The following is a 72,089-nucleotide window of genomic DNA, read 5'->3' as shown; positions in this document are numbered from 1 at the left end:
CATCACCTAAAATGTTCTTTCTTACTTATGCTCTATGTATTAAAAACTTATTCAAAGACAAGTTAACTGTTCATGGCTTTCATACTCACTGCTCTAAATCCTGAGATGTCTACAGTATGTCATTCTGCTTTGAGTAAAAACCCTCCAAATGGATTTTATGGAAGCTTACAACTGTTATACAAAAAACAAGGACTGAGTAAATGAAGAATCAAGTACTTAATGATTAGACAACTCAATGTCCTGAAAAAAATTGCCCTTCATTGCTCAGGACATGGAATATAATTCCAGACAAAATTCAGCCAGGTATATTTTTAAAGAACATTTAATAGGGCAACTACTCTTTCTTCACTTTCTAAAGAAGTATTTTGTAGAATCAAAATGATCTCTTCAAAGTTTTAGGAAAAATCAATAATAAATTTATTAATTCCTAGAGTTTTCTTGATTGGAATGCATTTAAATGTAAAATAATGAAATATGCATAGATTCCATTTGTCTCTTTCTTCCTTAAGTAGGCTTGATAAGTTTCATCTTTGAATAAATCATCTGAAGTTATTGATTACTTCACTTTTTAATTTTACAACTGTAGGATTTCTGATAAAGTACTCATTTGTTTTGGTTATTGGCAACTGGTTTCTTCTCTGCTTTGTTATTATGTATTTTGATCAGTCTTTTTAAATATATGTCCATTTATTGATCTATTCAGACACAGCTACTATTTTCATTGATTTGTCTCTGCTGTGTTCAAAAGCAGGGTTTTTAAGCCACTTAACAAAGTGATTCTTAAATATCCATAGAGGAGCAAAAGAAGAATAGAAGAGAATAGAGGAATAAAAGAGTGTATCAGTTTAAGCTTGAAATCCTAGCTACTCAGTAGGCAAAGAGGTGAGGATTTTGTTTCAAAGCCAGCCATGGGAGGAAAACCTGTGAGACTCCTATCTCCAAGTAAAAACCCAAAATGCTGGAAATGGACTTTGTGGCTCAAGTAGCAGAGCCCTAGGCTAGAATTATTGATGTGAATTCCCAGTGTCCTGGTAAGTTGTGCTTTTTTTAGCAGTATAAATGTGTACAGTTTTTAAGCCCTTAATATAACCCACTTCATGTAGTATAAAGTTACACATGCTCTGATAAGTCTGTATGGTAATCACTGAAATTTAAAATTCGGTCTTCCCGAATTTTTCAGTTTTCATATGGTCATTTCTCATTTAGAAACAAATTATTTCAGATTTTATTTAAAGTCTGAGACTGGGACTTGTATTTGGTGTTTGATGCTGTTGCTCTTCAGCTACTACGATATCAACTAAGCTATGCGTGTAACTCATAATTTCAGATTTTTCAAAATGCCAGAGAAGGTAATAGTGATAATGCTATTAAGTCCTTCACCCATCTAGATACCCACATTTGGTTTGTTTGGGTTTCTAGTTTATCAGTATATTTATATGTCATAACTTTTGGTTTTGATTTTGTGCTGTTCCTGGAGCTTGAAATCAGTACCTTGCCCTCTCCTTGAAACTGGACATTGTTAGCACACATAATTATCCTAGCTACTCAGAGAACTGATATCTGTGAATCCAGGTTTTAATCCAGCCCAAGAAGGAAAGATGAGTTTTTTTAATCTCTAAGTAATCTCCCAAATGAATTTGGAAGGGAATCTGTGGTTCAAGGGCAAAACACCGCCCTTGAGGGAAAACACGTGAGTGAGAAGGTAAGGTCCCGAGTTTAAACCCCAATATCAGCATTCAACAACGTTGTTTTTCTTGAGCTTGATATTAAATTGCTCAGAAAATAATCAGCATTGTAGTAATGTTTAGCACTACTATTACAAACATCAGTTATATTTATTGATGTTATTCCATTATTTTCCTAAATTTTACTTACACATTAATATCCAGTAATGGAAAGACAAGATTACTGTTTCACAAGTATTTATGGCAGTTGAATATATGGATGAGAGGGGCATACAAGGAGTTTGGATTGAAAATAGATATTTACAAGCTCTTCACATGAGTAAATGATAGCTGAAGAAGCTGTGAGCATGTATGAAATAAGCTAAAGAAACCAGAAAGGAAAGACAAGGCATGATTCCGGAAAGCAAACAATTTTGGAAGGATAGAACACAAGGAAAGTATGTAGCTTTTGGGAAGAACTTTGTAACCCACCTACAAAGTGAGCACATTTGATTCCTTATTTCTAGTAGAAGGCATTTCAGTTAACTTTATTTTACAAAGTTAAACATGATTAACATTTAATTTTAACTGATCTCTCAGTTAAGCAATTAGTCTAGCCAGGTGCCAGTAGCTCATGCCTATAATTCTCCCTATTCAGAGGGCTGAGATCTCCAGATCCTAGTTCAAAGCCAGGTTGGACAAGAAAGTCAGTGAGACACTTCTCTTCAATTAACCAGGAGAAAATTACAAGTGTCACTGTGGCTCAACATGGCAGCACTATTCTTGAGTAATAAATCTCAGAATTTGAATCCAGGCCCTGAGTTCAAGATCTCTGAAATTATTCTTAAAATAACTTGTTCTTAGTAATTATTTAACTTGTCTAGAAGAATGTTTTAAACTTTGGGATTTTTTATTTCATGTTGACAGCATGGTTTTTTAAGATATGCAGAGAAAAAATATTTATAGTCAGAATTGGTTTGGTTTCCTTTGTATTACAGATTGCTTCTACACCCAAAGATCAGGTGGAAAGCACATGGCCAAATCCTGGCTCTTGGCAATGGAAATGGATTTGTGTTTCTATTATCAAAGAAACAAACTTATGAAATGATAGTCTTTATATATAACACCTTAATAGTAACTTTAAAATTATCATTACTATTATTATTAATATTATTAGTTTTTGTTAGTTGTGGGGCTTGAACTGTGGGTCTACACGTTGTCCCTGAGCTCTTGAGCTCATGGCTAGTGCTCTACCACTTGAACAAGATTACACTTCACATTTTCTGAACGTTTAATTGGAGATAAGAGTCTCATGGACCCATAGTTCTCAGCGTCCCTAGTAGCTAGGATTACAAGTGTGAGCCACTGGCTCCTAACAGTAAGATTATTTGGAAAAAGACAAAAACCCATGATTGTACCTTTACAATATCACAATCTGACAATTGTATCTGTAACGTTAGTTGTATGAAGTAACCATAGGCAGCAATCAGTTGTAGATCTCACCATGTCCTGTCCAATGCTAGATATTATTTCATTAATTTATTTTACTTTTTCCTAACAAAGTTCATTATGAATGTCCAACAACACAATTTGCTATTGAGCACAAAGAACTCTTCAGCATATTTATTCCAACAAACAGCATTTTGCACTTGTTCTTAAAAAAAAAAAACTTTGCCAGTCTTAGGGCTTGAAATCATGGCCTGGGCAATCTATCTGAGCTTCTTTTGCTCAAGGCTAGCACACTACCAATTGAGCCACAGCACCACTTCCAGTTTTTCTGTTTATGTCATACTGAGGAATCAAATCAAGTGCTTCATGCAGGCTAGGCAACCATTCTAAAACTAACCACATTCCCAGTCATTGGGAATTATTTTGTTGTTGTTTTTTTAAGATAGGGTTTTTCTATGTGTCCTTCTGTTGACCTAAAACTTGGGGTGGCCTCAAGCTAACTTCTAAATTAGCCTCTCTATTTAAATGATTTATTGTTTCCCATCCCCTCCACAAACTATATCAACATCAAATACAGTGAAAACAGCGGTTATAACTTTGGCCGGGGGGTGGTGGCAGGGGGCGGGGAGCAATGGGAGGGATGGGAAATGGGAAGGGATGGGAAGGGGAAACAAAGGAAGCGGCAACAATGCTTGATAAGAAATATACACATTATCTTGTCCATTTAATTGTAACTCCTCTATATTGTATTTTCACAATAAAAAAAGTCAGCCTCTCAATTTCAGAGATATCAGACATGCACCAACATATTCAGCTCAGGATTCTTTGTAAGAGAATTCTTTCAGAAATAAAGTTATTCTGTCTTCCTTGGACTGGATGTCTTTTTGCATTCGGCACTGGTAATCACATTTCTTGTACTGGTGTGTATCTCCTGCTAGATCAATAGAAATATTTCAGGCTCCCAACTGGAAACGGAGCTGTGTCACCAGCAACATCACAATCTTGTGAAAAGTAGCAGCTGGCATCATGTGTATGGCAGCCAGCTGGACCTCAACTATCTGATATCTTTGTTCTCCAACAATTCAATCATTTCTATGCACAGTCTGAAAACAGTCATAAGTAATTTTTTATTTATTCCATCCTCTTCCCAGCTACTTGCCATTCTGAGCTATGTATGTTTTAAATCCTGTTAAACATTACTTACTATTTCCTACCACTTTCAAAAGTAACATATATGTCTTAATTTAAAATTCATTCAAACATGACAAAAACGTTACCATAGTTGCTGTACACCATTGGTTCATGTTTTAACTCTTAGCTACTGTAGAGGCCAAAAATGGAGGATCCTGGTTTAAAGCGGCCTATGCAAAATAATCTGCAATATTTCTCCAATTAAGAAACTAAAATCTGGGTTGGGAAGGTGGCTCAGTGGTAGAGCACTTTCCTTGCATGCATGAGGCCCTGGGTTCGATTCCTCAGCACCACATAAGCAAAAAGAAAGAAGCCAGAAGTGGTGCTGTGGCACACGTTGTAGACTGCTAGTCTTGAGCTGAAGAGGTGAGAGTGTCCAGGCCCAGAATTCAGGCCCCACTACCGGACCCCCCAAAAAAGAAAGAAAGAAAGAAAGAAAGAAAGAAAGAAAGAAAGAAAGAAAGAAAGAAAGAAAGAAAGAAAGAAAGAAAGAAAGAAAGAAAGAAAGAAACCAAAATCTAAGCTGGTGCCGGTGACTCAATCCTGTAACCCTTGCTACTCAGGAGGCTGAGATCAGAGGATCACAATTAAAGCTAGCCTGAACAGGAAAGTCTGCGAGACTATCTCCAATAAACCACTACAAAACTGGAAGTGGCACTGTGGCTCAAGCAGTAGAGTGCTCACCTTGAGCTGAAGAGCTGAGAGATAGCACCCAAGACCAGAGTTCAAGCCCCATGACCCACAAATAAAAAGAAAGAAATCAAAATCCAGAAGTGGAAATGTGGCTTAAGTAGTAGAATGGCAGCTTTGAGCAAAAAGACTAAGTAAGAGTAATATGTGTACTTTAGACTCCATTATTTACTCATGGAACACACACACACACACACACACACACACACACACACACACACACACACACACACACAATCTACATTCTCTTAGACTTCCATTCTTGAGCAGTATTCCATGCCATTAACTTAATGCATATTTTCTCCAAATCCTTATGGTAGGGAATAAAGTACTTTTGTACATATGATAATGCAACTTTTGAATTTTTGGTTTTGAACTTTTTTTGTACTTATGTGAGAAAACAGCATTTTTTGAACACTAAATAGAAATCACTGTTGTTGGTAAATAGGTGGGTGACAGATTGACAGATGCAGATAATACCACTTGAAAATTTTCTTCTTTAAATTTAAATATATAATATATAATACATATACACACATATGTATGTATTTAAAATTTCTGCCAAGATTTTATTTCCATTATAATGATCTATTTGTTCCATTATATAAATTTAACATATTGTATATTTCACAGGAGATTAATATTTATAAAATTTTCTTTCTTTGCGAGACTAAGTCCTACAGTGTAGACCAGACTTACCTCAAATCTTTATTCTTCTCTGTTTCAGGTTCCTGAGTAATGGCTGGAATTACCATGTGGTAGCATAGTACCATATCCACCTATATTATTTATATTTTGTATACTTGAAAATTAGTGTGAACAGCTTTAAGCCATAGTATCATCATGAATTTGAATGAATTTAATTCTGAGTGAATTCAAGTATGTTAGACATACCTGTAATCCCAGTACCCAGGAGGATTTAAGTTAAAGAGCAGCCTGAGCTACCCAGCAAGTCCTTGTCCACAAAGCCAACAATTTGTGTGTGTGTGTGTGTGTGTGTGTGTGTGTGTGTGTGTGTGTGCGGGCCCTAGGGCTTGAACTCAGGGCCTGGGCACTGTTCCTGAGGTTTATGCTCAAGTCTAGCACTCTACCACTTGAACCAAAGCTCCACCTCCAGCCTTTTTAGAAGTCATTGGAGATGAGTCTCATCCACTTTCTGTCCAGGCTGACTTAGAAACAAGATCCTCAGGTGTCAGCCTCTTTTTTAAGTAGGATTACAGGTGTGAGCCTGTAGTAGTTGTTGTATAACTGTTAAGTAATATGGTAAACATCATGCCATTTTATACTCCCCCCCAGCAGTGTTTGAGTGTTGCACACACAACTAACACACAACCTGCTCCATGTTTGATGACATCCAGGTCTCATAATCCTGTGAGATAAGTATTGTTATGCTCACTTTACCTATGAAGAATTTGAAGTCCAGAGACTTTAGTTAACTTTCCATCCCCAGCTAGTATACAGTGCAGCCTGTATTCAAATTCAACTATGTTTTTTTTTTTTAATTTCAGAAATCATGGCGTCAGCATGTGTTCTAGTCAACATGTATTCTAGCTTGTACTGCTCTTTACAGGTGCTGTTCTCTGCCTGATAGATTAAATTTCTCCTGTATGTATGGCTTATTCCTCACTCTTTAACTGTTTACACCCCCTCTCATAAGCTAGGGAAATAAAAGTGATGAGAAGAACCGTTTTTGAAGAGGAAATTGATAATGGGATTTGAACTTGCTATTACATATTAGTCTGAACTTATTCCATGTGAGTTATGCCTCCAGCACTATTTCTGTTTTTTTTTCTTTTATATTGTTATTATAAAGATGATTTAAACAGAGGTTATAGTCATATAATTTAGGTATGAGTATATTTCTTTTTGGAAATATCAGCCCATCCCTTGCTCTCTCAGTTTTTCTCTCCCACTGGTTTGTTTTTTTAATTAACTTCCTTATTATTATTATTTTATTAATATTGTGATGTAGAGAGCTTTGTTACATAAGTGAGGTAATGACTACATTTCTTTTGTCTTTATTTTTGTTATAGTCAGTCATGAGGCTTGAACCCAGGGCATGGGCACTGTCCCTGAGCCCTTTCGCTGAAGAATCGCACTCATCTTGAGCCACAGATCTATTTCCATGAGTGCATTTCTTTGTGGACAATATCACTCTTTCCTTTCGTCTCTTCCAGTTTTCCTCTACTTCCCTGTCAACGTCTAGTGCGTCGGGGTCCCTGGATAAGGGTCGTGAAATCAAAAGGACATAGGGGATGCAGAGTGCAAAGAACAATTGCCACTGCATGCTGTGATTTATTATTAGTGGGTATTTAAAGACACGCAAGCATGATCTTTGCCAAGATTTGGTCAGAAGACATTCATACAAAAAATTTCAACAGATACATTTTTATTTGACCTATGAGACAATATCTTGATATATTGTTATCTAAACTATTTTAGAACAAGCTCAAACCACTTCTCCAATCTCAGGAAAATGCTTGACCAGCTGTTCATCTATGCTTAAGCAGCCAGAAGATCTACTTCCTCAGCTCCCAGGAGTCTATGACATGTGTTTTGAGATAGGGAGAGAAAACATTTTCCTTCTCTAGCCCGGCATACCAAGAGCTTTCCTAATCCCAAACACAGTCCTCAGATAATCCTGAGGCTGAAGCCTGCATCATTCTGCCCCCTCAACATAGACCCTGAGTCTTCACACTTCCCCACCAACAAGTTGCATAGTGCACTTTCAACATAGTCTCAACTGAGTACCACTGCTCCATATGTTCATCTTTTGTGCCTCCATTTCTCTGCCCCCTTTACCTTCCCAAAGAGAAATAAATGAAAAAAATGACAAATATGTCTAAGACAAGCAAAAAGGTGAGGTAAGTTGATGTTAGGTGAAATGAACCTGAAGATAAGGATTCAAATGTTTTTGCTTTCATGCAATTGATTCTAACATGCTTATAAGATGATTTCTTTGTTGCTTTGTATGTGCCTCCCTCACGGTATAAACCCTACTTTCACTGTATATGATGTAGGTATAATTTGTGGAGGGGAAGGGAAAAAACAATTGTTTAAATAGGTGTACAGGTGGGCCCATTCCAACAATGAGATGTACAAATCGTTATGTCGAAAAACGAAATTTACAACTTTGGCCAGTGGGGGGGGCTTACGGAGAGGGGGGGGGCTGGTGGGAAGGGGTGGGAAGAGGAAACAAAGGAGGGGGCAAAAACGAAAGAAAATAAAGAAAATTATTATCTTGTTTCTGTTTCCTGGTCACTGGTTATTTTTGAGGTAGATTGTGTGTGTGTGTGTGTGTGTGTGTGTGTGTGTGTGTGTGTGTGTGTGTGTGTGTGTGTGTGTGTGTGTGTGTATACTGGGACTTGAACTCAAGGAGCTGACCTTTAGCTTTTTTTAGTCAAGGCTGACACTCTACAACTTGAACCAAACTTCCACTTCTGGAATTTGAACTGTTAATTGGAGATTAAAGTTTCACAGATTTTCCTACCTGGGGTAAACTTAAATCCACTTTCCTCAGGTCAAATCCTTCTAAATAGCTAGAGTTACAGCTAGATGTGAGTCACTGGTAGTGCTTGGCCTAGCTTCTTTTTATTAAGGAGTTGAAATGTAAAAGAAATTTGCAATAGTAGAACAAAAGAAATCAATATAACTTACGCAGCTTCATTAAGTTTTAATAATTTGTCATATTTGATATGTACAGAACAACATTTTTGTAAATGCCCCTGAAATTTTGTTTTTATCTGGGTTTTTTCCTCATCATCAACTTGATTTTATAACTTTTAAACTAATAAATATTGATGAGAATATGCCCAGAGGGCATTATATTTTGTTGGCTTTCATTAGGAAATGGTTCAAGCTAACACATGTCATGATAAATTCTTGTACTGGAACCTCATGATACATTCACATTCTTAGTCAGAAGGCATCAGAGCCTGTTACGAATCATCTAAACCTGACAAAACCCAGACTGAGGTCTTGTGACGACTTTCCTCTATGTCATTGTCTTAGAGAGCAATTCTGAATCTCCAGTGACCATGACAGAGTCCTCCTGGACCCTCTCAGAACACAGCCAAGATAATCATTCAAGCATGATGGGAGATTGGTGTCTGCTTCCTATGAGGAACAGCACAGGAACTGTTAGTTCCTTAAACTGTCCTCTGTACTGAGGATTCCTCATTGAACATGGAAACCTAAGAATTAAGGAGACATTAAACTCTTTCTTCCTTCTGCAGGTTGTGGACCGGTTTTCCTTCTGCTGCTGTCATCTTCTGTGGAAAGAAATGATCTAGAAGCCATTTTGCTTATTCTAGGCCCTTAGTTTAAGTCTGGGATTTATATTTAGACAAAAAGATATGTAGTGATAAAAAAGTGAATTAATATTTTTTCTATTCTATTTATTACTCAAATATATTTTCAAATACCAATAATTCTTTTTTTGTGTGTGAAAATACCGTACAGAGGGGTTACAATTACATGGGCAATGTAATGAGTATATTTCTTATCAAGCACGGTAGCCTCCTCCTTTAATTCCCCTTGCCATCCCTTCCCATCTCCCACTCACTGCCCCTCCCCCCAGCCAAGGTTGTAAAGTTCTCATTTCAACATAACTAATTCTACATCTCATTGTTGTAATGGGTCCACCTGTATCCCTATTTAAATGATTTGGTTTTTTTCCCTTCCCTTCCTCAAATTATACCAACATCAAATAGAATGAAAGCAGGGGTTCAAACGTGAGGGAGGAACATACGAAACAACAAATAAATCATGTTATAAATATGGTAGAAACAATAGCAAGAAAGAACAACCATTTGAACACTTATCTTGGGGTTCATTTCACCTAACATCAACTTATCTGAGCTTTTGTGCTTGTCTCAGAAATATACTAGTTATTGCAAATAAGGGAAACCATGGGATCTAGGTTTCTTTGGGCCTGGCTTATTTCACTTAATATAATTTTGTTCAAGTCGTTTCATTTCCTAACAAATGGGGCAATGCCTTTCTTTCTGAAGGAGGCATAGAATTCTATTGTGTATATATACCATATTTTCTTGACCATTCATCTACTGTTGGCATCTTGGTTGGTTCCATTTCTTAGCTATGGTAAATAATGTTGCAATAAACATAGTTGTGTTGGTAGTTTTAGTATGGTCTTGTTTGTGGTCATTTCGTTAACTGACTAAAAGTGGGATTGCTGGGTCTTAGGGGAGCTCTATGTGGAGTCTTTTGAGGAACCTCCATACTACTTTGCAAGGTGGTTGAACAAGTTTACACTCCCACCAATAATGCAGTAAGGTTCCCTTCTGTCCACATCCCCTCCAGCATCTGTTGTTATTAGAGTTCTTGATTATAGCCATTCTATCTGGAGTGAGGTGGTATCTCAATGTTGTTTTGACTTGCATTTCTTTTATGGCTAGGGAGGTTGAGCATTTCTTCATGTGTCTACTGGCCATCCTTCTTTCCTCTTCAGAGAAGTTTCTCTTTAAGAACTACACTATAATTTTTTAGAAAAGCTAACTCACAGCCCAACAAAATAAGCACCCAGAATTGAGTATTCATATGTGGGAGTTGAATCAAGTGCTGAAAGGCACATTAATGAGCACATGAAGGGTGGAGAAATACAGTTATAAAATCAAATTCATAATTAAAATGAATGAATATGTCATTTTAAAATGCATTTAATTTTACATGCATTTAGTTTTATAACTAATCTTTACATGCCTCTTGCTTTTTGTACTTTTAGGTTATCTTTCAATCTCTTTTATGTAGGCAATGCATGGACCATGTCACTGGTACCTATCCCTCTTATGTTGCTGAGATTAATGGTATGAGTATTCATGCTTCACTTGTTTTTGAGATTGGTATGCATACATTTTTGGCGAGGCTATGTTCACATTGTGATGCCGTAGATCTCTGACTTCTAACAAATATTGATCATAGATGTGAGATAGCATATCAGGCAATTCAAAGTCTTTAATCTCATTTTCAAGAAATAAAGTATGTTTTCAAAAATTACATTCAAAATGACAAACAGCAAAATAACTCCTTACATTATCTGATTAGTGAAACTATATTTTCACACTTACTTACCCTATATTTTAACAGGAACAAACCTATTTTAATATTTATGCCAGTGATTAAACTCAAATTGTAGGCATGCAACAGTGCCTGACATCTGTAATCGTAGTTATTTGAATGCTGAGACCTGAGCATAGTGGTTCAAACCCAGCCTGAGCAGGAAAGTCTGTGAGTCTTTTGTCACCAAATCATCACAGAAAAAAACAAAAATATCACTGTCGCTCAAGTGCCTTGAGCCAAAGCATCCTAGTTCAAGCCAAAGTTCAAGCCATAGGAATGTCAAAAAAGAGATTAAAATCAAATTGCCTTCAATCACTCATTTAGACAATCTGTAGTAGGGCAGGCTACTGGAGTTCACATCATTAACTGAAGAGATAGAATCTGAGATGATCACTGTTCAGCATCAGTCAGCAAGGAAAGTAATAAGATCTGCACATCGAAAACCAGGCATGTTGGAATGCACTTTTGATCCCTCAAATTCGCCGACAGAGGTGAGGAATTTAGACTCTGTTTGGCCCTCAGCAAAACTGATAACCTATGAGCAAAGTAAATCAAAAAAGGAATGTTGTTTAGCAAACAAAATAAATCCATAGTCATGTGCTAAAGAAGGAAAGGAAAAAGAACGAAGAAAGAGAAAAGAAAGGAGGGAGGGAGGAAAATAAGAGGGAGGGAAAAAAGAAAGGGAGAAAGAGAGGTATAAATAAAAATCTCAGCATGTGTTAGATGTTAATAATGACACTAAATCTTTTTAGCTATTATGCCATCATTTATTTATTTGGCAGAAACATTTTGTGTGAAGCCTACATAAACCCCAAACTGGACTTAGACATCTAATAGCTATCTCATTTTTATGTTTCCTGTTTGCAACACTGCTATTTTATCCTATTGATTAGTGTGAATTCTATGACCAATATAAAATCACATTTGGAATAAAACAGTTACTAGGTGAGACCTTCCTGGATAAGGTTGTGTGGGGATCCTGGTGGGGCCCTGTCAGGTTCAAGGGAGAAGCTGGTACTTACAAAGGTTCTGTGGTGTAACTGGCCAGGGCTTTGAGGGTAGAGGTCAGTATGGGTAGGGCTATGAGACAGTAGGGAGGGGACCGGAAAGACTAGACTTGTTCGGGGTGGGATTTCCAGGGGAAAAGGGCATGGCTTTAGGAAGAAGGCCGACAGGTGGCCTGTTTGTCAGTATAAGAAGGCAGGGCAAAAGGGGAGCTTGTTATTTGCAGACAGGACTTTGAAATGGAAGAACAAGGCTACAAGGGAGAAGGGTTTCTGGTGGAGCACTGAGAGCCTCCACGGGATAGGCAGGGTGGGGTTTCCCGTGGAGCAGGGAGGGGAATTGAGGGAAGAGGCTGACAGAAGGCAGTGTTTCTGGTGGAGGAAGGCAGGGCTATCAGTGAGAGGCTTTTTGGGGGTGTGGCTTTGAGAGGGAAGGGCGGTGCTCAGAAGGAGTGGGCTAGTAAGGGGTAGGGTTTCTAGTAGAGCATGGTAGGACTTTGAGGCATGTGGTAAGGTGGAAGTGATGTTTCTATGGAGCAGGATGTGGTAGCAGTTGACAAGCCTTATTAGGAGGGCTTTGTGTAAACAGGGAGAGAATCCAATGGACTAGACTAGTGAGGATGAGGTTTTCAGTAAACCCAGCCACAACTTTCAGACAGGGAGTACAGTTGGGTGGGTATTTCAGTATTGCAAGGCAGTACCAAACCTACTGTGGCTGGGTTTCCAGTAGGGCAAGGCAACCTTAAAAGAAGGGACTAGGGAGGGACAGGGATTTCCAATTGAGCCTGAAGAGGATTCCAGAGGGAAGCCAATTGGTGCAGTGGTTTCAGGTGGAGCAATTTGGGTGTTGAGAGATCGGATAGAGTGATGGGTGTTTTCTGATGGAGCAGGGCAGGGCTTGAAGCATTGGGGCAAGCTGGAGGTGGAGCTTTGGGAAGGAGTGGAAGGGTTTCAAGGGTACAGGATAATTATAGGCAGGACATCTGATAGAGCAGAGTGTGGATCCGAGGGAGGAGCCCAGAAGGCAGGTTTATCTGGGGAGCAAGGCAGGGCATAGAGGGAGTGGATGTGGGAGGTGGGGAGGCATGTGGTGGAGCAGGAGGAGTTTTCCAGGGAGGTGGTGAGCTGTGCGAGAAACTTCAGGTTTAGCAAGGCAGAGTTTCAAGAGCAGGTATAGGGAGGTGGAACGTTTTTGGAGTAGCATGGTAGGCTTTGTGGGAGGAGGTAGGTTCAGTATTGGGCTTTGAGAATAGGCTAGTAATAGAGGGGGTTTCTGATGAAACTGGGAGGAACTCTAGGAGGAAGCCTGGTTGGGGACAGGGTGTGAAAGGAAAAGAGCGGCTTGGAGGGACAATTATATGGGAGGGGCCAGACTGGGAGGGGCTAGGGTAGTTAGGGGTTGTATCCAGTGGATAAGGGAGGGATTCTTGGTGAACTAAGGCAGTACATAAAGGGAGGAGATAGTGATGTGGACTGGTTTCTGGTAGTGCCAAACAGACTTCTAGGAAGGGGTGGAGTGGAAGAGGGATTTCCCTGTAGCAGAGCAGGACTTTCAGGAAGGGGTCAGGTTGCAGTCAGGGCTTTGAGAATTCATAGAAGGACTACCAGAGAGTAGGTTAGTTAAGGGTGGGCTTTCTAAGGAAGAAGATGACTGGAAGGGCGTTTCCAGTGGATGAAGTCAAGTTTCCTGGGAGGGGAGGATAGGAAACTGGTAATGCATTGAAAGTGAAGAGAAGGGCTAGAAAAAAATAGTTAGTACTAATAAATGCAACATAAGACTACCATTTTCTGTCAGTGTAGAATTAAATTACTTTTATGTATGAGAGAGATACTGGATAAACTAACCAAGTAATTCCTTCCTAGTGAACTTTTTCTAATAAAACCACAGATCACATCAGGCTCAGGGGAACAAAGTAGATTAAGACATATGAAGCACTGGACTTGATTCCCCACCACCACCTTTGGAACACAAAAACTATAAACTGTCTCATTTAGTCATAATGGACACTCTATTGTCCTCAAATTATGAATTAATAGAATTTTTCCTCTGAATATTTTAGAAATACTAAAATCAATTAAATAGTAATGATTTAACTTTATGCTTCTATATTGAACCTAAACTAAAACTAAATACTTAGCAAAATATAAAATATACAGAATGTTCAATCTTCCAGCATTAATTTTAATCTAAAAGAATTTAAAACTAGAAAATTGTCATATGGTGAGATTGCAGTATGGTTTTCTTTTCAATCATCCAAATGGTGACTTGAGCAATTATCATTGGATGCACCAATACTTAAAACGTATCCAAGAATATAAAGCAGTAATATGCAGACCCTGAAGAAACTCAGAGGGCACCATAAAATGATTTTGGAATAAAATTAATGACTGCTTCCACTAGGAATTGATCTTCATGAGGCCCACAAATATTTTCCAGAAGAAAGGTCTATATTGAAAAATAATGTAAAGAAATCAGGCAAGCAGACCATGATGTAAACATTATCCAATGAACAACATCTACTGAGGCATGATTGAGACCCTTCATTTACCTAGGGTACAGTACTGAGTTATGTTCTTCCCTGAAGGCAAATAACAGGCAAAGCAGCGAAAATACAGTAATCATTATCAAGATATTAAATGTACAGAATGAACTCAATGAATGTATTGCTAGAAAGTAAAGATATATTTATGAAATAAAGACTAAATTTAATATTGCCAATATCAGGCCCTGTGCTCTGAGAGGGGTACAGGCCAAGTCACAAGGAGAATGGAGTGAAGTAAAATAGTATATATCAGTAGTTCCCAAATACAGTGATGAAAGCAACAGGGGAGAAAATCAACATGACCATCATAGGATTTACAACAATGAAAATCAAAGGAGAATTACAAAGGATGCCCTTGCATATTTGGCAGAACAGTGAACTCATATATGGTCAGAAAAGTGTCTGGCAGTAACTTCTAAAACATGTGGAGTGATTACAGGAAACTACCTGGTACCCACATAGTGCCACAAGAAGAGATGAACTTATGAATTACAGGATATTGAATAATCATAAAGGTCTTGCTTCAGTAGTACACAGATAAACTTTAATAAACTGTTGTGAAAAAACTAACACATTATAAACCAAGACAAGGAAAATTATATATATATATATATATATATATATATATATATATATATATGACTCTACTGTGTGAAACAATAGAATTCAAGAAATCAAATTAAGTAATGTACATACCAAGTAATAAAAGTAATGCAGAAGAATAGCATAATTAAGGTAATCTTTCAACAATACGTATTTTATTTGAAGAGTACTGTTTATGAATAATTTGCTTTCCTTACAGATTTTGAATGAACAAAAACAACAGCAAGAAACAAAACAAAACAAAAACACTTGATAATAAAGGTGGATGCCAGTATCCCATCAATATTCCTATATAAACAGGAGGCTAAGATTGAAAGATCAAGGTTCACAGCCTTTTGCAGTAGCAATCCATGAAACATTTATGTTCACTTGTGCAGACAAAGGCAGAGTGAAACCTTGCCTCAAGTAGTATAGCTTCAGTCATGAGTGAAAAAAACAAGCAAGAGTTTGAGGTTTGGAGTCTAATCTCATTACTACACACACACACACACACACACACACACACACACACACACACACACAGATTTGAGGCTTGGAGTCTCTCTTTACTACAGAGAATAGAGGGAGGGGGAAGGAGAGAGAGAAGGAAAGTAAGAGGGAGAGGGAGAGAGAGGCAGAGGGAGAGAAAGGGAATATTAAGCTTATAAAGTGAATCTATTCTATAAAAATATCATTTTCAAAATAATACATCTGTAAGAATACATGTGAGGATTTCTACAGTAGAGTCATGAGCCCTGGAAAGGGATAAGAGATCGAAAAGCCATCTCAAACAGCACTCAGAAGAATGAAAGCTATGCCCTGGAAGGGTCAAACAGTCAAGTGAAGACAGACACATAATTTTTTGCCTTAAATTTATTTAAGTTAGAGCTGTTAGGACACTAAAAGATTAAGGCCTTGGAGATAATATTGTTGTTTGTGTTACGGTTGATATGATTATTGCTCCCTTCTGCACCCTAACAGTAAGGGAGTTACATACACAGTGACAACTATGTATACAAACAATACCTCATGTTAGTGACTAGATTATGCCATAGTTTGTGCACATACCTGTAATCACTGACCAAAACCCTGTAATAAAATGAATATAAAGCATATTAAGAAGGATTTTGCGATCCAGAACAATGAGCCTTCTGATCCCCAGGTGTATTCTTTCCTATCCCTCTCTGTGATTTCTCAGTTCTTTGTCCAGGTATCCCATCATCTGTGCTGTTCTATTGTTGCAGTTAGTGACAGTACTGATATTCAGAACACCTCAAAACAAACTGTGGAAACACACTTTCCCAACTTTTCTTTTTCCAAAGAAGATCCTCAACAGTAATGATATGAACACCTCTAAACAAACTGTTGATACACTTTTTCCCAAAGAAGATACATAAAATTGTATGAGCATCTGGAAAGACACCAAAGCAGTCATCCTGTGATACACTAGCAAGGAAGTACATTTCTGGAGTATTGTTACTTCTGCTAATATAAGAGATGGATAAGTGTCCCTTTTATACAATTGGTATGTGGTTTTGCATAAATTTTCACAAACATATATACATTGTGAAATAATATGATTTATTTCATAGGTCACAAACTGACTGGAGTGAATGACCCTAAAGTCTTATCTCAGTTGCCTGAATCAGACTTAGATTAATCTGAATTGGTTAATTATTAATATTTCTCCATGAAACTCAACAACATAGAATGAAGTTTGAGGGTCGGGTCATCCCATACCTCTAAGGTTTTTATATGTATTAGAGTAATACACACCTACCCTGCTCACTGCTCACACTCATTGCACACAGAAGTGTTATAATGGTCTTCAGATCAGAAATATGCTAGAGCCTAAAGTAAAATGAGATGAGCTGTACATTCTCAACGCAAGAGGGAGGATCACCCCTGCAATTTTTCTCAGTGGAGAATACTTCCTATACCTTTTACTGACTTAGCTTCGACTCTGTACACTACCATTATTAGGGAGAGTCACACTGAATATGCAGCAACAATACTGCAGCAACCTTAGCTGCCTTTGAATTGTACCTCCAATGTTGAGACCAAGGTCAATCCTGCAATTTAATCACATATTTAATGACATCTGATCATTTCAAGCCCTGGTTTAAAATCCAGCTATCAATGCTCTTACCAGTGTGAAAGGTCTCACTCATTAGGTTTTTTGTTTATCTTCTTGTATTTCAGATACTGATTAGATGTTGGTTTTTGAGATCGAGCTTTTAGTTTGCATTTGATTTGTGGAGGTGATTCCAGGTGAACGGCATATATTGTAATGTAAATAATTTGATGTTTTGACATATGAATTTAATTTTGGCAATTGAGGAAGTGAATACACATCACTTACAAAAGTTTCTTTATATGTGTTAGTATGGCTTTATTGTGAACTTCCTTAAAAGCAGTCATAGTAGCACATATCCTTAATCCCATCTCTTCTGTCACTGAGACAAGGCTTGAAACGTCTAGATCATTTGTCACTTCATAGTGAGAACCTTTCTACAAAGAAGGGGGAGAGAATAGCAAAAAGAGCAAATTAACCTACCATCAGTTTTGTTATATATTCCTTACACTTTGTCATTAAGACCACCATAATAGTACTTTTTATTATTCCTTACAATGCTCTTTCCCTGTTCTGAGCTATCCTTTATGGGTCTAAAAGAAATTAGAAATATACTTCAGGAAAGTATTAAGCATATAATATGCAATGTTTGCCTAAATTGTCTTGTTATTGGAAAGACACTTGTATTTTTTTATTCTGGTAACAAAGATTATAAACTAAGTTACAATTGTATTCCAGATGGAACACAGACTAGAAACATGAAGGGCAGCACTAAAGAATGCTACTGGTACCACTAATATAGTAAATAAATTTAGGCAAACCTCCTTTAGAATAAAAGCCACAGGACAGCCCCAACATTACTTTCATTGTTTCATGTGAAGAATAGAATATTTTTTTTAGTAAAGACAAATTTTCACAGATATTACCATCAATTGGGTAAATATTTCTGAAGGCATTCAGAAAGGATGCTGTGACCATGGTGAGAGAAGCAGATTTATCTGGGACTTATTCAAAACACCATTCCAAGCACTGCACCTGCACTAGAGCAGTTTTAGTGCTCATGACAGTTCTGCAATTTAGGAAAGGAATTCAATATATCACTCAAAAAGACCTAGCCAACAAGGCCAAGCAAATTTCCCAAGTACCTAAGACTGACCATAATTCAAATCCAGTTTTCCACAAGGCATATCTGAGGCAATTTTGTAAATGTCACATTCATTACCTTTTAAGAACTATGGAGTAGATGAAGCCACATTATCTTCTTCATTATGGTTATAATGGCAACAAAATTGCTACAGAATATAAATATTTTTAAATGAAAAGGGTATGGGTAATGACTTGTATCAAATGATCTTTGTATCAAATAAAGATCGGTTTAATTTCTAGAGATATAGCTGAATGAACATCATACAGCTTTCAATGTTTGTGGAAGTAATTGGTGTAACAGTTTAAGGAGTAACAAATCCATGTCAACGACACCTATGCTTATGAACACAGGCTTTTATCATTAAGTACCTTGAATGCACATGGAATAGTTTGTTAGTGATATATAATCCAAAAGGAATATTTTTTTGTGAATAGGTACTTTGTTGTACTAAAAAAATCTATTCACTCTTCCAAAACATGTATTAATTTAATGGATAGTATTGTTATTACTATAATGTATGTATCATATATGTAATGTTATTATAATATATAAATGATATATGTATAGTATAATTACTGATATTCTATTACTACTATAAATTATATATGTATAAAATTTGTTTTATTATTATACTGTGAAGGATACAAGGAATGACTTTATTTAAATAAACATATTTGTATGTTTTAGGTGCATGTTATTTTTGTGCCAGTACTGAGGTTTGAACTATGGCCTGGTGTTTTCCTTGAGCCATTTTGCTCAGTGCTAGCAGTTTACAACTTGAACCCCAGGACAACTTCATACTTTTTTCTTGGCTAATTGTCTGTATGAGTCTCAGAGTTATTTTCTGTTTGGGCTAGCTTCAAACAGCTATCTTCAGATCTCTACCTACTAAGTAGCTGTGATTATCCGTGGCATGTTCTTAAGTCATTATTATTGAGTGTTCAATAATATTTTGATATTTCATTTCTAAACCAATTCAGAATAAACAACTACTTATTGGGTAAAACTTTATTTTGCAACAGAAACTGTAAGGACCCTTACTTTAAAATCAGTTTTCAAAGGTATTGCTAGTATAATTCTTTGTCTTACAAGCAGAAAAATTACATAAACATCCCTATCTTAACCGTCTCATTTTCAACAGTATACAAACTACAATATAAACATTCATCTTCCAGAAATCACACCTCTCTAATTACATATTCACCTTTGATTATTCTCCACATGATTATGAACATCCTCTAAGATAGGCTAAACTTATCTACTAGAGTCAGCCTACCACAGCAAACACATTGTAATACTTACTGAATAAATTTGCTTGTCCTCATCCTTATCAGATTTGCAGCTACTTCAGTAACGAGTATTTTCTGCTGCTTTGCTTGTAGAAAACATCATCCTGTTCTATTTCCCAGCAAAGAAACTGTGGTTGGCAGGCTTGAGAACTGTTAGATTCAGAGGTTCTTTAGTTTTGAATTTTTCCTTTTCTTTCTTGGTAGGTAAGTTGGAATAAGAAAAAAAATTAAGGAGTGTAATTTAGTTTAAATGAAAAGACATTTATTTGAAAATGTATATGTCTGAGTCAAGCAGAAAAGTTCAGATAAGTTGATGTTAGGAAAATGAACCCTAAAATATGTATTCAAATGTTTTTTTCTTTCAGGTGATTGTTTCTAACACATTTATAAGATTATTTCTTTCTTGCTTTGTATGTCCCTCCCTCACTGTATTTGAGGTTGGTATAATTTGTGGAGGGGAAGGGAAAAAAACAAATCGTTTAAATAGGTATACAGGTGGATTCATTGCAACAATGAGATGTACAAGTAGTTATGTGGAAAAACGAACTTTACAACTTTGATGGGTGGGGAGACTAGGATTGGGGAAGGGGTGAGGGGAGGATGGGAAGGGATGGGAAAGGGAAACAAAGGAGGAGGCTACAATGCATGATTGGAAATGTACTTATTATCTTGCCCATGTAATTGTAACACCCTCTGTACAGTATTTTCACAATAAAAATGAAAAAGAAAGAAAAGAAAGAAAATACTACAAGTTGTTGTTATTTAAATTAATTTTTAATTCAAATAGAATGGGGTTGGGTTTAGTGGTGCTTGACTTACTATTTAGAAGGCTGAAAGTTGAGGATCATAGTTTCAAGACAGACAAGCTAAAATGGACCATGGTACTCACAGACAAGGTGAAATGGACTATGGTACCCTTACCTTCAACTAAGAACCAAAAAGCTAAAGGTGGATCTGTGGCTCAAATGGAAGAATGCCAACCTTGAGCAAAAAAGAAAAGCAAAAGGACCTGAAATTAAGTCCTAGCACTAGCACATAGATAATATATATATATATATATATATACATATATATACACACACTATATGTATATATATGTATGTCAATATGTAAATTATATATGTATATGTATGTATATATAATTATATAATAAATTATTTGCAAGTGTCAACGATATACAAGCAAGCATTTAGTCTTGCTCTTAAAAACAGAATCATACACAATTATGAATCCCTGTGATTTATAGGAGCCAACATATATAGAAATGTAAATGACTAGATTAGGAAATTAATAGAATGATTTTTGTTATAGAATAGACTGTATGCACAAGATTAGGCAAATGATACTAAGTCTTTTTCCAAAACATTGAAAGAAAAAGCATTATAGTACAAGAAATCGCATTTAGATATGGACTATGCCACTCAGTAAACAGGTTGATCAGGAAAATATGATAGCTATATGCATATAAATATGCATATGTGTGTATAAACATGCACAGTGGAATTTTATTTATCCATTATAAAGAATGATAATGCATCATTTGCAAAGAAAGGAAAGAAATTGGGGGAAATCATGTTAAGTGAAAGATGGGAAGAAAGTCAAACCCAGGGAGATATGTTTTCTGTTATATAGGAAGGTAGACATGATCAGGATCAATACAATATGCACACTTTGGGGTGGAATCCAAGTATACACCTAGTTATGAACTGAAATATGGTTGGTTCAGAGAAGAATTTAAATAATGTAATTCCTTAGACTAGCTAACTAACCTTCCAACAAAATAAACACCAGGAATCAAGTACTCAGAGGTAGGACTGGGATCAAGGTAGGGAGAAATAGATATATGAAGCAATAAAGTGGGGATAAATGCAATGATCTAACTTAATGCATATCCCATAAAATGAAGAAATTGAGGAAAAGTTGGTAGTGAGAGCATTGGGGAAAATTATGAAAGAGGTGACATTGATCAAGATCCAGTGTACTCATGTACTCATGTATTGAATGTCAACTCCTATGTACATGTTGAAATCAAAATAAACTTTAAAAGCCCAATATTCGGTATGCTTATGGAAATATTACAGTGATGGTGGTTCTCTGAATAACTAACCAAGAACGAAGAGTTCAAGAAAGTAAGTAGCAGAAAGGAAATCATGTTCAGCTGGGGAAGAAGTTTAAGATGGGGCAGATTAATGAAAACAGGAATGGATAGCAAATACAATCATAATATTAATGATACATATGTAAAAATGGAACCAGGTAACTTGGAGGATGGGTAGTGTTGGGAAAGATGGGGTAGATCAATGTAACACTAATCAAGATGCATTATACTAATAAACTCATTGAATTGAAACCTCTTTGCAAAACAACTTTATGATAAATACAAATGAATGAAAACAAACACAAGAATTGAATTTGTATTCCATTTCTTATAGCACAAGTAATATATAGTAAGCTATAATTTGGACAAAATACAAAATTAATAAACTACATGACAAAATAGGAAACTGGAAATATGGGTAATATTGCCTTTGGAAATATACATGCCTTATACATTTCAAAAATATCAATATTCTGATTACTTCGATTTTCTTTTGAAAATAAAGTGATCTATAAACTTTGACACACGATTATCATAATGTTTAATGATACATAATTTAGCTAGATTTCCTAAGAAAACCATTTTTATTTATCTTATATTATAAAATATAAGGAACTGTTATGACACCACTATACTGTAACACAGATACTGAAGGTTCGCTCTTAAATCGCTCCACAGGAGACTGTTACATATAAGCTGCTACAAGTTGCAAAATCCCAAATATAAGTTAAATTACTTAGAAGGAAATGGTAGGAGGACAATTATTATCGTTCACAATCAATATCAGCCTTGGACATCCTGAAAGAGAGTAAGTCAGAGACAAATGTGTTTGTTTCACCAGGCCTCTACTTCCAAACTAGAAGTGTTGGAAAGACCCATCATGGCAACCTACTACTAAAAGCCAGACCACTAGATAGTCAGATCCTCTAAGACTCCTACATGGAAGACTATCTCTGACTCGCATGCTCTTCTTTTCACCAAAGAAACAGTGCATTTAGTAATTTATGTTTTTTGAATTTAGATAATGAATGAACATTTTTCATACAAATCAAGTTTGAAATACCTTTGATATATTTTTCCATGCTTAAAACTAGCAATACAATAAATAATAGTAGCCACAACTTGGAACTTTTCTGCATCAATGGAAAAACAATCTTGAAAAAATGGATTCTGGGAAGAACCGATTAAATCCAGGGATGCATCTATTTTACACACAATTGTTCAAGTGGAAGGAAGGCCAACATAGTTTCATTAAAGTAAGAATTAGTCAAAGGTCTGCACATCCACACTTAAAAAATATTATATTTGTTTTAAACTTGCTGATTGTACTCTAGGTAGACTTTGTAGACTTGGTTATTGTTGACAGACAAAATCTACTTGAGTAAGACATAGGAACCTTAAGCAAGACTTCCTGATAAAGCACATGGTGAGTTAGAAGAGGAAACCATAGTCAAAAAATGAAACTTACTTTTTGTTGGTCACAGCACAAGAACTCAGGGACTGAGTACTGTCCTTCAGCTCTTTGGTTCAAAGCTAGCCCTCTCCAACTTTGGTACAGAGTACCACTTCTGATTTTTTGTTGGGTAACTAGAGAGAAATCTCATAGACCTTCTTCTCAGGCTAGCTTAGAACCCCCATCCTCAGATCTCCGTTTCCTGCATATGTAGGATTGTAGTTATAAGCCATCAGTATCCACCACCCCCAAACGGAAACGTTTGAGATTCTAATAAGTTCAATTTTCAGTGGAAACCTCAAAAAGTATGGCAAGGAAAGACCTCCTAGAATTGTTCTTGCTACTAAAGAATTGAAGCTACAGAGTGAGCAACCAGGAAGTTGTCTGTTAGTATAGATGCAAGTCTAGAAGGGTGCCATTAATTTCAGTTATTTTTTTCAATATGATGATCTTCAGTACAAACCTGAACTTGTCACAATGCATCTACCTCTTGGCATGAGCTGAGCCTGGACCTATTCTAGCTCAAATGCAAGAGATGCAAAAGAATAGCTCACAGTTTTGGAATGAGTTTCATCAAGGTACACCAAATATGCATATACTTCAGTCGAGTTGACCATGCAGATGAATCTGTTTTTCTAACCTTCTTCCATCTTCTATCATTCAACAGCTTTTGATGAATCTCATTTTGTACCTCTTTATTCAACTTCTCAAGATAATTTCTTATTAAGCTTCTAAAATTGTCTTTTCCCCCAATTGTTGCCTTCTTAACATTGCCTCAAATTATAAACTATATATGATTGTCCTGTATGTGTTCACTGATATATTTAAATTTTGGTCTACCATCCACATATTATAGGATATCTTTAACCTGCTATAACTGCTCTGAAAATCATTATGGAGGTTCCTCACCAAAGCAAAAACACAATGCCATAAAACCAAGTGAAATTAGGATTGTGTATATCCAAAAATATTTTTGAAATGAAATATTAGAAGCATTCACTTCTCTTATATCCCAGTATATGTTTATAGCTATGAATATTACATTTTCTTTATTCCCTCTTTCTGGTACACCTAGGTGGACTGCAGAGATTGATTGTTATGAATGCTCCTGACATGAACATGGATATTCATGTTGAATCATATTCCTTCAATATGTATCCAAGTTGTTGTAAAGGTCATTAAAATATGTGTCTTTTTTGGCATTGTGTAAAATTCCATTCTGAGCTGCTTATGGGTTGCACTAGTTTATAATGCCACACAACTGAATATTCCTGATTTATTTCAACCTCTCCAGCATTTGTTTTTATTTGTTTGAGTTGTGATAAGTATTCTGATGTGTAATATGGAATCTCAGTGACTTTTTGATACATATTTCCTTTGTGGATAAGAATTTCAAATATTTCATTTATTTATTAAACATTTACATTTGTAATACATTCCTAATCAGTGACTTTCTTTTTTTTTTGTTATTTGATCAATTTTTAAGTTTTAGAATTTGTGGTTTTTTTCCCATTCCAACTATTCACCTTAGTAAAAAAAAATTATCACTACAGTGCACAATTTACTAAAATCAAGCGATTGTACATTTATAACACTGTTTTTGTTTTGTTTTTTTTTTACAACCAGGCAATTATTTCAATAAAGACGCCCAACTTCTTTCACTAGAAAGATAGATTGAAAGGATAGTATCTCATATTAGCCCTAAGCTAATCTCAGAATTACCAGTCACAGGGAAGGCCTCAAGAGTTGGGCTAAGTAAAATGCACTTACACAGTAAAAACAGCATTTCAAGTGATCAAAGGGCTTCATAAATTTTTTAAAAGGCCCACCTTCAACAAGTAAATGGTGCAGTTCACAAGCAGACCATAGGAATCTGAACATCAAGAAGATCAAAGGATAAAAGTATACAGAAGGGGGGCTGAGAAGGTGGCTCAGTGGTAGAGTGCTTGCCTTGCATGCCTGAGGCCCTGGGTTCGATTCCTCAGCACCACATAAGAAAAAAGAAAAAAGCCGGAAGTGGTGCTGTGGCTCAAGTGGTAGAGCGCTAGCCTTGAGCTGAAGAGCTGTGGGACAGTGCCCAGGCCCAGAGTTCAGGCCCCACAACCGGACCCAAAAAAAAATTTATAAAGAAAGACAACTTTAGAACGTTGACTCAGAATTGGGGGGGGGGACAACCACTAGATACCAAAACTCAATGTTGAAGTGAAGAAGTGTTTTACCCCAAACCTCAGCTGTGTTTGATTCTCTCACATCACACAGACACAGACACACACACAGACACACACACACACAGACACAGACACAGACACACACACACACACACACACACACACACACACACACACACACACACACACACCCCTCATGTACACAAAGAACCCTAGGGGCAGTTGTTTCTGGGACAGTGAAGCTTTTTTATTCTTCCTTTTAGATAATCAAATGTGATGTTGTGGTTGGCTTCACAGCCACCCCACACCTGAGCAGGAGGGAAAGGATTCCTGAGACTGCAGGATGGCCTTGTGTACCCCTGGCTTCCTGTGTAAGATTGTAGTTCGTGGACCCCTAGGCCAAGCTGAACAGCGGGTACAGTTTGGCTGGAGGATGGCACCCCAGAGCTCTGCATGCATGCATGGGAAGCCCTGTGAGCATGTCTGGGATGGCCTTTCAGCAGTGTGGAGAAGTTGACACCTGTAGTTGGACATGGCAGCAGGCAGGAGAATAGCAGGAATCCTAAAGACAGGAGAGGCACAGGAGTGAATGCGCTTTTCCATGGAGAAACCTAGACTACACGAATGAAGTTCCCAGCCCACACAAGACGGCCACCGCTCAGGTCCCCAGATGCCCTATCTGGTCTTGTCCACAAAGCCTGGTCCTGATCTAGAGCTGGAACCTCCCCGGCTGTCCTGGGCTCAGTGCTGCAGGAGCAGTGAACTCCAGATGTGCTTCCTACGCCCAGTCATTGCAACTCAATGATTATAGTCACAATTCTTCTTTCCCTGGTATCCTAGTTTCTGCTACTCTGTTCTACTACCCATAATTCATAGTACCATGGCTCCAGCCACCTGATTCCCTGACACCCCTGACACTGATACTCCATTCCCTAAGTAAAAAAGGGCAGAGTGGGCACAGCCAGTCGACTTTGGTACTCCTGGCATCTTTCAGGCACATTGGGACCAATTATTCCTCAGGTATTTAACATGAGCTACTAACTGCAGGTGGAAAGGGAAAAAAGTTATACGGAGGTGACTAAAATGTAGAGTCATCAACATATCATCGGTTGCTAGGAAAAGAAGGCCTTAAGGTAAAAGTTAATGAGAAGAGAAAATTTTACAAAGAATATTGGGGATGATGAAATAGGTTTAGCTTAGTCTCATACTAGTGATCTGATTTATTTTATGACACAGATATGTAACTTTTGCATTTTAAAAATTGATGAAGATGCATATATGTGGTACTTATATTAATTTATGGAATAGTTGCATATAATTAATGCTATTCAATATTTTATGTTCTATGATAGTTAACTCATGAGTCTACCATTGTCAATATGAATTGAGCTATTAACAAATGGAATTTCACTGTCAAATACTACAAGGAGATTACTGGTGCTAGTACCGAAATGAAAGCTAGTAAAACTGAATAAAGCTACAAGTTTGAAAGGAGGGGGTAGTGTTAAGGACTTCTTCACCATGGAATCTGGGAAGACTAGAATGTGTTTTCTTGAAATACTTGTTTTTTTAACCTTGTTAGAAATCAGAACATTATTATTTATTCTTGCTTTTTGGGACCTTTTTAGTGAATGGTTTACAAAAAATTATCAACATGACTTTGAAAATTCACTGATGTGAATTATCAGATGAACATTATATGCAAAGCTTCCCTGAGATGCAGGCAAGCTGGATTCCTTTTCTATTAAATTAATGAAATAAGCTTAGTTTTGAATGGATGGACAGTCCATGACATTTGTTCCCAAACAAGAAAAGATACAGGAGAAAATAAAAGAGAAAGGAGACCCAAGCCTCCTGAAATTAGCGGAAATATATAGAAATATAATTTAAAAAATCATGGTTCAAAGTAAACCATGGCAGGAAAATCTGTGAGACTCTTATCTCCAATTAACCACCAGAAAGGAGGAAGTGTTGCTGTGGCTCAAGTGGTAGATGCTTCTGCTTGATCTGAGGAGTTCAGCAACATGTTAACACTCAGGCACAGAGTTCAAGCCCCACAAATTACAAAAAGGAATTTTAAAAAATTAAAGCATCAAACAACCTGAAGATGTTGTCCAGAGTAAAGAGTGTGGCCTTATGCATTTACATGACTTAGTCACTTGCAACCTAATTTATCAGGTGAGGGTTGGTGATTTGTGTGAGTGCCAAAACCTGCAAAACTATTTTGCACTTTACCAAGGAAGGAGGGATTGGAGGAAGGGGAAAGGTGTTTGGCGGTCATTCCTTTTGGTTCAGTGGTTGTTTTCTGGAGTCAAATTCAGAGAAATTTCCCTGCTAATCCTACTTGCATGGGGAACTAAGGAGCTATGCCCTGGAAGTGGACTTTGTCCTGTCCTTCGCCTGGTTCCAACTCCCACTGGGTAATCAAAGTCCCTCTTCAGGACCAAGATGCCTTGAAGACAACTTATCCACCGGGCAGGTGGACCTAACCACAGCCAGAAAGGCAAAATGTGCCATGTCAAGGGCAGCACATGAGATCAACACATGAGACCAGAGATTTTTTGTCATTCTCATTTTGTATTACCACTTTGATTCTACAAAATAATATGTTGATTTTAACACCTCTCACCTCTCCCCCCGCATTGGTAAAGCTCACAAAACTCCTTCTTTTGGCTCCCAGGACACTTAACTCAGGTTTGTCCAATCGTTTCCATGATAGAGAATGACTTAATTGTATTTTGAACACATAAAGCATGCATATAAAACTAGCACATTTTGATCTTAGGAGAAAATAGCCTGTTCCCCTCACAAATTTATTGACTGTTAGGCAGTTTTAGAGGGGAATCTGTTTTCCTTTTTAGATAAAAGGCTTGTAGGAAACTATGTTCATAATCTGGCTGCTCCTCCCCACACACCTAAAATACAAATTTCACAAGAATTTACAAGAAAGAATACAAAAACCAAACACTGGGAATGCTCAGAAACAGAATGTTTTCAAAACCCAGAATATAACTTTGTTGTCTGAGGGAGGGGCTCTCTTTATATCAATTAACCAACACAAAAGAGGAGCCATTAGTACCTGACATTAGTGTCAATGGTTGCTATTCCAAGGACAAGGAGCTGGACAGACTGATCTGGTGGGAGGTTGCAGGGAAGAAATCTTCCACAGTGACTTGGGTACAAAAGTTGGAGTTACCACCTCTGTGCCTGTCTTTCTTCTTGCAGCACAACAGAGTTTTCCCCTGCTCCAAGAAGGCTATCTATGTATAAGCAGATCTAGAGAAAGGCTTTGGTTCAGTAGGCCCCATCATGCAATGCATGATGACCCTTCCCAAGGAAGGGTCATTCAAGCCCTGGGCCTACAGGCCGGTGCTAGAGTACTTCAGTGGGCACCGTGCCATGTACGCCTATGCCCAGGTAGAGCTTCCAGTGACTGCAGCTGGCTCTGTGCTGTGGCACCATCCTAGCCCGCCAGCATGTCTTCTTCTCCCACAGTCCCCTGGTATTGCAGAAGGTGGGCGAGCTGCAGTGAGGCTTCTACTTCACCAGAGGCCCCAGCATGCCTAGTGCGCATGAAGAGGCTGCCATCTAAACTACTAATTTTATGGAGCAGTTGTAAATAAGGTTATACACATTAGTGTATGCACAATGTTATATCCTGAGTCTGTAGTTTCCAAAGGACATTGAACTCTATACTAGCAAAAATAGGTTTTATTGTTTGTATTTATAAGGCCATAATGGCAAACTGAAATAAAAGTACAATAAAGTTGTTATCCAAAAACACAGTATTAAATATCAGAATTTGAAAAAAGTTGCATGTAAGTAGTGCAAATGTAGTTATACTAGAATGATAAAATACACACAAACTATATTACTTTAGTTACATTCAAAAATAAAAAATAAGGAATTACAGAAAGAATACCAACTGTATATAAAATATTAACATGGTTTTAAAGGTTGAAATAATATAGTTAATATATATTGCTGTAATAAAACATAATATTTCTATGTTCTGGTTCTGTTTATATCACTGAAGGAAAATATTAGAAAATAGAAAGTATATGTGGCACATGTTGCTTCCGGTCCCAAGAAGGGGAGTGGAACTTCTGAATGTGTGTCCTGGGAAGGTCCCCATGACCAGCCCACGAAGACCCATCAGAGGTCCGTGTGGTGACCTTGCAGGGGCTCCAGGGTACCACAAGGATACTGCATTGTATCTCTAAAGCCTTCACCTTTGTACTACACTGAGATTTAGGGAGTAAGAGGGTAATGGGGCTTAGAAAAAGAGTTGTGATATTCTAAGAGAATATCTAAAACACCAGTCCACAAATCCACATTTTCAGTAAGGTACCTTTCTACCTGAATATAGGAAAAATACAGTGAACCAAAGAAAGTGGGCCCTAGAACTAAGCAAAAGTTACTAACCAGATATGACTGAGGCAAGCAAATTTAACCTAACACATAAATATGCAAAATCTGCACTGTTTATACGAATACACTTGGAAACAAAATGCAATAGAAGATAGATACCTTGTATTAATACTTACTCAGCTAGGCCACGGTGGCTCGTAACTACAGTCCTATATAGGAAAATTGAAGCTTTTGTGAATAACAAGTATACAAGATTCCATTTCATAAATAACCAGGAAAAGATTAGCTGGACCGGCACTGGTGATACATACCCGTAATCCTACTTACTCAGGAGGCTGAGATCTGAGGATCGTGGTTCAAAGCCAGCCCAGGGAGGAACGTATGTTAGACTCATCTCCAAATAACCAGTAAAAAAACCGGAAGTGGCACTGTGTCTCAAGTGGTAGAGCACTCGCCTTGACTTGAAGAGCTCAGGAACAGCGCCTAGGCCCAGAGGTCAAGCCCCATGACCAACAAAAAAAGCTAGGTTGGAAGCACGACTTAAGTGGTAGAGTGACAAGCAAGCAAGCTGAATCCTTGAGTTCAAACCCTGGTACAAGCTAACAAGGAAGGAAACATATTCCCAACATTTTCTTTTCATGAAGGGAAGGAATGAGGTGGTTGTTCCATCAATCTTATCTAGGGAAATAATCAGTGATCCTTCTGGCAATCCCCAAGATGACAGAACCGATATCTTCTCTTTTTAAGAGAAGTTCTCTCTCTCTCTCTCTCTCTCTCTCTCTCTCTCTCTCTCTCTCTCTCTCTCTCTCTCTCTCTCTCTCTCTCTCTCTCTCTCTCTCTCTCTCTCTCTCTCTCTCTCTCTCTCTCTCTCTCTCTCTCTCTCTCTCTCTCTCTCTCTCTCTCTCTCTCTCTCTCTCTCTCTCTCTCTCTCTCTCTCTCTCTGTGTGTCCATTGTGGGCTTGAATTCAGAGGCTGGGAGCTGACCCTGAGTATTTTTGCTCAAACTAGTGCTCTACCAATTTGAACCAAATTGCCACTTTCAGTTCTGGTGCTTACTTCAAGATAAGCATCTCATGGACTTTTCCTGCCTGGGCTTGTCTTTGAATCTCAATCCTCAGATCTCAGCCTCCTGAGGAGCTAGGATTATAGGCCTGAGCAACCTGTGCCCAGCTAAGGGAAGTCCCTAACAGGATGATCATCTGAATGCCAATGAATGATTCCTACCATTCTCTGTCTGATGTACTGTTAGACTCAAATTTTGTCTGAGTACTTACTAATAAGTTGTTTAACCCCTGTGCTTCCATGTAAGAAAGTTAACAGTTAACTGCTCAGAGCAATCCAGAGTTCAGTGAATTAATACACAGAAGTTCTATAAAGAGAAGATGTTGGCACACAGTAATACTTAGGAAATGTTATTTTTTATAACAAAATACAAGTAGTGACAGTTATCCTCACATATTATTGAACATATGGGACAAGGAACATTTCAACTTCCTCTAAGGAAGCAACATCAAAAAAGAAGAGCAACTGTGATTGTCAGTAAAAAGAAAACAGTATCCATCTAGAATTTATATAACTGAGAAGTGCACATTATATATTATTGAAAGCAGCAATGTTAAATCAGTATTAGGCAAGACTGAGATCAGCCAGTGTTACAGTCATTTGATATAGTTTTTCCAACTTTCAAAAGCTTGACAAGGGAGTACAGAAACAAGGATTTCTCAGCATGGTTGTCCAACATGGCTACTTTATAGGGCAGCACCAGGAGTTCAACTAGATGCTTAGTAACAGCTATAGTCAGCAGAGATTTGTTGACTAGACCTCATGGAGATTGCCATCTCTCAGATAGATCACACAATCGTTAGTCTTTTATGAATGCTACAGTATCTCCATAAATATGAAGGTTAGGATGATGTTATAATTCATTCTGTTACTCACCCTTATATCACCCAACTATATATAAATGTTCATTGGTTCAGAAAGAATATTATGTGTTCCCAGAGGTATCCAGTTCACATAATTTCCCAACATTCATATAAATTTATATCTCTTTAGACAACTCATGGCTTAATTCATCATATTAAATATTAATCCTATTTTTCCAACATATTTTGTAGTTTTTGTTAAGAAAAATAGAAAAAGAGATAGGAGCAGGTTGGACTCTCCATCTTTTCAAAAAATATTTACAATATTTAATATACAAAAAGTAATAAGAATTAAAGATTAATTTTATAGTTGTTTTCCTTACTCTGATGTCTTTGTTTTTAATGGTTTCCTTTGTACAATTTAAATCTATTGTGTTATCCTATTTATTTAGGTCTGATACTTAAAAATGTTGTTTCTTCTTTCCTTGTATATAATTCAGTGACAGTGAACTCAGTTTTTCTCAGGTTTTCATGTGTTTTAGCCTTTAAAATTTTTCAGAAGTTTAATTTAGAAGTAAAACAGAAAGATCCTTGATAGAAGTCAGTACTATATTTTCATGTTTAGTCATTCTCAGAAAGAAAGTCGTCAATGAAAATATGTATTATGCAAAGTTATGATATGCTTGAGTGTCAAATTTCTGTACAAACTGGGGAGATGTTTAGGTTATTATGAAAACTGACATGTGCCATGCATTCACTTGATTTCAATCTCCTCCCACTCCAATCAGTGCCAAATTAAAACCTCCTTTCTCTCCCACATCATTTGAATATTTCATATTTCTGATTTTATATCAAAACATACAAGTAAAAGAAGTGAAATGAGAACATCATGTGTAATAAATAAAAGGATATCTGCTAATCATTTAGGTAATATAACCAATTTCCAACCTTAAAACAAAATTGTTTCTTATAGTGGCATGCAAAATTCAATATATTCTGGCCAGATACAATGGATTGAGGCTTATGTTTGTTTTTTTTTTTTGTAACACTCAGGGAGTTTTACATGCTAGACAAGAGTTCTACCACCATGCCATACCACCAGCCCACAGGGAATAACCCTTGCTTTCATTGTATTTGATGTTGGTATAAATTGTGTAGGAGAAGGCAAAAACAACCCATTTAAATAGGGATACAGGTGGACCCATTGCAACAATGATATATACAAGCCATTATGTTGAAAACTATCTTTACAACTTTGGCCGGATAGAGGGGCAAGATGGGAAGGGATAGGAAGGGGAAACAAAGGAGGAGGCAACAATGCTTGATAAGAAATGTACTCATTACATTTCCCATGTAATTGTAACCCCTCTGTATGATATTTTCACAATAAAATCTTTAAAAAAGAAAAGAAAAAAGAATGTAGTAAATCTTAAAAGCTGATATAAACTTATAACAGCTCTTACAGCCTCACCCACTCCTTGTCGGCTGGTGGTATGGCATGGTGGTGGACTCTCCATCTTGACAGGCTAGGACTACTTACTGAGAATCAATAAGGGGCAACCAAACTTCCTGGAGGAATGGAGGCTACAAGGAGGTGGGGTTGGAGGTGGACTTTTGTGGAGTCTCAGTCAGGGGGCAGAGGTTATCAAGGAGGTTATCAAAAGGCTATTAGGGCTGAGAGATGGGGACATTCAATCAGCTCACAGTGGAATGTTGGAGGCCAGGCTTGGGTCAGACTGCCCTGCCTGCACATCAAGTCCACACATACCTGGGTTTTGCTTGGTGTCCATATGCACCTGGGACAGTAGGGGGGGTGGTCAATCTTTCATATTCCATCCTTAGGTATATAAGAAGTTTGGGACAAGACGGGAGAAGTAAGTCCTTAATATAGGTCTTTGGATAGATAAAAGGATTGGGCTGGAAGAAGAGATCAGGAAAGAGTTGTTATACTCTTCTTGGAGATTCTTCATCTGGTCCTATTGGGGATTTATTATCCAAACTGTTCTGTTTGGAATTTATATTCCATTTGGGATTTTCTAACTGAGGTATCATCCTAGTCGTGAACTTCCCTTTGCTTTTCTTTTGTCAGTCATAGGGCTTTAACTCTGGGCCTAGGTGCTGTCTCTCAGCCCTTCAGCTCAAGGCTACTTCTCTACCACTTGAGCCACAGTGCCACTTCTGGTTTTCTGGTGGTTAATTGGAGATAAGAGTTTCATGGACTTTCCTGCCTGAGCTGGCTTTGAATTGTGATCCTCAGATCTGAGCCTCCTAAGTAACTAGGATGACAAGAGTGAGCCATCAGTGCCCGGCTTTGGTCTTGCACTTCAGATGGGGTCAGGGATGAAGTACTCCTGAAAACCAGGAAGGACCCGGAGGTGGGAGGGGTGGGAGGTGAGTGATCATGGGAGAAATGTGGAGTTATGAGAACAAAGCAGGTTCCCATCAACTTTGAATAGCAAATTAATTCTTCTGATAATCACCAATCATTGTGGCCTTTTTATTCTTATAAGTCACAGTGATAACATTGTTATTTCTATATCTATATCTATATCTATATCTATATCTATATATCTATATATATATATATATTCACAGTGATATTTCTATAGTGCTAACCAGATGCTAGGCATTATGTGTACATTCTCTCCCTTACACATACACACACTCCTTAAAACAACTCTGTAGCATAAATACTGTATTATTACCATTTTACAGATGAAGAAAACAGAACTACTGAAGAAAGATTAAATAAATTTTCCAGTCTGGTGAGTGGTGGAGCTACAATTTGTACTCAGCACTCTGCATCCAAGTCTATGCTCTTTAGACACGCTTTCTTAAAAGTTCTAATGGTTTGAAGGTGAAGATGAGTGGAAGAAGTATAGAGAACAGGAAATCAATACTTGTGAAAGCATGTCAGATGTGAGGATAGTAGGAGAGGACAGGTATATGTCTGAGATTAAAAAATAGGAGACATGAGGTGAACCCAGGGAAGGCACGGGTGGAACTGGGGGTCCTATGGAGGCATGACCATGTAGGACTGTGTAGGTCAGGTCAGAAACTAAAAAAGAGCAGGAAATCACTGGGGGGAGGTATGCAGTGAGGTAGAGGGAACAGCAGTCTGAATGCCACTTTGGTACACAAGGTGAAAATGCAGGGAGCCATGTGACAGCCAGATGACTGTGCTGTTGGAGGTATGGTACAAATCACACAGAACAGAGGGAAGGATTGAATTTTGGAGAGGGAGTCACAAAGGGAGTTCCATAGGTTATTCCTAGGCTTCTACTTTGTGGAAACAACTGAGGAGGCTCAGAGGCTTGTAATGAAAGTAATTTGCTAAATCCTGGAGATGTGGAGTACAAGGAATATATGGGATCAGGGGAGGTGGCCAGAATTATACTGAAGGAAGGACTCAGAGATAATTCTGGAGATATACCTGACAGTTTAAGGCACAGGATACATAAGATCCCACAAACGGGCTCTAGAAGAAGAGAAGCTGAAAGAGATGGCATTTTAAAAGACCTACAAGGCAAGGATGAGCCTTTAAAGGAGATGTTGAGACACAGAAGGAAAATCAGTACTGTGATATCAGAAGCCAGTTAGAGGACATGTTTAAGAAATCAATAAAGTCCAATGATTCTGAGAACCAAGAAGACTCAGGTTGAAACATCCATTACATCAGGAGACATGGTGACAGCTTCCAGAACACAAAGAGGGCAAGAGTGAAGTGAGGAATGAAGATGGGGTATGTAAATGAAGAAAGAATGCACACAACTCAGAAAGAGGGAATCATGAGAGAATGGAGGCTCAAGAGAAGGGTCAGCAGATTTCTGAGTGCCAAGCACCAGTGGCTCACACCTATAAGCCTAGCTACTCAGGAGGCTGAGATTTGAGAACCACAGTTCGAAACCAGCCTGGGTACACAAATCCTTCAGACTCTTATCTCCAATTAACCAGCAAAAATAGCAAAACTGGAGGCATGGCTCTAGCAGTCATGAGCAAAAATCCAAGTGACAACACGAATCTCTGAGTTCAAGTCCCAGAACCAGCATGAGAATGACTGTGTTTAAACTGTTGATTCCAAGACCAGAGCTGGGAGAAATGAGATGAATACAGAAGGGAAAAACCTGACATATGAAGCTTCGATGAAGTAGAGAGAGAAGACCAAAAGCTCTAAGAGCTGTGAGAAGATGGGCTTTTACCAGGAAGGCAGGAACTTAGGAGATGAGTGGCTATAGACAGGTTTGTACCTTTGACAGGGAAAAAACTGTGAAGTTCCCATCTGATGACTCCCACCTTGTTTATGACACAAAGCTGCACAGGGAGAATGAAAGAGGAGGTGTGGGGCGAAAGGGAAAGGGTAGTGTCAGAGTTCTGAGTAGATAAGAAGGACTAAGCTGTAAGGTGGTAAAAGTGAAACCCTGAAACAGATTGCTATGTGGAACTGAGGACTCATTTTAGAATACTGGGGGTCAAGCCTTGCAGAGATTTCAAATGATTACAGTGCCTGCCTGTGGGTACAGGCACTTAGGACAACTGTGAGAAGTCATCCTGCTGGGGTTTGGCTAAGCGAGATCCCATACAAACTCCAAAGGAAAAGTGGACTTAAGGTATAAACCTGCTAGATACGGACCAGGCACCTAAGCAACAAGAAGTAAAGAGAGAAAAGAGGGACTTGGTGATAATAACAGGAACAGAAAAAAATGAGTTGAACAGCTACTGATGGAAAGAGGTGGGTAAAGAACAGAATATTTGAATTTAACCCATTAATTTCATTAAAACCCATTAGAAGTAGACACAAGTGGGTCATGCTTCATGTTAGCTCTTCAGAAGACAGATACAGAGGATTGCGGTTTGAAGCTGGCCCAGGCAAAAAGTCTACTAGACTCCATCTCCAAAATAACCACCAGAAACCAGGAGGTACAGCACTAGCTGTCAGCAAGCTGAGCAAGAGCTCAAGGCTCCAGTTCAAATCCCAGTACCTAAAAAAATCACTCATTAGCAATTGTGTAGATTTTAAGTCAAAGCCCAGCAAAATAAGAACCAGGAAATCGGTGCTAGTAAGAAGGGAAGGGGGAGGGGAAGAGAAGGAAGGGGTTGATGAAGGGGGAAGGTTGGAGAATGCAGGCAAGAATCCAAGCCACAGAATTGAGACATAATAAGGGAAAGGTTGTGTCAAAAGGGTGTGTGTGAAGATGTGACACAAATCAAGATGCAGAGTACACAAAAACAGCTTTGGTAAATTGCAAAACTTTCCATACATAACCTAGAATTAAGATAAGTAAAGGAAGGGGTGGCTTGGAGAATTGGGGGAGAATGCTGAAAAGGTAACATTGATCAAGACGCATTGTATTCATCAACTGCTTTGTACAACTACCTAAAGATAACAAAAATAATTTTTAAAAGGAAACTGAGAATGACTATGGTCATAATGCAAGACACAATGCTATCTACTGTTAAGACAGAAAAAAATGGGAATGCAAGTTTTAGAACCCAAATAAGATGATTATGCTAAAAAATTACTCATTAGATAGCTTGAGCTGGATTGCTCCTTATTAATACATTAAGAAGATGTATGAAAAGATTACAACCTAATGAGGAAAATATGTGAAACACCCTACTTAGTTGGAGACTCTTCATCCAGGACACACAGGGTCTCCTCCACTGAGTCCTCTTCCTTCAAGGCCATTAACTCCACGCCATTGAAAAACAGCAAAAGCCTCTGCAGTCATATGAATGCGTTTACAGTAATGCTTTTACAACCATAAGATTGCAAAAGCAAATTTTAATGGCCCATTTCTTCTTTTTCTAAAAAAATGCTTTATTAAGTTTTAAACTTAAGAGCATTGCACTGAAGCAAAATTTTCCTACTTATGCTTTCTGCATAGCTGAGATTACAGATGTATACCCCCATGTCTGGCTTGTTGATATTCAGTCTTTTCCCCCAGATAACCTCAAACCATGATCCTCCCAAGTTTCTAGAAATTACAAGTGGGGGTCACTGAGCTCAAATTTAGTGTCTTATTTCTTAAGTATTTGCTTTTCAAGGAGCTATGTGCACATACAGTTGCCACAGTAAAATGAATTTTTCATCCATATAAATTTCCAGAATATGAAAATTAATTTTATCACTAGAAAATTCCATAAAATAAGAATGGGCTATATGCCAGGCAACAGTGGCTCATGCCTATACTCCTAGCTACTCATAAGGCTGAGATTGAGAATCACAGTTCAAAGCCATCCAGGCAGGAAAGTATGTGTGAGTCTTATCTCCAGTTAATCACGAGAAAACTGGAAATGGAGCTGTGGCTCAAAGTGGTAAAGCACTTGCTTTAATGCACTAGCCTACGTCCTGAGTTCAAGCCCTACAACCAAGAGAGAGAGAGGGGGAGGGAGAATGGACTATAAATAAATCAAAATTCTTATCTTAGAAAATTCCAGCTACTTAAAGGAGTCATAAACTGAGGTGTTCACACCTGTAATCCTAGTACTCAGGAAGCAGAGGACTGCAATTTGAAGCTAGTCCAGGCAGGAAGGTTTGTGAGACTCCAGTTAATCACCACAAAGGAAGTAGAATGGTGGCTCTAGAGGTAAAGCACTGGTCTTAAGCATCCAGGTCCTGAGTTCAAGCACCATGGTCAACATGAGAGACAGAAAGAGAGACAGAGAGAGGGAAACAGAGAGGACATCATAAATATTATTTTTTTGGTCAGTCCTGGAGCTTGAATTCAGGGTCTGAGCACTGCTTCTGAGCTTCTTTTACTAGCACTCTGCCACTTGAGACACAGCACCACTTCTGGTCTTTTCTGTTTATGTGGTACTAAGGAATCCAACACAGGACTTCATGCTAGCTAGGTGAGCACTCTACCACTAAGCCATATTCCCAGCCTCAACCATAAATATTCTTAAACTACAAGTATTAAAAATACTTCCTAAAAATAAGACTATGTTGGGCCTGGAACTACAGTAGAAGACCAACAAAATGCTGTGGCTTAAGTGACAGAGTGTTTGGTATAACAAGCCAAGTTCAATTCCCAACACTTCTGTAAAAAATTTACAGTCACATATGGAATGCAGCATTTTTTACAACCTGGTTCAGAAAAAAAATTTTCAGTGATGGCTTTTTAAGTTTTAAAAGTACATATAAATTATATTGCATTAATAAAATACATCTCAACTTAAATATTTTTTGTTCTAAGTATGTAGAAACAACATTCAATTTTTAAAAACACTCACAATTAAAAGAGGTATTCTTAAGGAAGGGACCCAAAGGTGCAATGAATGCCTCTGTGCCAGTGAACATATAAAATAATATTTATCAACAGGAATTTCAGGAAATTGCAACAAGTTTTTAATATTTTTTTTCCTCTTGTTGATGAAGATGGTGTTTTTTTCTTTTTTCTTTTTGGTCTTTGTCTCTTGCTTTTTGCCTGTTTTTCCTTTAGCTGTCTTTGGTGGGTAATAGGAGGCAAAGCAATGGAAGAACCAATGGTGAAAAAATGCAGCAGTGGTACTCAGTAGACACTAACAGGAAAATGAACTGTGGAACTATACAATTTGTAGGTAGAGATGGGAGAGGGAAACGGAGATAACAAAGGAAGGGGTGAAATTGCCCCCAAAGAAAAAATTCATTACATGCTTATGAAATGGTAACCCTTCTATACAACTCTTTAATAATTAATAACAGTTGCTGGGAAGGTGGATCAGTGGTAGAGTGCTTGCCTTGCATGCATGAGGCCCTGGGTTCAATTCCTCAGCACCACATAAGCAGAAAAAGTTGGAAGTGTTGTTGTGGCTAAAGTGGTAGAGTACAACCCATGAGCTGAAGAGTTGAGGGACAGTGCCTAGGCTAAGGTTACAGGCCCCATGACTGACAAAAAATTTAATAACAATTTTTTAACCTCACAGTTTCTTTTTGCCATGAACTTTGATTAAATTCTACTTTAGTTTTGTTTTTCTTTTGTTGTACGGGTTCCGAGTCTTGAATTTAGGGTCTCTCTCTCTCTCTCTCTCTCTCCCCTCGCTCAGCTTTTTCTCTCAAGGCTGGCACTCTATCACTAGAGGTACACTTTCACGTCCAGCTTTTTATTTTTTTTCTTGTTTAACTAGAGATTCGAATATCTATCTCAGTTTCATTTGCCTGAACTGGTTTCAAACTTTTAATTCTCAGATCTCAACCTCCTGAGTAGCTAGGAGTATAGATGTGAGCAACAAGTCCCTTCCTTTAAAAAAATTAGTATATATTAGTTATACAAGGGGAGATTTTGTTGTGACATTTCCACACAATGTTATCCTTCTCCCTCTTCTTAAAACAATTTCAAAAAGTTTCAGTTTTACTTTGACATAAATCTACTTAACCATATTCATTCTCTTTCCCCTTAGTTAGCCAACCTTCTTGCTAGTTCTCTGCCTCAGCCTCTCTCTCTCCCCCCAACTTTCCATTGATCAACAGTTTTCATGTTATTTTCATATATAGTTATAATGTATCTCAAAACTATTCACTCTCTTTTTCCCTTTCCCTTCCCCTCTTAAACAGTCCTGTAGACTCAATTTGTAAATCTGCCCATATACACAAAGGTACAATCATGTCTATGAATATATATGCTCTTTAGGCCTAGCTTCTATATCGGAAACAAACACATATCTTGTGTTTTTTTATTTTTATTTTTTAGCTTGGTTCATTATGATGTCCTCTATTATATCCACTTTTCTGAGAGCGACATGATTTCATTTTCCTTCATGGCTGTGTAACATTCCATGGTACATCTATATTACTTCTTCTTTATCAGTTCAAGAAGATTCCAGGTGTCTGATTCCATCATTTGGATATTGTGCACAGTGCTGTAATAAACATGAGTTATGCTGGCATCTTTCAGGTATATTGATATATTTTACTGACATACGCCTCATATTGGTATAATGGAGTCTTTGGAAGGGTCTGTTTCTAGACTGATATCCATAGTGGTTGCACTAGTTTGCATTCCCACCAAAAGAGTATAAAGATTCCTTTTCTAATTCATCTTACCACATTTTCTTGGTGGCTGTCATTCCAACTGAAGTAGATTTAATCTTATTGCAGTTTTAATTTGGATGTTCTCTATTATAGCTAAGGCTGTTGAACATTTCCTCATGACTTTATTAGCCATCTTTTTCTTCTTCTGAAAACTATGTAATTAGATTATTTCTGGGTTTTTTTGCTGTCTAATTTCAGTCCTTTATATAGGATGGATATCAATCCTTTATTTGTTGAATAGCTGGCAGCCCTAGGAAACTCCAAATTGTCATTACTCAGTCATGTGGGTCTGTCCTTCTGCCAGTGTTTTCAGCATGAACAAGGGATGAACTGCACATCTCTTGGCTTTCACTTCCGCATGGATCCAAAGTTCACATGACAGCACTGACTGCACATTAGCTGATTAAAACAACAGGAGGGCCTGGGGACTTGCTCAGTGTAAGAGAACTCATCTGGCAAGTGCAAGGATTTAAGTTCAGACCTCAGCTCTGAAAACTACAGAAACAATTAAACAACAATCAAACCCAAAACCACAAAAAGTGAGTCTTACCTGATGCTGGGGGCTTATACTGGTAATCTTAGCTACTTAGGAGGCGGAGATCTGAGGATTGTGGTCCAAAGCCAGGCTGGGCAGGAAAATCAGTGAGACTCTTATCTCCAAAAATCCAGAAGTGAAGACAAGGCTCAAGTGGTAGAGTGCTAGCTTTCAGCATAAAAGCTCAGGGTGAACACCCAGGCCCTATGTTCAAGCCCCAGATCCTTCACACATTAAAATGTCTTACACTAAGACTGATTTATTAACTATCACCACCTAAATTCCTGTCACAAAGAAACCCAAAATGAATGCCATGAGACACGTCTTTCCAACATCACTCCTGGAAGCCCCACAAGTGACACAGCCACCTCTTCATACATACATATAGATATTATGTGTATATGCGTATATATGTATATCTAGATACATACATACAATTGAAGTAAGAAAAAGATCATTGAGAATATGGAATTCCAGATTGAGCAACCACTCAAAAAGTTTCTCTTCAGGTCCTATAGAAGAGAATGGTAGTAAAACTAATGTTACATTTTGCATTATTATTTTATACATTTGTCTTTTAGAACAGATACTCAAAGAAGTATAGTTCTGCCTGGCATTGTGGCACATGTCTGTAATGCTAGCATTTAGGAGGTGGCAGTAGCAAGCTAACAATTTAGAGACCAGCCTGGGACACAGAGAACTCCAGGTCACCCTGGAACTGTCTGTATCCAGAATAATACTAACAACAAATAAAAACAAGATTGCATAAAAAGCTTAGACTCTTTAAACGAAGAAGAATAGAAGTACAGATGCATCAAGTTTCTAATTTATGGAAAGCTGGTCTTGCACAGTTCCTTGCTCTACATCATCCCTTACCCTACAGTAAATCCTACCACTTGGTCAGCAGACACCATGAAGGTCAACACCCCTGTAAAACCAAATACATACCTACTCTAGCAGAACTGGCAAAGATCGAAAGTATCATTAAACCATAAAGAAATGTCTAACAGGAGGAAGATACAGGAGAAACTTCTCTTGGAGCTGCAACCCACATCTACAAATGACTATAAAGTAAGAAGCAATACCAAGAAGCTAAAAGGACTCTGAAAGGTCTCCAAAAAGTATATAATATGTGGGAATTTAGAAAGCTTATTAAGACATACATAAATATGCCAGGCCATATACTTGTTTGGGCATCAACAAGTATGTAGACATCTGTCACAAATCATTAGCTAATATAAAATACGAAAAGATCCTTAAAAGCAGTTTCAAATCTAAATGCAACAGAGCAAACTTGCTTTAAAAAGTTATCACCTAGAAGCTGGGCACCGGTGACTCAGGCCTGTAATTCTAGCTTCTCAGGAGGCTGAGATCTGAGGATTATGGTTCAAAGGCAGCCCAGGCAAGGAAGTCTGTAAGACTCTTATCTCTAGTAAATCACTGAAAACTGAAAGTGGCACTGTGGCTAGAGTGCTAGCCTTGAGCTGAAGAGCTGAGGGATAGCACCAAGGCCCAGAGTTCAAGCCCCACAACCAAAAATATAAAGTTATCACCTAGGTACTTACACCAAAAATATTATGTCAGTAAATCAAAGCCCCAAATCAGTCTCTGCTTAAGGATACATAATTATAAAGCATAATTCAGTGATCACAATTCTCAATAAAAGCAAATAAAGGTACATAGATTTACACTACATCGTAGGCTCTCAGAGGACACACATTCACCCCTTACCTGGTCTCTTTACCTAATCCCCAGGTACAAGCTCCATATCTACCTATGCAGTCTTCAGTTCTAATAGCTCTAGAGAAATGAATAGTATTCCTTTAAGCTACTACTGACGCTTTAGTCAATTTCTACATCAGAAAAAGCGATCATAAAAGTTGTCCCAAGATAGCCTTTCAAAAAGTAATAGCATAATAGCATACTGATATGAATTTGGCTAAATATTCATATATAATGAACAGATTCATATATTATTGAAATTTATGTAGAAAATAGCACATATAAAATGACACGTTTTATCATTCCCACTGTATGTTTCAAAATCTTGTTTCCCTGTGTGGTCAAATGCATCAAAACCTCTATTCCTGGGACCGCCTCTCCCTCTTCTTCTCATGCCCCCTTTTGGGCTTCCACATCCTTTCAGCGGCCTGTCTCAATCAAACCTGTCCACTGGTCTAGTCAAAGATGACAATGCAATATGATAAGAGAGCCTAAGCCTCTGCCCGTGTTCTGCCTCATCCAGGCTCCTGTATGGTGTGGTACACTACCAGGATCTGGTGGTGTAATCACCTGCCCGCTTTCCCTTCTGCCCATCCTTGTGCTTTCTGAGGACCTACTTTTTTTCTACTAGACTCCAAGATGTAGTTCTAAATGAATACATCTTTTTAATCATTTTAACACCTTGTTTATTAACTTTTTTAAATTTTTATAGGCTTTCCAAAACATTTTCCCTAACAACAAATTACTTATTTAAAAGAGATCCTGGCTGGGCGCCGGTGGCTCACGCCTATAATCCTAGCTATTCAGGAGACAGAGATCTGAGGATCAAAGTTCAAAGCCAGCCCAGGCAGGAAAGTCTAAGAGACATTTTATCTCCAATGAACCACCAGAAAACTGAAAGTAGAGCTGTGGCTTAAAATGGTAGAGCACTAGCCTTGAGCAAAGAAGTTCGCAGAAAGTGCCCAAACCCTGAGTTCAAGCCCCATGACTGACCAAAACAAAAACGGATCCTGAAATCAAGTAATCCGGATTATTAATAGCTTCAATACTTGCACCAGTAAATTATCCTACCATTCTCTCATGGCTAAGAAAGCCATTCTTACCACAATAAAAAAAAAGATCGAATTTACAATTTTCTTTTTTTGAAAACAAATGCAGAAATGATGATTAATCTTACCTTTTTCATATAAAACATTATGCTAAATAAATTCTCTACATTGGCTTTTCTACCTTCTAACAAAACCCAAACCAATTTTAAAACAGAACATTTTTTTCTGATTTAAAATTCTATTCTTTTCCAATTTTCTTTATTAGCATTTAATGTAATTTTGAGAAAAGAAATTATTTTAACCTATCAAAATTCCTTACGTAAATTAGATTAGACATAGAAATACGGAAAAAAATCATAGCACATTATGAATTAGAATATAGTACAAAGGCTAATAATTTTTATTGAGATTCAGTGATTACATAAAATTCACAAATTTCACAGTATTGTGGGATAGTAATACTTAAAGTCATATACACATTTTAACCTTTACAAGGCAAATTGTCATTATCATGGTCTATAAAGTTTGTGAATTCTATAAGTTTTGACAATACAACTATTTCTTCCAAATCGGTTGATATGTACCTTTCTTTCCTTTTGTTTAGTGTAAGCTGCTCCCTCTTTCCCTCTAATTCTCTCCCTTCCATTGCTGCCCTTGAATTCCTTAGTTCATTTTCATTCAATGTCCAATGTAGCTGATGTGCCCCTCTGTTATATAGTCTCCTATTTCCCTCTGATTCTGTGTCCTGCTCCTAGCTCCCCTCAGATGTGCACATATATATGGTAAATATATATGGTACATATATATGGTACATATATATGGTATCTATCTATCTATCTATCTATCTATCTATCTATCTATCTATCTATCTATCTATCTATCTATCTATCTATCTATCTATCTACCATATATAAGGTCGAGAACATGGAGTCATTTAGGAATGATATGACAAATTAAGTAGAGGTCCTTTGTTTCTTGAATCCTGTTTATTTTGTCATATCTCTTTGCATTTTGGATTTAACATTCACATATCAGGAAGCCATGTACCATTTGTCTCTCTGATCTTGGCTTACCTTGCTTGAAATGATTTATTCTAATTCTATCAATTTCTGGTGAATACCATTATTTTATCCTTTCTAATGCCTGCATATTTCACTGTATGTATGTACTACAAATTTTGGATACATTCATCTGTAATGAGGCATCTGGGTTGTTTCCATATCTTAGCTATTGTGAACAGTGCTGCAATAAACATGGAGGTGCATGTGTCCTTGTATCCTGGTACCTGTTGCTCAGGGTAGATGCCTAGGAGTGGTATGGCTGGGTCATATGGGAGGTCTATATTTAGCTTTCTGAGGACCCTTCAGACTGCTTTCCAAAGTGGTTGTGTTAGTGTACATTCCCACTAGCAATGCAAGGGTTCCTCTTTCTCCATATACCCTCCAGCATTTGTCATTGGCTGACATTAGGATGTGTTCCATTCTGACTGGTGTAAGGTGGTATCTCAGTGTTTTGATTTGCATTTCCTTTATGGCCAAGGATGATGAACATTTCATGTGTTTCTTTGCCATTTGTATCTCTTCTTCTGAGAAGTTTCTCTTTAGCTGCTTTCCCATTTAATATTTGGTTATATTTGGGAGGATTTAGTTTCTTGAGTTCCCTGTATATAATGGATATTAGGCCTTTCTCTGATCTATTGCTGGTGAATATTTTTCCCAATTAGTTGGTTATCTTTCTAGTTTGGTTTCTATTTCTTCATCGATGCTGAAATTTTGTTTTAAGATAGTCCCATTCTTCGAGTCTCCAATTTGTTGTGACCCGGGGACTTTTTTTCAGGAAGTTCCTGCCTGTGCCTGTAAGTTCAACTGTCTCTCCTACTCTGTCCTGCAATAGTTTCACAGGTTCAGGTTTGATGGGAAGGTCTTCAATTCATTTTGAGTTGATGCTAGTGCATGGAGACAGGTTGGGGTCCTCTTTTAGTTTTGTGCATGTGGCCACCTTGTTTTCCCAGCACCAATAGTTCTTCCACTGTATGTCTTTGGCTCCTTTGTCAAGTGTCAGATGAATATAGGTATGTGATTTTATTTCTGGATCTTCTAGTCTGTTCCATTGCTCTTCGGGTCTGTTTTTGTGCCAATACTAAGCTGTCTTTGTTATTATGGCTCTGTAGAAGAGCTTGAAATCTGGTATCGTGATTTGTCCTTCATTGTTTCTTTTGCCTATAATTGCTTTGGCTATTCTCGGTTGTTTGTAACACAAATCTTTTTAAAAAAGTCTACACAATACTTGAACAGCAAACACATACATGGGAAACAACATCAGTGAAAATCAGTCCTACATTTATAGAAATCTAGATCAGATAACAACAAAACACCAAAGTCTTCTCAAATATATTAATGATAGAAACCAAGCCTAAAATCATCACTGTGTATATTGTAATCCTTGAAAACAGTATATATTCCATATACTTTTTTCCCATTTCCTTTGTTGTTGTTGTTGTTGTTGTTGTTGTTTTGAGTTTGCATTTTTTGAAACGTAGTCTTCCTAATCTAACCCAGGATACAAACTTGCAATTATCCTGCTTCAGCCTCATAATTACTAGAACAACAGGTGTGAAGCAGCACACCAGGTCTTCTGTATTTTAAAACTTGATGAAAATTAAATAATCTTGTACTCAAGAAGTTTAATTCTTGACAAACTCTAACACAAAATGCAGAAGATTAACATATGGATCATGAAACCTGAGCTGGGTGTCAGTGGCTCACACGTGTAATCCAGCTACTCAGGAGGCTGAGATCTGAGAATTGTGGTTCAAAGACAACCTGTGCAGGAAAGTTCGTGAGACCCTTATCTCCAATTAACCACCAGAAAACCAGAGAACACTGCCATTTACATTTGGTAGGAGTATCAGAAGTTGTGTCCTCTCAATGGGTCATGTGAGAAATACGTATGCTACAAAAATAACTGGTCTACACTTTATTCCAGATTAAAGAAGATAGAACACTTCGTGAAATTTGAATGCAAATTAAATAATTTAAAGAATCAGATAATAGTGCTATATCAATATTAATCACTTTAATAATTCTCTCATGGTTTTTGGCAAATACATAAAGTATTTAGGGATAAAGGAACACTCACACATCTTATTTCTAAATGACAAAGAGAAAACTATGTAGAAAAGGAGAGAATGGTAAAGCAAATATGTTAAGAAGTTGATATTTAGGGAATCCAAATGAAGGGTATAAGAGAATACTTTATGTAATTCTTGCCATGTTTTTATAAATCAAATTATTTTAAAAGAAATAAAGAAAAGTCACTTCATTGTCTCATATCCCTGTGCCCCTACCATTACATATGTTATTTCACTTCACAGACAGATTTTCATGTCACAAAAATCTATCTTTTTAAGCCTATCATACTTATTAAAAAAAGAAAAACTGACATGTTCAATTATACTTTTTAAAGTTCCATACTTTTTAAAAATGATGGCAACAACGGTTTCTGCATTTGAACAAAAATTTCATTTTTTCCATAGAATAAAAGTCTGAGTAGAGAAAAAATACATAAACCTTTCAAAAATTTAGTTCTGCTCCAAGAAGCTTTACATATAAAAGTGGCCATTACAGAGAAAATTTGAAATAATCACCAAAAATAAAAAATAAAGTGAGCTTTTCCAGAACTTTCTCTAACCTTGTGGCAGATCCACCAGGTTGTGCATTGCTGTTTTATGTGTCCCTTCTAGTTAGTCACCATATGCACACCACTTCAGATGTGCTGCTCTCTGCTACAGGTCCTTTATTTACTTATTTCTAATTGACTCTAGCAGGGATGAGGTACACTTGACCCATGGGCCCTATAAGGCCTGAAAAATCATTTGGTACATGACAGGTTATAAATATCCAAATAGCGCTTGGTGGAAAATGGTTCCTTACTCCAGCCTTATAAAGCCATGTTCTTTGACTAAGACTTTGTTTCGGACAGGGTCCTAAATGAATTTGGATGGCAGGAAGTCAAAACACTTTGAGAAACTTGATTCCCTGAATACAGAACTATCTTACTAACAGGAGGCATAAGCAAAATAATAACTACGTTTGTAGAAGGCTTTGCTCTGACTCAGGAGACATGGTAGAATGCACCAGTCCTATGCATTACTTCACACCAGAGAACTTTCCAGAGTTTGGTATCATGTATCATATTAGACTTTTCTTCACATGTCTCATGATAGCCTACTTAGCTGATCATAGAATTAAGAATCTGTTTCAATCTATTTAAGAGACTGAATTCATAATGCTAAATCAAAACCGTAATTATATCCCTACTCTAAAATTAGCTCCTTAGTGTAAAACTTCAAAGTAAAATTTTAAAGAATCCAATATACTCATTTGTTTTGGGTTTGTTTTGTTTTGCTGTGCTGGGGCTTGAGTTAAGGACTGTATGCTTGCTACAAAGGCACTCTACTTGAACCATGCCTCCAGTTCCTTTTGATTATTTACTTGTTTATTTTTTTCTGGTGTCAGTATTGGTCCTTACACTCAGGACCTTGAGCTTTTACTTACCTTTTTTTGTTGTTGTTTACAGCTGCTGCTGTATTAGGCCTCAGTTCTAATCTGGCTAATTGGAGAGAAAATATTATGGATTTTACTGCCTGGGCTGACTTCAAACTGTGATCCTCAGATCTTAGCCTTCTGAGTAGCTAGTACTACAGATGTGAGCCACTAGAGTCCAGCTATTTTGTTACTTTTGTATACTTGCTTTTGATTAGGCCAGCCTGGACCCCATATTTATGCTTCCCACATAGGTGAAAGGCATGTACCAGGACACTCAGCTTTTCATAAGTTAAGGTGGTGTCTCGCAAAACAGCTATGTTAACTCGTGTGAAACACTGCACTGTGTGCTTCTCATACTTATGGAAAATATTTTTTTCCTTTGCAGTGGAATTAGACATTGATACTAGGGCCTTGTATATTCTAAAGAGCTCTCCCAATGCTCTACTGATAAAGTACCTTCCAAGCCCATGGTTAATTTATTATTTATTTATTTTTGTTGTTCATGGGGTTTGAACTCTGGGCCTGGGTGATATCTCTCAGCTCTTCATCTCAAGGCTAGCACTCTACCATTTAAACCATAGCACCACTTCCTGTTTTCTGGTGGTTAATTAGAGATAAGAGTCTCAAGGATTTTCGTGCTTGGGGTTGCCTTTGAACCACGATCCTCATATCTCAGACTCCTGAGTAGCTAGAATTACAGGCATGAGCCAACAGAACCCAGCTCCACATTTAGTTTTAATTATACAACTGGCCCTGAATCTTGATATAAGGTCATCTCTGAAATACACGAAGATCTTTCAGGTGTCATCTAAAATAATAATGACTTGTTGCCTAAACTATCAAAATGTTCCTAAGATCTGTAATATGGAAAGGTCACAAAGGGTTATGGCTGTTCTGAAAAGTCCTCTGGTTCCCCAACCATCCCAGTTGAGGACTATGCATACATTTCAGCTGAAAACTTCTCACCTGTAAAGTCGGCCTGCCTCTTGGCCTCAAATGGTCCATATTCCCTGTAGGATCTCTGCTCAGCTCTATTAAGTATCACCTCTTTTCTCCAGCAGTCATTCCAGCCTTGTTGCTCCCCTTTTCTAGGAGTCCACTTCTAGCCTGCCAGCAGAAAACCAAAGCAGAGGGCTAAAACACAACATCCATGAAACACTAGGTACAATTCTATAGGTTCCTTAAGATTTCATTTTTCCAAAAACCAGTTGGAATACCACTGAATAAATGGGAATTTCAGGGGAAAAAGTTGCTGATGTTATTTTCTAGAATTTATTCATTTTAATAAAATCTTATTACTATTATGACTTCACTTATGTTTTAGAGAGTATACGATAAACCATATAATTATAGGTATCTTTTTCTTTCTTTTTGTTGTTGCTGTGTTTTGAAATAAGGTCATTACATATGTTTGAGATTAGCCTGGAACTCACAATCATTCTGTATCAAGACTCCTGAGGGTTAAAATCATAGGCATGCACCACACCTGGTTAATTATAGATGACCTCTATTAACACAATTTAATAAACTAACTACATTTCACATTTCAAAAGCAGCTTTATGAAACCATAGTTCTAAACCTCATCCAGGAAAGTAGTACATACCAGTACCTTTGATTGTAGTTTAAAGTACAATATTAGATTGTACTTAACATTGTATTTTAAAAAGATTTTCCTTCCCTTGAATGGGATTTATATATTTGCCATATGTCTCTAGTGTGGGCCTCAACTCAGTTTTCAACTCACTCAAGAAGGTATCTTTTTTTGTCCATTTGAGAATCCAGCATCCAGATGAAACAAGGACAAAGTGCTAACCCTCTTTTGTCTTTTCTCTTCTGCTGCTTTAGAATATGCAATCAAATCCTGTATTTTAAGCCATCTAATAAGTTAGTAACTAAATTTTGAACTTTGTCATTTCTTAAACTGTCTTCCAAAATTGTCTTTTTCCCCTTAGATTTAGAAGGGTCCTCAAATATTATTTATAGCTTTTGCTATACTTCTTTGATTTTCCTTAGGAGTAATTACACCACGCTGATAGTACATATAGAAAAATATTAAAATTTATTCAAATAATGGATGTACATCTCATTAAATTCCTCTCATGTATCCACAATAAAAATACAGGCATAGAGCTGGGAATGTGGCTTAGTGGTTGCCTACCATGCAAGATGCCCTGTACCACATAAACAGAACAAGGCAGAAGTGGCACTGTGGCTCAGTGGTAGAACACTACTCTTGAGCAAAAGCAGTTCAGAGACAGTGCCCAGATCCTGAGTTCAAGCCCCAGGACTGGCAAAAATTACAAAATTTAAAAATACAGGGATTTTTTTCAGTTTTCTCATTATTATTTCCTAACTAAACTTTATACTCTAACACAAATAAGTAAGTACTATCAAGTCTTAAAATAAAAATCCTGTTTGTACATCACGAAGATAAAATTATGTAATTACCTTGAATATAAAATGTTTTTGAGTGTCAAATGTTGCACAAGGGATTTAAGTTCACTCTATGGCTCTAATATCCTATAATATCAATAACTATTTAAATCTAACTTACATCACTTTATGATATTTTCATAGAGGATTATACTTCTACTGTAGAAACAAATCAGATCAACCAAAATAGAAGGGGTAGTTGAAATCAGGGGGAAAATGTCACTAAGTTGTTAATAAGTTGAGCCAGGCACTGGTGGGTCACACCTGAAACCCAAGCTACTCAGAAGGTCAAGAGCTGAGGATCGTGGTTCAAAGCCAGCCTGGCAGAAAATCCATGAGGCTCTTATCTCCAATTGAGCACCAGAAAAACTGAAATTAGCACTGTGGTTCAAAGCGGTAGAGTGCTAGGCTTGAACAGAAGATCTGAGGGACAAAATCCAGACCCAGAGCTCAAGCTCCACAACAACAAAACAAAACAAAACAAAACAACAAAAAAACAAGTTGAAGGTGAGTACTGGTGGCTTATTCCTGTAGTCCTAGCTACTTGTAAGAATGGAATTTGAGGATCAGAGTTCGAAGCCAACTTAGGCACAAAAGTTATGTGATCTCTAAGAAAGCCAGAAGTGGAGCTGTGGCTTCAAGTGGTAGAGCACTAACCATAAGCAAAAGAAAAAGCTAAGGGACAGAGCCCAGGCCTTAAGTTCAATTCCTAGAATTAGCACCTACATAAATAAAGTTAGCAAAGTGAAAAATTAAAAGATTTGCTTTAGATTTTCTATTTGCAACCCATAAGCATTTGTGTTTTACCATTATAGTATCTCCATTCAACTACAGAATTACTTCATTGATTATTCTATCTTCTTTCTGCTATCTCATTTTTAACTATATCAATTAAACTTGCTTTATAGTAAAGTCATTTCCATCATTTCTGTATGTAAATTGAAGTGTTAAATAGAATTGGCTACTTACTAGGATATTTACCAATATCCTGCAAATACTACATTCTCCCTCTAAATCTCCAAAGACCAAAGCTAATAGTGACAGACATTTTCCCCCCAAATCAGTTGTAAGAGGTCAAAACTGCAATTGAACCCACCTTGCTTTTCCACACTAGAACAGCAGCTTGCATTTCACCAGCCCTTTCCAATAAAAGGCTTGCATTAGCATTTGATCACTGATCTAAACACAAGCTTAGAAAAGGAAAAGAATACAGTAAAATTTCCAGCAAGACTTCCCATAAAATAGTTGCATTTTGGCTCAAAAGGTTTCTAGGCTCTGAAGAAAGCTGAGAAAAGCGAGCTGAAACAGTCTCTGATGGTTCGAGAATATACTGAGCAAAGGGCCTCTCATAGGTTTCTGTACAGCTTTGGATAGTTTAGTACATTAAAACTTCCAATTCCACGGGGCAAGCATCTAATTCCCACATTCTGGAGGATTAATGTTTCTGGTGTATGTCAAAATGTGTATTCCCAAATGCTTGACATTTCTCTATGTTAAGCATTCACTCAATCTTCAGACTAAATTTAAAATGTTTCATTTTGCCTAACATCAACTTATCTGACAGTTTCTGTTTGTCTCAGACATATACTAGTTGTTGCAAATAAAGGAAACCATAAGATCTATGTTTCTTTGGGCCTGGCTTACTTCACTTAATATGAGTTTTGCCAAGCATTTCTATTTCCTAACTAATGGGGCAATGTCATTGTTTCTGATGGAGGCATAGACTTCCATTGTGTATACATACCACATTTTCTTGATCCATTCATCTATTGAGGGGCATCTGGATTGGAACCCCAAGATAAGGATTCAAATGTTTCTTCTTTTCTTTTTTATTATGAGAATACCGTACAGAGGAATTACAATAACATGGGCAAGATAACGAGTACATTTCTTATCAAGCATTGTAGCCTCCTCTTTGTTTCCACTTCCCATCCCTTTCCGTACTCCCCCCTCTCCCCACCCGACACTCGCCCCACCCCTCACCAAAGTTGTAAAGTTCGTTTTTTGACATAACGATTTGTACATCTCATTATTGCAATGAGTCTACCTGTATCCTTAGTTTAACGATTTGTTTTTTCCCTTCCCCTCCACAAATTATACCAACATCAAATACAGTGAAAGCATGGGTTATACAGACAAGGGACTCATATCTAAAATATACCTAGAACTTAAAAAATTAAATCCCCCAAAACCAAATCTTCAAAGAAACAACTGCCCAATAAATAAGTGGGCTAACGACTTAAAGAGAAACTTCTCTGAAGAGGAAAGGATAGTCAATAGATACATGAAGAAATGTTTTTTTTTTCTCTCCTGCGGTTGTTTCGAACATATTTATAAGATGATTTCTTTGTTGCTTTTTATGTCCCTCCCCTATGGTATAATCCCTGATTTCACTGTATTTGATGTTGGTATTGAAAGGTTAAAGTTTTGAGGCAGTGACCACTTGTTGCTTGTTTGTAGCAAAGCAACAAATGGGGCTAAACTGCACGGTTGTGTGCCTTTATAAGACCTGAAAATCCTTAGCTCAGGGCTCTCCTCCTGGGCTCCGCTGTGTCGGAGTGGAAGACAAGGCCCAAGCTGCAGCCTGTGTAAATAAAACAGCTGTAGAATCTGACTCTCGGTGAGAGGTCTATTAGGGATCTAGTAGCCGTGGCAAAAACAGGAAAGGAAGGACAGAAAACATGAAATTGAGCATGAAAAGAGAGACTGGGTAAAGGAAAAGAGGCCAGACTTGTTGGAATCGCCACTATCACATGCTGAGCATACATGGTTCACAGAGGGCAGCAGTTTCATTCGAGATGGAAAAAGATACGCAGGCGCAGCAATCATCACGGACACTGAGATAGTGTGGGCAGAAGCACTCCCCCAGGGAATGTCTGCACAAAGAGCAGAGCTAGTGGCACTAACAAAAGCCCTACAAATGGGAAAATGGAAGAGACTAAACATTTACACAGACAGTCGGTATGCTTTTGCCAACGTGCATGGCCATGGAGCCATTTCCCAAGAGAGGGGGCTGCTGACAGCTGAGGGAAAATATATTAAAAACAAACAAGAAATTTTAAGCCTCGGCCAGATGGGAAACAGCAAATATTGCCATTATGCACTGCCCTGGCTATCAAAAGGGAACTGATTCTATAACCAAAGGAAATAACTTGGCCGATCAGGCAGCTAAGGAGTTGGCCCTCCAGCCCAGAGCTGACTCTAGTAGACCCAGGGCCACGAGCTTTGCCTCCTGAGCCTCAGTACCCCCAAGAAGACTTGCAGTGGATAAAGAAAATTCCCATGGCCTATAAACCTCTGGACAGAGAAGGAAAACTGGTGAGGGGAAAGTTATCTTGCTAAAAAGATTGGGGAAGGGGATTCTAAAGAGAATCCATTGCGTCCCTCACATGGGAACACGAAGACTGCAGGACATGCTCCAACACTCCAAAGTAAAAATCAACCCATCGAGGACATTGTTAAAAATTGTGAAGCCTCATAGCTAGCAAGATCAATAGAAAACCCACGGATTGGGAGATCTTTACTAGCCATACAACTGACAAGGGTCTCATATCTAAAATATACTTGGAACTCAAAAAATTAAACCCCCCAACAACAAATCCTCAAAGAAACAACTGCCCAATAAATAAGTGGGCGAAAGATTTAAAGAGAAACTTCTCTGAAGAAGAAAGAAGGATGGCCAATAGACACATGAAGAAATGTTCAACATCCCTAGCCATAAAAGAAATGCAAATCAAAACATCATGGAGATATCACCTCACTCCAGTTAGAACGGAAAAAATCAAGAACTCTAACAACAACAGATGCTGGAGGGGATGTGTACAGAAAGGAACATTACTTCATTGTTGGTGGGAATGTAAACTTGTTCAACCACTTTGGAAAGCAGTATGGAGGTTCCTCAAAAGACTTCACATAGAACTCCCCTATGACCCAGCAATCCCACTTTTGGGCATTTACCCAAATGTATACAAACAAGACCACACTAAAGCTACCAGCACAACTATGTTTATTGCAGCATTATTTACCATAGCTAAGATATGGAACCTACCCTGATGCCCCTCAGTAGATGATTGGATCAAGAAAATGTGGTATATATACACAATGGAATTCTATGCCTCCATCAGAAAGAATGACATTGCCCCATTTGTTAGAAAATGGAAAAACTTGGAAAAAATTATATTAAGTGAAGTAAGCCAGGCCCAAGAAACATAGGTCCCATGGTTTCCCTTATTTGTAATATCTAGTATATGTATGAGTCAAGCAGAAAAGGTCAGATAATGTAATGTCAGGAAAATGAACCCTTAGATGTGTATTTTAATGTTTTTTTCTTCCATGCATGTGTTTCTAACGCATTTATAAGATTATCTCTTTGTTGCTTTGTATGTCCCTCCCCCACAGTATAACCCCTGCTTTCACTATATTTGATGTCAGTATAACTTGTGGAGGAGATGGGGAAAAACCAGTTGTTTAAGGATACAGGTGGACCTGTTGCAACAATGAGAAGTACAAGTTGTCATTTCCAAAACGAGCTTTACAACGTCGGTGTGTGTGGGGGGAAGGAATAGGATTGGGATGGGGGGGAGGGGGGAGGCTGGGAAGGGATGTGAAGTGTAAACAAAGGAGGAGGCTGCAATTTTTGGTAAGAAATGTATGAATTATCCTGCCCATGTAATTGTAACTCCTCTGTACAGTATGTGCACAAATAAAATAAAATTAAATTTAAAAAAATTTGTGAAGCCTGTCAGCTCACCAATGCCCCCAATCAACTGGTTACAAAAGGAGCTTGCCTCCGTGGAGATAGGCCAGGTGTGTATTGGGAAGTAGACTTCACAGAAATTAAAACTGGAAAATTTGGATATAAATATTTGCTAGTTTTTGTAGACACTTTTTCAGGATGGGTTGAAGCCTACCCAACAAACATGAGACTGTGAAAATCATGGCTAAGAAGATCCTGGAAGAAATCCTACCCAGGTATGTCTTCCCATCCACTGTTGGGACAGATAATGGATGGGCCTTCGTCTCAAAAGTAAGTCAGGGAATAGCCACAGCACCTGGGATGGATTGGAATTTGTACTGTGCTTATAGACCCCAGAGTTCAGTGCAGGTAGAAAGAATGAATCAGAAAGGAGACCTTAAATAAATTGGCCTTGGAGACTGGCGCAGATTGGGTATCACTCCTTCCTTTTGCCCCTGTTTAGAATAAGAACTTCACCCTATCGGTTTGGCTTTACTCCTTTTGAAATAATGCATGGACCCCCTCCACCCATTATCCCTAGTCTTCAGACTGAATTGCTTGCTGATTTGGATGATACTGAATTTCTGTGTAAGCTTGACTATTTACAGCTGTTGCATAAGAGTATGTGGCCCCAGCTTAGAGCATTATGATTCTGCTTCTATTCCTACCCCCCATTTGTTTAAACCAGGGGACTGGGTGTTTGTTCGAAGGCACAACTTGAGATCTCTGGAACCACGGTGGAAGGGACCTTACATGGTGCTACTGACTACTCCTCCTGCCCTTGCTGCTTGGATCCACTGCTCCCATCCCATGCCAGACCAGCTGAACCCTTTGCCCTGGATGACCGTGGGGAAACATGGGAAGTCTGCAAGCATCCTACCCAACAACTCCGCATACACCTCAAGAAAAGAAAAATAAACTGGTTGTTATTGATATTATTGTTTAATATTATGGCTAAGGTCAGAGAGGGACTATACCCGTTCAAGTTCGTGAGGTATTGGAAATTAGTTTTGGCCCAGAGCTACAAGATTGTGTCTCAGGAGTTTAAGTCAATGGGGGGGAATGAAGGGTTAAAATTTGGAGGCAGTGACCACTTGTTGCTTGTTTGTAGCAGAGCAATAGGTGGTGATAAACCACCTGGGTGTGTACCTTTATAACACCTGCACATCCTTAGCTCAGTGCTCTCCTCCTGAGCGCCACTGTGTCAGAGTGTAAGATGAGGCCCAAGCTGCAGCCTGTTTAAATAAAACAGCTGTAGAGTTCTTCTTGGTGGGGGTCCTGTGACCTTGGCATAACATGTATAATTTTAAAGGGGAAGGAAAAAAACAAATCGTTTAAATAGGGATACAGGTGAACCCATTGCAACAATGAGATTTACAATACATTATGTTGAAAAATGTACTTTACAACTTTGGCAGGGGTGGGGGTGGGGTAGAAAGGGGAAAGGACGGGAATGGGAAACAATGGAGGAGGCAACAAGGCTTCATAAGAAATGTACTCATTATCTTGCCCATGTAATTGTAACCCCTCTGTATGGTTTTTTCACAATAAAATAAATAAATAAAATATTTAAGTAGAGAAAATCACAGACCTTCATAACAGGGCTTACAGAAATTTGTGTAGAACTTTAACACTCATTACAGATAAATTTAGTACAGTAACTACATAAATGGAAATTAATGAGGTGCTTTCTTCTATTATGCACCTTGAAAAAAACTACAATGTTATTCTACCTATAAAATTACCTCAAGATTTGTAAATATATATCTCAAAAGCCAGATTGCCTAGACTCTAAATGGACAGAATAGTTGGTAGTGCACTGTCAGGCAGGAAGTGGACTGCATCCCAGATTATATCACTTAAGTTTTGAAAAAAGAAAAAGCACTGTGCATTTATGTAATTAAATTTGTGTATATAAATTCAAAGTGCTGATGTCAGGAAAAATAAAGGGTGTTCATTCAATGTCATACATGTTTAAAATTTCCACCACAGGGTAGGACTATAGTTCATTGATAATGTCCTTTGGCCTGGCTTGCTTGAGGCCCCAAGTTTGATCCTCAATACTATGAGAAAAAAATGACAAAAATTTATTTTAAAATTGAAAACTGTGAAAAGTCAGCTTATTAGCAATACTAGCTGCAGTGTCACACTCTTCTAAAGGACACAACATTTTCATTTGTTTAAAAAAATGAAGCTAGACATGAAGTCATGATGGCATGCACTTCTAATCTCAGCTTTGTAGGAAGCATAGGGAGACAGCTATATCTAAAAATTAGTGAGGCCATCAGTTCAAACTATTACAGCAAAAACTACGTAGATCAGTAAATAAATGGAGAATCCTTGCCTCATTTAATTTTATATTTCTCTAATTTGAGAAAAAAAGTAAGGTAAAAGTGCATTATCTCATTTGATTAAGTAAGGTCATACACTTACTGACATACCGAATAGCATTTGGTTTTCAGCATCTTTATTTTACAGACTTTATTTTACAGACTTCTGATTCTCAAGCAACAAATCTTCTCCACACAGATAAAGGTAGAGTCACGATTTGCACAAGTCAAGGTGCTAGCACTTAAAATTTTCTGACAGGGCATGAACTCACACTTTGTGTGTGTGTCTGCACACATGTATATGTGAGTGTGCACGCATGTCCATGCTCAGGCCTGAGCACTGTCCCTCAAGATTTCTGGCTCAGGGTTGTCACTCCACCACTGAACTGCAGCCCCACCATGGTTAACAGGAGGTAAGAGTCTCCTGAACTTTCCTGCCAGGCTGTCTTTGAACCTTGATTCCGTTTTAGCATCCTGAAGACCTAGGAGAACAGGCGTGAGCTTCTGCTGCCTAGAAAGCAGTGGATGAGTCTTGACCAAGCCAGGAATAGGCAAACAAGCTCTGCTAACGATAACAACTACACACCTAAGATCACTACTCAGAACATTGACAACTACACACCTAACTGCAGTACTCAGAACAGTGACAACTGCACACCTAATCTCAATACTCAGAACAGTGACAACCACACTCAAAACTACAATACTCAAAAAACTGAATACAGAACACCAAACCTCAATACTCAGAACAGTGAAAACTACACACATAAGCTCAGTACTCACAACATTGACAACTGCACACCTAAATTCAACATTCAGAAAAGTGACAACTACAAATCTAATCTCAGTAATCAGAACAGTGACAACTGTACAGCTAACATCAATAATTAGAACAGTCAAAACAGTGACAAATGCACACCTAATCTCACTACTCAGTAAAGTGACAACCACACACCTAACCTCAATACTCAGAACAGTGATGACAGCACACCTAACCCCAACACTCAGAACAGTGACAACTACACACCTAACCTCAACACTCAACAGTGACAATTGTACACCTATTCTCAACTCAGAACAGACACAGCTACACACCTAATCTCAATACTCAGAAAAGTGATAATTTCACAGCTAACCCCAGTACTCAGAACAGTGAAAAATACACACCCAACCTCAATACTCAGAACAGTGAAAACTACATAGCTAAACTCAATACTCAGAATCGTGACAACCACACTACTAACTTCAATACTCAGAACACTGACAACAGCACACCAAACCTCAATACTCAGAAGTGACAAATATACACATGAACTCACTACTCAAAACAGTGGCAATTACACACCTCATTTCAACACTAAAAACAGTGACAACCAAACACATAACCTCAGTACTCAGAACAGTGACACCTGCACACCTAACATCAATACTCAGAACAGTCAAAACAGTAACAAATGCACATCTAATCTCAATACTCAGACTAGTGACAACTGCACACCTAACTTGAATACTCAGAACAGTGACAACAGAACACCTAAACTCAACACTCAGAATGGTGACAACTACACATCTAACCTCAACACTCAGAGCAGTGACAACTACACTCCTAACCCCAGTACTCTGAACAGTGACAACCACACACCTAACATCAATACTCAGAACAATGACAATAGCACACCTAACCTCAGTACTCAGATCAGTGACAACTGCATATCTCAAACACTCAGAAAAGTGACATCCACACACCTAACTTAAAAACTCAGAACAGTGACAACTGCACAACTAACATCAATATCAGAACAGTCAGAACAATGACAACTGCACACCTAACCTCACTACTCAGAACAGTGACAGCTATATACCTAACCTCAGCACTCAGAACTGTGACAACCACACACCTAACTTAAATACACACAAAAGCAACAACTGTACATCTAACTTCAGTCATCAGAATAGTGACAACTACATACCTAAACTTAATACTCAGAACAGTGACAAATACACACCTAACCTCAGTTTTCTGAACAGTGACAACTACCACATAACCTCAGTACTCAGAACAGTGACAACCGCACACCTAACCTCGACTCAGACCAGAGATAACTACCCACCTAATCTCAGTCAGAACAGTAACAACTACACACTTAACCTCAACACTCAGAATAGTGACAACTACACATTTAACCTCAGTACTCAGAACAGTGACAACTACACACCTAACTTCATTTCTCAGAAAAGTGACAACCACATACCTAACCTCAATACTCAGAACAGTTACAATTGCACATCTAACCTCAACACCTAGAACAGTGACAACCACACAGCTAACCTCAACAATCAGAAGAGTGACAACCACACACCTCACCTCATGACAACCACTCGCCTCACTCAGCACTCAGGGAAGAAGTGGGAGGCAGGTGCAGATGCCTCAGGCCAGGGCGGGTCAGGTGGAAGTGTTTTCTGAGGTGCCCTTCCTCTTCCTGCACCAGGCCATGGTCTGATGAGGCAGGAGACATCTAGAAGCTTGGAGGTGCCAGGGTTAGGAACGCCTGTCTTAGAGCAGTCAGGGGTGATTCAGGAATGCAAGTGCAGCCAGGCCAGCGCCAGTTAGAGAAAGGCAACCCCACCCCCCGTCCTCTGTGGCCCCCCACCGGCCACCCCCTTCCCTTCATGCTGGTAGCACCAGCCCGCTCCAGACTTGCTTGCTGGCTTGGTGGCACCCCAGGACCACCTGGGGCTCCAGCCAGGCTCCCCGTTTCATAGGCTCCCACCTTCCTGGCCAAGAGCACTCTTGGCACATGAAATGCCTCCAGGGCGCTCACCCTCGCTGCACACAGTGCCTTGGTCTCATGCCGAGGATCTAGGCAGGTGGCCTGGTTGTCCTGCACCCGGTGCCCTTCCTCTCCTCTCCTACCCATGTACCTGGTGGCTGAGGGCCTGGGCTGTCCTGCCAAGGCTCACCGGGCACCAGGAGGCTCTTGAGCTCCTTCTGAGACTCCCTGGGGCTGCCGCCAGCGTCCGGCCTGGGAACCTAAGTTCCTGCGTAGCTCCACTGGAGCTGCAGCCACCATGGCAGTCTTGTCTTGCTTGCGGCTATGCAGCTGCTGCTGCTGGCGAGAGCGATTGGCATCGCACAGGATGTGGAACTGGTCCTACTCACCTTCCAGCAGCTGGTAGAAGCGGTTGGCCACGACCCAGCAAAAGCTCTCCTGCATAGAATCGCTGGTGGTTGTCACAGGGCACCAGAGCACCCTTATCCAGCTTTGGTCACTGCAGGTCTAGGCGGGCAGCCCACACAAGCAATGCTCAGCACATCCTGTGGCAAGGACCCATTCCGCCTGCCTCCTCCCTCTCTGCTGGGCCCTGTCCAGTCCCTCCAAGCACCTGCCCCTGCCACTGCTGCTACCGTTGCCTACCCAAACGCAGTGAGACAGCCAATCAGCACCCAGAGACATTCCCCTTTCCCAACCGGCGAGCCAGAGAGCCCAATCACAGGCCGGTGGCTGTTACTTCACTTGACCTCTGCACCCCACTCCCGGCCCATTCCAGAGAGATGGGGCCAGAGGTGAAACCACAACAGATGGACGCAGGTGACTTGCACTGCCAACCAGGGGGTCAGTCTTGGCTATCCTGTAACCGCATGGAATTGGGGTACTTTCCATGTCTGCCACACTTCTGTTAAGGTTACACATTAACATAGCCATTCAACAGCCATGTACTTAGCATTTAGTGTGTTGTTGAAGAAGCACCAGCTGCTTCTTGTTATGGACCTTAGACCTTAGTCTGCATACTGAGAAAAAAGAAGGAATCCTTTCTAACTTCCAGTCCAAGGTTCTACCTTGAAGACGTGATTCCTAGTGCAAGGAAATAGCCATGAGGACATGACTCCCAGCACAAGTGCAAGGATCTAATCATGAGGTCGTGACTCCCAGTGCAAGGATTTGACCATGAGGATGTGATTCCCAGTGCAAGTGTCTGACCATGAGGATGCGACTTCTAGTGAAAGGGTCTGACCATGAGAATGTGACTCCTAATGCACGAATGTGACCATGAGGATGTGACTCCAAGTGCTAGTGTCTAGCCATGAGGACGTGACTCCTAGTGCAAGGGTCTGAGCATGAGGACATGACTTCTAGTACAAGAATCTGACCATCAAGATGTGATTACTAGTGCAAGGGTCTTACCATGAGGATGCGTGGGAAAGCTTTCCTTTGGAAATGAAGGTTAAGGTGAAAGGGAAAAGTGATAAGGGGCAGATGAAGACGTCTTGAGGTGGGATGGAGTGCAAACCTTATTAAGCTCAAAGGAAAGCAGTGTGACTGGGACTAGAAGGATTAGACAAAGACCTAATTTTAGTCTTTCTTCCAGGAGCAGTGCCTTAAACACAACCAATTTATATTTGAAAGGACCACTCTAACTGTGCTGTGAAGAAACTAGAGTGGATTATCCAGGGAAGAACTGATGAGGTCACTTGGACTTAGGATGGTAGCAGTGGATATAAGTAAGAGTGACTAGATCAGCAGGACTTGGGACTGTGTTTGGTATGGATGATAAAGCTGATGTGACGATTCTTTTGCTGGCATGGGCATCTGAAATGGGAATGCTTGTCACAACTAAATACAACACTGGGAAGGGACCATGAGTTTCATCTTGGGCATGTTGAGGTTGGTGATTGGATAGTTTTGTTTGTCATTTCAGACATTCAGTTAAGGCCTGGAGCTCAGAACAGATGGGTTTCTTTCAGGAAATCTTTCCCACATACTAGTGGCTGCCCCATCTTACAGACATCACTTTCTCTTACATTTTGGATTTTGTTCAGGTATCAGGTAACTGTGGACCACAGGGGAAACAGGGCCCCTTCCAGCCTCAACCTTCATTAATCTTACATCATTCATTGTAATTCCATTTCTTTGCCAGCAACTGCTGAGGAATAGGTTGCCTTGAATATCTGGCAGAGCAGATTGGAGGGGGAAAATTCAAGGCAAGCTTTTCTTATACTTAAAAAGAAATTGAAGCTGGCTGGGTACGGGTGGTATGCCTAGCATCCTAACTACTGAGAAGACTAATATGTCAGGATCGTGGTTCAAAACCATCCTGGGCAGACAAGTCTGGAAAAAACTCTTGTCTCCAACTAACCCTTCATTGCAACTACACATATGGAGAAAGCCTAGATCCTGAATTTTTTGGTACTTCCAACTTAACCCACTTGGGAACCTCCCTACCTCCCTGCTTGTCATTAAATAAGTTCACCAATAAAATAAAGTGGAAAAAAGATAATATGGACAGAAGGTGTGTTTCATTTTTTACTTTTTTTTTGTGGTCATGGGGCTTGAATGCAGGGCCTGCTTGCTGCCCTGAGCTTTTTTCTCTCATGGTTAGTGCTCTACCAGTTTGAGCCATACTGGCACTCCTAGCTTTCTGGTGGTTAATCGGAGATAAGAATCTCATAGACTGGGGTTGGGAAGGTGGCTCAGTGGTAGAGCACTTGCCTTGCATGCATGAGGCCCTGGGTTCAATTCCTCAGCACCACATAAGCAAAAAGACAAAAGCAGGAAGTGGCACTGTGGCTTAAGTGGTAGAGCACTAGCCTTGAGCTGAAGAGCTGAGGGACAGTGCCCAGGCCCAGAGTTCAGGCCCCATGACCGCACCAAAAAAAAAAAAAAAGAATCTCATATCTCAGCCTTATGATTAGTATTACAGAAGTGAGCCACTGCCTTCTGGTTGGACAAAAGGTTTTGATAAATGCAGTGACATAGTTAACCTCCCAAACACTGTATTAACTAAAAGAAGCCAGAGGTAAAAGGCCATTTATTGTATGATTCCACTGATATAAAATATGTGTAGAACAGGCAAATCCATAGAGACAGAGTAGATTGGTGCTAACAGGAATTAGGAGCAATGTAATGTTGGAGAATTACTCCTTAATAGGTCTTCTGTAAGGTAATAAAAATACTCCAGAAATAATGCAACAGTAACACAAAATTGTGAATTGCTAAATGTCACTGATTTACACATTTCACATTGTGAAAATAATAATTTTTAACCACAACTTAAGGAGAAAATGTACTTTGTACCCAGATCAAGATTTGAACCCTGTCCTGCCACCCATTAACTCTGTGATTTTGGACACGTATTTCTGGGCCTTGTTTTCTCATCCATAAAATGGAGACATCACAGTCCCTACCTCCAAGGGCTACTTTGAAGTTGGAATGAGATCATTCATATTCAGTGATCAGCACAGTGCCATCACATAATAACTCATCATGAGAAGTCTTGTTATTAAATGTTATTAGTGTCATTCATCATCGATCACATAATTTTCAGTCAGACTTAATAGCAGGTAGAGTCATCTTAAATTTTCTTAAGATTTGTTTTTGTTTCTGTTTTGGGGCTTGATCATAGAGCCCGAGCGCTGTCGCTGGACCTCTTTGTGCTCAAGATTAGTGTTCTACCACTTGAGACACAACTCTATTCCCAGTTTTTGAGTGTCTAATTGGAGATAAAAATCTCATGGGGACTTTTCTGCCCATCCAGCGTCAAATCTCAATCCTCAGACGTCAGCCTCATGAGTAGCTAAGATTAGAGGTGTGAGCCACCAGCACCCAAATTCTGAAGTTTTCTTTTTTGAATTGTGCTGATACTGGGTCTTGAATTCAGGTCCTCTCATTCTTGCTTTGCTTTTTTTTGTGAAGTTTGACATTCTACCACTTGAACCACAGCTCTACTTTTAGCTTTTTCCTGGTTAATTAGATATAATAGTCTCACGATTTTCTACAGAGGCTGGCTTCTAACCTTGATCTCCGATCTCAGCCTCCTAAGTAGCTAGGACCACAGGTGTGAACACAGGTGTGAACTACCAGAAGATTATTTTTTTGGTCTGCTCTTTTTTGGTTGTGGGAATTGAACCCAGGACACTGTGCTTGCTAGACAATCACTTTGCCACTGAGCTACATCACATCCTGAAGATTCTTTATGCAACAACATTAATACCTGTACAAGAGGCCATACTTTGTGAAGAACGGTAGCAAGCCAATGTTGTCTCTGGTACCTTTAAGCTGTCACTATACTACCATAAAACCATCCACTTGAGAGAAGGGGTTATTGTTTTACTATTGGACTTCTGGAATCAGACAACGTCCCCCAGTTATTCCTATTTTCCTTCCAGCAAGGTTAGCATACAAGTTCTTAGGGCTTGTCCTATGAGCATTGAATCTTAATGTCCAAATCACAAAGGACCATAATAACTGTAAGTAAACCAATCCTATTTGCTTCAGAACTAAGAACTGCTTTAAGATGGCTGAAATGGAGATAAGTTGTCTCTTGCTGATATTATCTGGTCACTGGTTTCTGAATTTACTGTAGACCTTATAATAATAGGTCTCACCTATTTTACTGATCATTTTTCTGCTGGGAGATTGCAATCTTAAATACATTCATGAAATACAATCAGACTGCATTAGCATGAGTTATTTACAACACTGTGTTTGATGTGATCAATTTTGCAAACATCAAATAACTCAAGATGTGAAAATGATCTGTAGTAATTATAAATAAATACACACATCCCCATGAAGTAGAAAATATATATATATAATATTATATATATCCCAGTGGTTATTACAACCAATGGATACACAGTTAAGGTAAACTGTACACAAAATGTAAAATGCTTTGAGTTTCAAAAGTTTCATTAAATATAATATAAAATTGCCAAGTACCAGTGGCTCATGCCTATAGTCGTAGCTAATCAGGAGGCTGAGATCTAAGGATTGTAGTTCAAAGCCAGCCCATGGCAGAAAGTCTATGAGACTCTCATTTCCAATCAACCACAAAAAAGGCCCCAAGAGGAGCCATGGCTCAAATCTTAAGCTGAAAAGCTTAGAGGCAGTGCCCAAGCCTTACATGAAAGCCTTGGTGCCAAAATCTTCAGATAGACTTAGAATTTAATTCAATTGAGAGTTCAACTCTCAATAGTTACTCCTTGCAATTACATTTTGGTGAAGCCAAGGAAGAGCAGCTTCAAGCGCCTTGAAAGTCACCTTTCTTTCTGTAATTATTTATTCTCTGGATGAATGAATTTCTTGTTTGTGTGTCTTTGCTCAAGGCAAATATTTTTAATGTGTTAAAATTATATAAAGGGCTAGGTGCCTGTGACGTATTCCTGTATCCTAGTTACTCAGGAGGCTGAGATCTGAAGTTTAAGGTTCAAAGCTAGCCCAGGTAGGAATGGCCATGAGATTCTTATCTTCGATTAACCACCAAAAGCTCAAAGTGGAGTTGTGGCTCAAGTGATAGAGCACTAGTCTTGAGCACAAAATCTCAGGGACAGCACCCAGATCCTGAGTTCAAGCCCCAGGACAGGCAAAAAGAAAAAAAGCATAAAAATTCAACAAATTAATATATGACAAACAAGATACATCACAGGATCAAGTGGATGTGATACTGTTTATTTTTGCTGGTAATTGCAGCCGAATCTTATACAGTGCCTACTAAGTGCCAGTCATACTTCTGACCTGCTCGTGGAATCCATGTATCTCCTTAATGACATGGATGCCTTCATTTCCCCATGTTCTGTGGCATGAGTGTTCTAAGAAGAAGAGCTAGGTTTGTCAGTCCAGGGAGAGTGTACTGAGTCTTCTCTCCTGACCTGGTGTTTTAGTGATAAGCACTGAGCTAAAAGTTGGGGTTTTAGTAGGGCAAGCTCTTCTTAAAGACCTATTTACAATAATAATGGGAACCAGTGCTCAAGCCTGTAATCCTAGCTACTTAGGAGGCTGAGATCTGAGGATTGCTTGTGCAGACAAGTCCATGAAACTCTTATCTCCAATTAACCAGAAAAAGAAGTATGGCTCAAGTGGTAGAACACTGCCTTGAACAAAAAAGCTAAAGCCTCACAACCAACCAAAAATAAAAATAGAAATGAAGGAGGAGGAGGAGGAGGAGAAGGAGGGGCAAGAGCAGGAGGAGGAGGAGGAAGGCCTATGTAAGCAAGGAACAAACAATATTGTTAGCTGGAGGTACTGTTTTTCAGAAACACCTTAAAAGCAGACTTCTGTATAGATCCATAATTCTATCATTAATCCAAATTATATAAAGGAGCTAGTGGGTACAGACAAGATACTTAGATCCTCCAAAATACTGTTTTGCTATCTGAAAACTATACCAGGTCACTGCTAATGCTGGATTGTCTAAGATGCTGAAATATAGCTGCCATTCTACATCTATTTCAAATTTGTGTTCAGAAGTAAGCTAATACCTTTCTCCTCCAAGGATGATTTGTTGACCGGCAGAATTTCAGGCCTACCTTAAGAGCTGCCAAATATGAATTTATACTTTATAACATCCCTAGGAAATTCCAGTGCTCTGTAAAACTTGAGAAGCTTTTAGCTAGAGCAAAAAAATACAAAGTCAGCATTTGGATCTCTCAGAACCATCTTTTGGGAGCCCAATCATCATGTACGGCTGAGATATTTGCGTTGGTGATTTTTGTGTAGTTATATCCATGGTATTAGAGATGTTAGTTCATCATGGTTGAGGGTGGGATAGAGTAGAGCAGCCCACATCACGAAGGCCACGATGCAGAGAAAGGAGAGGAAACTGGAGATCCTGTATAACCTCAAAGCCTCCGCGCTGCCCAACTTCCCCTGTAACCTACTTCCTCCAAGCAGTCCTCCCTCCCAAAGTATCCATGGTCTCACAAAACAGCAGCATTAGTTGAGCAGTATGCCTTGAAAATATGAGCTGGTGGGGGACATTTCATATTAAGGTATAACATTCTGACCCTGGGCCCTGCAGGCTCATGTTCCTCTCACAAGGCAAATTCTCCAAGACTCTCCAAAGTCTTAACAGTTCCAACAATGGTCAAGAGTCTAAATATAAAGTCTTTTATAAGACTCAGGGAACTTTAGACTCCTGTTAAAAAAACAGTAAAATCATAAATACTTCTTCTGGATTCTGGTGCTCACATCTGTAATCTTAGCTACTCAGGAGGCTGAGATCTGATGCTGCTTGTGGTTCAAAGGGAGCCTGAGCAGGAAAGTCAGTGAGACTCTTCTCTTCAATTAACTGCCAAAAAGCCAGAAGCAGAGATGAGTCAAGTGGTAGAATGATAACCTTGAGTATAAAAGCTCAGGGATAGTACCCAAGCCCTGAGTTCAAACCCCAGGACCATTACATACATGCATACACACACACACACACACACACACACACACACACACACACACACACACACACACACACACACTCACACACACACACATACAGAAGAATTTTTGTTTTTTGCTGGGCAATGGATGGATCTGATGTGCAGCAACCAGGCTCAGAAAGATAAGGAGCTCATGTCTTCTCTCATATGCAAATCTTTTTAAACTTCTTTTTTGTTGCCAATACAGGACCTTGAATTCAGGGTGCTGTCCCTAATTTTTTTCACTCAATGCTAGCCCTCTACCACTTGAGCTACAACTCCATTCTTAGGTTTTGGCTGGTTAATTGGAGATAATATCACAGACTTTCTTGCCTGACTGGCTTTGAACTACAATCAGACCTCAGCCTCCCAAGTGACTAGAATTATGGCCATAAGCCACTAGTGCCTGGAACACATGTGGGTCTTACACCTAAAACAAATATATATAAATACATACAGGTCTTACCAAACTTACTATGGTATAAGCTGGCATGACATATATCTAAAACATAAACATATATATGTAGATATATATGTATATATCTACATATATATATATATATATATATATATATGTCATACCAAATTGACTAGAGTATGGTATAAGCTGTAGTGAGATTCCATACCATAACCCCATCAAAAAGCTAATAGTTTAACAAAAATGACTATCAAGAAACTGAAATGTGTCTTGACTAGAGCAGGTGGATGCTAATGGGAGTGGAAATGAATAGAGAGAAGAATGGTGGGAGAATGTACATATCAGTCTCAATAGATGTATGTGAAAATGGAACTTGGAAACTGAATGAGATAGGTGAGTTTGGGTTTGGGATAGGTGCAGGAACAGAAACTGATGGAGGGAGAATGATTGTTGAAGAAGCGCTATGCACATAAATCAAAACTCTTCTGTAAAACTATTTGAAGGTAGCAATAAGAAACATGGTAAAAATTAGGCAAAATTCATCCAACAGGTCAAAAAAGACCCTGTGGATATTATGAGAGGTACAGGGAGAACATGCCCAACACCAGTGATTAGGGAAATGTGGATCCAAATTAACATTAAATTCATTAAAGTGACAAAATCAGAGAGGACTGATTGTGCTAGATTCTAAGAGGTGATGTGCTTAGAGTTTCCTGGAGGTTTACAGAGCAGAGGCTTGTTTTCCAAATGGCGGTGCAGGGAGATGGTATGCACCTCTAGCTCCCAAGTGCATGCCAACAGCAGAAGGCAGTGACACACACCTATGTGCATACTACATTGCTCACCATAGTCAAAGAAGCCAGAAGCACCCTAAGGACCCCTTGGCAGGTGACTGTACACAGAGAACATCACATGTATGAACAGTGGAGTATTTAAACGCCATGGGCTGTACACAGAATATGTGCCCACACTGGAGTATTGACACATAGTGGGCTATACAGAGAACATGGCATGCACACACAGTGGATTATTTACACATAATGAGACTCGGAGAACATGGTATATGCACACAGTGGAGTATTGACAAACAGTGGGCTGTACACAGAGACATGGCATGTGCACACAATGGAGTATTGACACACAGTGGGCTGCACACAGAGAGCACAGAGTGTGCACAAGTGGAATATTGACACAAAGTGGACTGTACATGGAGAACACAGCATGTGCCCACAGCGGAGAACTTATACACAGTGGACTGTACATGGAGACATGACCTGTTCACACAGTGGAATTACAAACTGTGGACTATACACAGAGAACAGGATGTGTACACACAGAGGGGTATTGATACACCATGGGGTGTACATGTAGAACACGGCCTGTGCATGCAGTGGAGTATTTACACACAGTGCACTGTACACGGAGAGCGTGGTGTGTCCATGCAGTGGAGTACTGACACACAGTGGGCTGTACATGGAGGACACAGTGTGGGCACACAGGGGAATACTGACACACAGTGAACTGCACACAGAGAACACAGCATGTACACCCAGGGGAGTATTGACACACAGTGGACTGTACACGGAGAACATTACATATACATATAGTGGAGTATTTACATACAATGGACTATACACAGGGAACATGATTTGTGCATGCAGTGGAGTATTTACAAACAGTGGACTATACCCACAGAACATGACGTGTGATTGCAGTGGAGTATTCACACATAGTGGACTACATGGAGAACACAATACATGCATGCAGTGGAGTATTGATTCTGGGAAGAAAGGTAAGAGGCTGACTGTTGGGCCTACAATGGCCGTTCCTGAGAATGGTTGGCAATGAGGACCTCCTGGACTTCTCTGAAATCCTGTCTCCTCAATCCGGCTGCCTGAAACCTCATTCCGGCCCTCAGCCCCTCATCCCAGCTGCCAGGGGACCCCTGTTGGCCCTGGTCACTCATCTCGTGGTACCTGCAGATCCCACTGGCCAGCCTTGGGCCACTTTCCCTGGGTGGCCCAACACCCTATCTGGACCCCAGATCCTTTGCCCAGGTTGACTTGAGATGCTGTCTGGCCCTTAGCCCATGACCTCCCTAACACCAGAGCTGGAAGACCTTTGACCCCTTGCCCTGGAGTTTTCCCAGTCTCAGCCAGCTGGCTCTTGGCCTCTTGCCAAGAACATGTCCAGCCCTCAGCCCCTAGACCTGGTCTGCCCAGACACCCTGCCATTTGCATTCCTCCTATTAGAGGCTCAGCATGCTCTGAGCTGTGCACTCCACATTGAAAGGGTTACCTTGGGGCTCAGGGTAGCCCACTGGGAGCTTCTCTCAAGTATGTAGACTCATGAAGGTACTGGTGTTGCCAGGCTGTGGCTGGCAGGCTTCCTGGCCATGTGTAGATGTCTTCTATGAAAGACATTTTGTTTTATTTTGTGAGAAATGAGACAGTGTCTCAATCAAGCCCAGGCCATCCTTGAACTTACATTCCTCCTGAGGAAACCACCACACTGTGCTCATTTCTTTGCCACATTATAGGGGCAGTGTGCCTAACTCCCAGTGTGCTGCTGAGGAAATGCCTTGGGCAGTTGGCAGTGGGCAGGAGAAGCCACAAGGTCTCTGAATTGATGAAGTGGATGTGCAGCCTGGCCTGGCACCTTGTTGCAAGACTAGAGGGATCAGATTCCTGGAAGTTGAACATGCACAGTGTTTTGTTCTGGTAAGTTAGCCCAGGCAGGTGTCAGTGATGTGTAGGATAGGAGGACTTTAAATGTGGTTTTCATCCCGTCTTGACAACTGAATGGATTTAGGATTAGAAGGGGGGAGGGGTGACAGAGTTCAGTTGCCTCTGACCACATACATGTGCTCATGTGTCTATCCTCTCTGCCCACCCCATTTTTTCTTTGTGCTGTGTATGGGGAACTGATGCTAAAGCTCTTGTTAAATGTGGAATTCAGAGGTAAACAATCATTCTTCTCTTAACTATCTTGAGAACAGGGCTTGCTGTGTGCCTTAGGCTGGACTTTGGTGTAGCTTTCCTCATGCCTCTTTTTCTCAAGTGCTTGGATTATAGGGTGCCTGGCTCATTTATTTTAATTTTTTTGGCAGTACTGGAGTTTGAACCCAGGGCATTGCCTTTGGTATATAGGCATTTCAACCTTAGAACCACACTTCCCACCTTGGCCCTTTTTCCATTATTTTTCTTATAGGTTCTCACTTCCCCCTTCCTTCTACCTATGTCTCCCAGGGAGCTGAGATTACAGAAATGAACTGTCATACTCAAAGGAGTCTAATTTTTAAAATCTTTTGAAGTATGCTGGTGAGAGAAGATTTTAGGATACGATTCTTTGTATTTTACTCTAAGCTTGCTGATTAGCCTAGCTTCTTTTGCCTTCTGATTGTTTTCATTAATTTATCAGAAATAGCAGGAACGAATAACCAGATCCTACAATGGCT

At 38.9% G+C, this 72,089-nt stretch overlaps 1 long non-coding RNA gene across 2 annotated transcripts; it reads right to left on the bottom strand.

Moving 5' to 3' along the window:
• Window positions 1-17,065: 17,065 nt before the first annotated feature.
• Window positions 17,066-61,406, bottom strand: LOC138812325 (uncharacterized). Of its 2 annotated transcripts, none has more exons than XR_011367584.1 (4): window positions 61,189-61,406; window positions 49,496-49,636; window positions 19,725-19,907; window positions 17,066-17,712 (listed from the first exon to the last, which is right to left on the bottom strand). It is a non-coding gene; the product is annotated as an uncharacterized lncRNA (long non-coding RNA). The 2 variants fall into 2 exon arrangements; XR_011367585.1 differs by having other exon boundaries at window positions 19,725-19,903.
• Window positions 61,407-72,089: the final 10,683 nt, after the last annotated feature.

Source organism: Dipodomys merriami, unplaced genomic scaffold (assembly GCF_024711535.1).
Source record: "Dipodomys merriami isolate MVZ:Mamm:240054 unplaced genomic scaffold, mDipMer1.0.p SCAF_561, whole genome shotgun sequence".
NCBI classification, from domain to species: Eukaryota; Metazoa; Chordata; class Mammalia; order Rodentia; family Heteromyidae; genus Dipodomys; species Dipodomys merriami.
This window is presented reverse-complemented; position numbering and strand designations above follow the sequence as displayed.